Here is a 72,089-nt window from a genome sequence, read left to right as displayed (position 1 = left end):
ACCGTTTTAATTTGATCTAGTCTAGAGACTAGATGCATGGAATCGGCAAATTTAAGAAATTACGTTTTGTTATCTCTTGCCTTGGATTTTTAATTCAGATTTCATGAATCATATGATATTGATAGTCTAGCCTAGACCTTTCTAGGTCTACAGTAGACCGAAAGCTTCAGTCTCTATATCGTCGGTTGTTCCACTGAGACTAAGTCTGGCTCCACTAGACCTCCGGATGAATTTGGTTCAAATGAAAATATTGGAAGCATATGCGATCCTACAATATTCAGTGAACGTTGTCGCGTTGAAATCGAGTCTAAAGTGATGAAATTGTAAATAATAATCTCTTTATGGGGTATACTATAACTCTCTCTCAAGGTCAATATATTAATTCAGCTATACAACAAGCTACAATTGACCGATTGGCTATTACCTTTTTGAAATTATATATCACAACTACATATTCCGGGATTTTTATGGTAGCAGCTACCGTTGTACGACCGTAGGCGCTATTTTAAATTTATCAAAATTTACCGGGAGCACCGGTAAATTTTTATATTCAATTTTTTTCGAAAGCAGAACTTGTTTTAGGAGCTAAATTTTCTAGTGCTTATAATACTTCCACAGGGGCATCCAAATATATCAAAATTGTAAAGAATCACTATCCACCCAATTTTCAAAATTTCCCAAAACTTTGTAATAGACCCTACCTTTAATGTCCCTCGTTACAACTGCAGTTTTCTTTGTAATGATGAGGTGCAGGGCTAGTCAACCGGGTAAACATCCTGCTCTTTTTAAAAGTCGACAAGGTTATACTATAGCTTGCTTGAGATGTGACTGTCTCATCTATATTTATCTCTACCAAAGAGTGTCTCAACTTCACATACATGACAGAGAACCAATGCATCAGTTATTAGTCATGCAAATTCCAAATCTGGCTAGCTGTGATAATTATTAGAGAATGCCATCTTCAAAATAATTTCTTTTGGTGATTTAAAATCTGAATGTTTTTTACTTTGTGAATGACTTTCATTTCTTCACTTTTTACAGATATGAAGAACAGACAACACAATCCATCCCCAGCGAAGAAATTCCAAGCAGCAGTAGGGGAATTAGCAGGTGAATAGTACAAGTCACCTTTGACCGCAAATTCATGGAGAACTTGGCCTACTCTGCTGATTTGCTCGCTTCAGGTAGGATTCTGTATACATGTACGAAAGGCTCTGTAAATTGAGAGGAATTTAATGAGAATGCGTTCATTACGTACATGTTTGCAAGATTGAGCTCTTTTTCGGTTATGACCTATAAAATCAGCAGGTCAAGATAATGCATCTTATTTGCTCATGTGTATGACATGGGATTTTCAATATTGATTTTGTGGTATGAAAATAATGAAATGCCCTATCATTTATATCAGTTTTTATTTTGTTTTCATAATTCCTTAGGCACACCAGCATGCTTGAGTGTTTCCACAACCATATACTGATGTATGCTTCCAAGCGGTATTCCTTTGAGTAAGTATTTTTAGTATCATTTTGTATGTTTGAAGTAAGATTGTCTGTGGAAAAGTTGAAACATATCATTACAGTACGGTTACAGTTACAATATCATATTTTGAAGCAAATAGCAAAGTTAATGAGAAATTATGAATGACATCTAAATGCTGAAATCACTTTTGGATGCATGCAGAGTCTTGAAACAGCAGACTTTGTATCGTACTTGTGTCGGTACCTGATGTTAAAGTCAAGTTGGAGTGGTTGTAGCAGGGAAATGTAACTACCTTTAATTAAGAGTCAATAATTTACAACACAAATCCAGAACTGAAGTGAATGGCTCGTATTCACAAAGGAGGTTTGTACAAACCATGGTTTGGCCAAGGTTTACATCTATGGAATGCCATTTGTAAACTGATGGAGAAGGAATGTAAACTCCATACTTGTTAACAATGTTAATTTACAATTTACGGTATGCGAGCAGCATTCCATAGATGTAAACCATCGTCAAACCATGGTTTGTACAAACCTCCTTTGTGACTACGGGCCAATGAGTCTGAGATTTGTCTAAAGCATTTACTATTCATTCATCATGGTAGTGGTAATACCAATTGTTTGTCTTATCCATCCAGCTACCCAGCAAACCGGGCAAGGAATTTGCTTGCGGTCATCGACTACATGGCACACAAGGACAGGCCCGACCAGATTGATGAACAAGGCAATACAAAGTGAGTGGAAATTAGAAAGAAAGAAAAAAAGGTTTTCTTTTCTTTCTTGTTTTTCCTATTTTTATTTGTACATTTTTTTTTAGATGGACAAGGCAATCCAAAGTGGGTGGAGTAAAAAAAAAAAACATGATTTTTTGTTTTCCCTGTGTAGTTGGACAGGGCAATCCGAATTGGCAGTTCTTTCCCATGAAATTTATCAATTTTGGGGAAATTATTAAATATCTAATTGTCCTTCCTGGGAACGCCCCTTTTAAATCGCCAAAATATGACGTCATCTAAAAAAGTTGTCCCTGTACACGACGCACATCTAAATTATGTAGATGACGGACTGTAAGCTGATGGTTTGTCAATCATGCTGCTGATTTTGGACCCTAAATGCGGACTTGGATTCAGTGTAATAATATACTTGGTGTGTAATGCAAGGTTCTGGAGTCATCAAAATCATCATAAATTTGGCAGAGTTTTGGTAAAGTAACAATCACTTACACAGAAAGATGTATATGGGACAACACACATGGTGTCGGCCTGTCGGGGCTAGTACTACCCTGATTTCCTTATCTTTCTATGCTCATTACTCAGCCAGTATACATTTTCTTCCAAAATTGTTTGGCACATGACATTTATTTGTAATCTTGAACATTCAGTGTAAGTTTCGTTAGATTCTGTGAGAATTCATTTTCTTTTTTTACCAGAACTCAAGTTTATCTTTAAGAGATATGAATCATTTCCAATTGACAAGAATGAGTTTGCATATAATGCAACTTGTTACATTTTGCATGTTCTTTTATTTTATGATACAGATATGTTGCAGTATGGTCAAAGCGTGCCAACAACTACGTGGCCCGGAAGGAGAAGGTCCCCAAGACCTACCCCTACATGTATGTACAAGGACTCATCGGTGCGATACTGGAACGCAGAGAACAGGACCAAGGACCACTGTTCTCAAAGGCTGTTCTGCTCCCTGATGACCCTAGACACACAAGGCCCCGGCTTGCACCATTTCCTCCACCACAAGTTGATGTGATCCTAGCCAGGAGACTAGGCCTATTAGAGAAATCCATGTAATCCTCTGTAGTGAACATTTGGGATTGTCTGACTTGAGAACTGCTTTTTTTCGAGCAGAGACTAAGGGATCCAAATGTCGTCCTTCCGTCCATCCTCCGTGACTGTACACAAATTTGAATGAAGTCTAATGTGAAATCTTACCTGCAAAAATCAATTAGGGTTGCTAACTTTCCAACCCTGCATCTGTTTGTAACCATACTTGATTGGTAGATGCCCTTTATTTGCCTCCATGATATTCTGGAGTTGAAGGTCACATAAGTAGGTCAAAGGTCAAATGAGGTTCATTGTTGCATGATTGCATGCAAGACTCTTAATCGCCTCGATTTAATTTGTCCATGTGGCATGTTTTTAGGCTATCTTGAGGATTGGTTGGAACTTAACATTTTGGACTCATTTGGTTGCTAATGATTTTGTGGTCCGGAGGTGAAAGATTGCATGGCTTAGCATTACGAGCATGTATTCTTGATATGTCAGAGACCCTTTGACAAAATACCACCAAACTTGATACTAGAGTGTCCCTGGGGATCATGGGGATGTGGTTATCTATCAGTATAAAAAAAAAGTCACATAACGCATGATATACATGTACCAGAAATAAATTGTTATTGTTGCTAGATTAGCCACCATGCTTGGCACTTGTATATTGTATTACAATAAGAGGTTGGCAAGTTTACAAATGGAAGAAATGTAGGAATATAAAAGACAAATTGTGACATCAGTGTATAAAAGCTCTATGTGATTTATACAATTCATAATTTGTGATAAAATCAGTGCTTGCTCATGTGGAAATGGTGGATATTTCAATTTGTATCTATTTGGCAACCTATATTCCTTGAAGAAGTTACGGTAGTAATTATAAAATTTACAGCCAAGAGGTCAAACCATGAGTCAACAATGTGTTTGGTTTTAGTGACTGTGCATGTAACTGAGGTGACAGTCGATCATGAAAAAGACTATACTTCGGAACCTGTTGAAAATCAACATGGACAGAAGAAAGATTTGTAGAATATCTTATTGTAAATAGTCTTCATTTTTTGTGTAATGCAATCAATGTGACTAAAATAATGCAAGCGAAAAAGAGAAATGATCACAAGACAGCAAAACAGTTGGTTTCATGCATCATTTGAATCAATGAACGTGAATCAGCTCAACGCCAAAGTATTGCGGTTCAAGGTTATACCATCAAGAGATATGCTGCCTGTAACTACTTTGTAGTTTGAAAGGGTGTATAAAGGAATAAGGATACAGTTGGGCAGGCGAGTCTTTCTGTTGGTCTATTGTAAAAAACTGGGTCAAATTTTTTCCAATTTTTACGCAAATTGTAATAAAACTTGGTATACCGATTGACCCGAGGGTGTGCAAGACACATTTGTTGTGTCTGTCTATTAAGGTACCTCCATGGTAACCAAGCTTTGCACAAAGAATACAATTTTGTTTTAATAATCTTGTGGAGCATATTCTTTCCAAGTTTTAGCAATTTTATAGTTTTGGTATCTTTGATGAGGCATTATAATAACAGTATAAAACTCAATGCATGTGCAGTGTGTAAAATAAGTATGTGAGCAAACTATTGGAAGTAGTTTGATCGATTCATATGAAACTCAGTACACACAACGCAGAATTGTCTTTTGTGTGCGTATAGGACATGACCAGTTTTGAAATGTCTGTGCTATATTTTTGAAAAACCTGATGTTGGATGTTAATCACTTGAGGTGATATTCATAGTCGAGCATTAGGGAAGATGAAAGACATATATGTACCTAACTATACTTAATTTTGTGCTGAAACTGATATGATTCAGGATTTGAGATCGATATGGAGTATGTATACATGTATACTCGTACACATTAAGGAAAAGAATCACTCAGACAATTTTTAAAGCATTTATATATAAAGTAAGATGTGAAACTTAAAAGATAAAACCAGTTATGGTCATGCGACTGCATTGTGAAAGGATTATTGTGGAATCGATCAGAAAAGGTTGATCATCTAGCATATAAGTCTTGGTGTGTACTGCAAGGTTCTAGAATCATCGAAATGATAAAAAAATTGGCCCAGTCTTGGTAAAGTTACAAGCACTGTACACAGAAAGATGTATATGGGACTACGCACAAGTGCGCGACACATGCGTTATATCTATCAAGTCCAAATAGATATAATAATTTACCAAATATATCAATTAGTAGGCAGTTTCTCGGCAAAATTTGTATGATCACGTACTAGTCAAAACATTGTGTGCGGGCAAGCACTGAATCAAATGACCGGGGTAATAGTATATTTGTCAAGCGCGTAGAAACATTACTGTTATAGATACTTTTCTTTGGTAAACTTATCTACACATTGCCTATAGAGAATGTCAAGTTTTTATGAAAGACACAAGATAAGATGTATATAAATAAGCAGTAACTAATAAGTAACAAGACATGGTGGTATACAAATAAAGTATATTGCTCCTTCTTAATGACGACGGTTAAAGTTGTCATAGCGATAGATGCTAAATAAAAATGTGCCTTTTTTAATACACATGATCTGTTTGTATGCAATGGTTGGAATCAACATCACGTTTAAATATTGCCTTCAGTACAGCAAGTATAATTTGTATTCATCTGAATAATGTTGTGTAAATTTAACTGTTAGTTATGGCCGAATAAAGCTTTCAATGTACACCATACAAATATGTTATGTATCTTCATTTTAGCATTACTATAATTATATTAAAATCTTATGTCTTTACACATTTACACGTTATCACGTACTGACGTAGGTCATGCAATACACAGGCACTGTAGAACACAACTTATTTACAAGAAGTTACAATCACTTTTTTTTTTAAACTTTACAATTGCATGCAGGACCAAAATAAGAATACTGAAAAACACTGCATTATGGACAAGTATGAATCAAGTAAGATGTTAAATTAATTCACTACTGTTATTCATTATAGTATACTGATACAACAATTTTTAATATTTTTTTAAATTTATTTCTTTTTATTTCTCCACTTTCCCTTTAGCCATGTACCTTCATGTTGTTATATATGTTAAAGGTGTCGCTCTGGACCTATAACATATGATAAGACAAAAAAAATCCACCAGTTATTTCTGATTTCTATCAAATTTTTAGATTTTGTGTTGTTGTTGTTGTTTGGTATTATCGGCGTTTCATTCTTTTTTAGAATATTTACGCCTTTCACTTTATTTCTTTTTTTTCTTCTATTTTTGGTACTATTTGTCAATTCATATTCATCTCTTTTTTTGGGATAATATAATCTCAGATCTACTGGTCCATGAAAACCCCTCACCGCAATTGGCACCTTCCTGCCAGACCGGCGCGGTACATTGCGCAATCTTCTCGGCCATCATTGGCCTAGGCAACTCTGGTGCCGGTGAGAGGATTCTGGGGTAGATCTTTGGAGTCTCTTGTTTGGGGTTTACCGTCCTCAATCCGTCTTTACTCTTTCTTACCTTTTCTCTTCTAGTATTTTTCCATTTTGTAAAACCTTATTTTTCTATCAAAGTGGGTATCAACATCTTAGGGCATTTGGTTGTCGTGCGATATGTGCCAAAAAAAAAATGTGGATTTAGTAATTCCTTTTTGAATGAAACATGGATTTAGCTTCTTTTGGAATTGAATGGATTTAGCTCCTTTTGGAATGAAACTGTAATAATGTTGTTTACTTTCTTTTCGAAAGGTTATATTTATGTGTGATTTCACTATTACTATTTAAAAGGAAAGGTTTGCTGCTAAATTTGAATAAAATTTCAGTGACTTTATTGAGAAAATATGATTTATTTTTTATTTTTTTAGGTACAATAACATGTTTCATTCCAAAAGGAGCTAAATCCACGAAAATAAAAAATCTAAAAATTTAGTAAACATCAGAAAAGCCGAAGGGAAGATTTTTTCTTATCATTATTGGCAGATAATCAGGTCCATGCAGGGTGACACCTTTAACATATATAACAACATGAAGGTATACATGGCTAAAGGGAAAGTGGAGAAATAAAAAAGGCAATTTACTCAGAAGTACCCAAAGTGGATTTGGCTCCTTTTGGAATGAAACTCTTCACATATTATAAAAGGAAGACAAGTAATATAAAAGGAAAAACGAAGGCCCACGTCATTTACATAGAAGGTAGGTGGACAGATAACCTCGATGTTTTTAATCTAATTTCATCTGGGAGATCATTCCACAGCTTTGTTCCTACAAACGAAATACAAAATTGCCCTTGCGTTGTCTCACATATTGGTTGATAGATAGAGTAAGCCACTTTCTTTACACTGTAGAAGTAATCAACTTGGTCATACGACGTACAATACATACACATACACTACTACTAGGTCGAGCGTACTCGCACTACATACACATACAGTATTCGCATATCGCGCTCAAAAACAATAGCGCTACCAGTACCACAGACCATGCAATTATGTGCAGGCCTCGCATACCATAATGTGTACAATATAAATCAGTCAGCGCGCTATAGACATGGTTCGGATATTACTTGCACGCCCATATCCGATCGTCGTCTTGGCGAAAATTCACGGTGTGCTGCCGCTTGACCGAGAGGTGGCGCTATACAATTACACTGAACACGCCTCGAAAGTAAAATTTTTGATAAATAAAATCATTTGCAGTCGAACAGGTTTTTTGCATATAAATTCACTCTAATGTAATATTTCGGATTTATATCTTCAATGATGCATTCTTAGACATTTATTGTCTGTTTTTTATGTTTAGATCATAGTTTCGTTCGCTAATGTGAGTATTGACCAACACTCAACTATTCCTTTAATTACTGTAAAAAAAAATTCACAACATGAAACCTTGTCATCACAAAACTTGTCATCAGTGACAAATGACAGTTTTTGTTACAAGCTACTGAAATCCCTGCTTCTGATTGGTTATCAGCAGATTTGTCACTGAAAAAGGGCTTTTTAAAATAGGCCCCTGGAGGCAGGGTAGGGTTTGTGCAAGCAAACTATGTTATCACTGCACATCGATGGAGATGTGTGTATGGATGGTTGACAAGAATCATAGTGGAAGTAAACATGAGACCAAGGAGTCTTCTTACCATCCATTACACTGATTAAAGTGCAGCTGTGTATACACACAGTCTGGGCCACTTGACTCAAGCAAGGCTCTCGTAACCGGACCTTCCAGCTTTAATACTGGTTATACCATGCCAACCCAATGTGATACATTCAAACACCTTTTTACACGATACATGTACAGTAGGATGAAAATTAGACTTGAGAGAAGAAATGTGAATTTACAAGAAATTATTCTTTGCTTAATTCTTGATAATTTATATTGTTTGGTTGATCAAAGAAGAGCATGTTTTTATCTCTAGTCCAATATATTGTCCATGTATTGTACATGTATGTTATCATTTTCTTGCAAAAGCTAAAACAAAATAGACACTGTTTAATAGTTTAATATACAGGTGTACACATGTCCCCGCAAAATGTACATTAATCTTCATGTGCAGTATATGGTACATTGATCTATTCATGCTTGTATTATAAAAAAAAAAGTATACAGTAGCTTATTAAATATCATACAACTCTAGGGTCTGACATAATGTAAATGTACATGTAGCCCCTTGAAAACAAACATGTACAGTATGGGATACAGGCATTCATTATTATGCACTGTAATCCGTGTACAATGAAGGCAAATCAATTATCAATGATCCTGAAATCCTACTGTATTATTCATGGAATACATACAATAGCACAATCATTTAATCCAATATAATCTTCACCGGTACGGGGAAAGAAGGACATTAACTAAAATACTTAACACAGAATTGAATGTCATTCTGGCTCTAAATACTGTAGATGATTACTTTATTCTAAGAAGCTAATACTGTACATGTATTACTTTTGAGTATTATGCACTATAAGAACCTATCTTTATTTATTATTATTACTATTACTTTCACTTTTGATGGATGAATCAATATTAAAGTCATCAACTCATCAAAGAACAATGCTATCTTGATAGATGAAGGCTCAAAGTTCAATAGCTGACACAATACAGGCTCGTCCACACGTGATAACGTAAGCTGCCTCAAAAAAATGCTGCAGCAAAATATAATGTTTGTGAACGTGCTTCAATTTGTGTATTTCACAACACACAAATCTATGAAAGAATACATTTATGAGGCCTTAGTTTGCACGCAGCTACACATTTTCTGTTTTTTTTTTCATCCCCACTTGCCAATTTTATTATACGTACGTTTGTAAACGTAAAATGATTTACCTTTTGCAACAGTTTTGGGTACAGTTTATACATCATGTAGTATCACATGTACAGTAAGTGTGAACAAGGCTAACACTATAAACAGTATGTTGTTAAGTGGGAACCATCGACCATGACAGACACACACACACACACAAGCATGCACCATGTACGTGTACATTTTGTGATTACTATACAAACAATTTGTGTATGAAATCCTCTTATGATAAGTACCGGTACCATAATTGCTCAATAAATATAATAAATTGGAATTCGAACAAATAAAAATGGAAGATGACTAATAGTCCTAAAGCCTCTTTCAGATATGCACCATTAAACAATGGCAGGTTTTTTTTTAATGATGATGTATTAAAAAATACGCTTGGCATTTCTTCTCTTTTAACACAAAATTATTAAAGCGAAAAGCATAGAACCTCTGTTGCGCGCAGTTACCATTCACTTACACATTAGAAAACCATGGCAATGTTTTTTTTTTAGGTGGTTTACAGCTGTCATTTTCTGAACAAACCTTAATACAAGTCAACCAAAATTGATATAAGTCAATTATGCCAGTTGAGAAAGAAAAAAAATTCTGAATGTACATGAACATGTAATTGTAGTTTCAGAATGCTCTGAAATAGTAATCAAGGAAGTATCTATAGAAAATGATTTTAATACATTAAGTCCACAGGAACAAGACCATCATAAACACAAATCCTTGGAAATATTAAAACTGATTCAAACTAATCTGAAACCAAATAAAATAGACAAATATCGTAATGTAACAAAACATAATTAATTATTGCTAGGTACATGTACATGTACATGTACATGTACTAGGAAGAGCAAACATTATGGCTTGTCCCACTACATGTATGTATGTACATGTATGTAAGTAACAACACAATATGTAATAATTAGTAACAAGGCACTTACTGTACATTAAAATTGATTAAATTTGATTACATTACAAAAATGGCATATTAGAGCATGTTTTTGACGACCCATAGTGAGTAAACTCCACAAACTTTCAATCACCATACACATGTACATTATGTGAGGTTGACTCGGCCAGTAAATGTTTTCACTACCACAATCTTGAAAATTTCCCACAGGTATCAGTACAACAGCAAGTTCAAACAATATTCTATCCTCACCTACATGGACAGTACATGTACGCACTTCATTTTTTCTTGGTTTGTGTGCGCGAGTGACGTTTAGTGAAGTTATCGACTGTATTATTATTAATCGACTTCATGCACGCACGCACGCCCGCACATTGGCTCTTCGTATTATAATTGTGCAGCGGTTTGCTGTGAAACCTGTGAGAAAGTGAATATTATACCGTCTTCGTTTTTAGGAAAAATACTCCAAAAAAGATAAGAAAATTGATACGAAAGGGATAAGCAATATATCGACTTTAACATTTTTGATTGATTGATGAAGATTTAGACCTAGTTAATTTTTGGTGTCTTTTAGTAGGGTCTAGGCGTAGGAGTTACAGGTCAAAAATGGATACGAAAGTATACTAACGCCAGCACTTGTTACTGTCATGCAATTTTTCCTTGTCAATCACGTCATTAATAGTCTAGGCCTAACGTGTGACATGGACCTGTGGACATGGACACAAAAACACAGACATTACAGTGTATGACAGACTTAAATCTATGAAGGGGTGACCAAAGTTCGCGGACATTTTAGAACATATTACAAAATGTGATATTCGAACTACGATTTCTCATATTCTACACAAATTTATTGATTTCAATTATAACCAAAGGGACGGCGAAGTTTTTAACTACAGATTAGTTCAACTAGAAAATTTTATCGTCGAAGGACTTCGGAGATATCGCGATCTAAAAATTCGATGTCCGATCGTTCGTGCGCGCTGCATCTAAAAAAGTCATAAAAACAACGAGACCTAACTTCACGCACGGGGGTTTACAGTTGATTTATCAAAAAGTGTGATCCATCAAAAATAAGGTAATATCATAATTTGCAAGGCAAGATATCATACAATCAGTTAGTACCACTCTTTACTTACAATTTTGAAGAAATCTGCTCTCAAATTGAAGATTTTCAGACCCTTATCGGTAAGTTGATCATTTTTCGGAACGGACGCAAAATATTGCAAAATTTGCCGATCTTTTGTCAATATTTTCACAATTTCGTACCCAATTCCAAAGAAAATTTCATTTCTGGGTAATTTTATGTTCCTCTTTCCATTGGTGATATCAGATTTTCGTAATCTTACTGATTTTTTGAGATAGCGAACTTAGGTCACGCGCGAACTTTGGTCACACCACCATACATTATATAGATCTAAATGAATTCGATCTCTTACATTTTGCAAATAAAATACATACAACAAGGTTTACAAGTTTATCAAATATCACTGCACACTTTACTTGCTGAGTAACCTGCTCAAAGCAGTGTAGCGGCCGCCGCCCTGGCGAACTGGGCACCGGGCGTTCGCACAGACCGTACCGCAGCTGTTCTGCTGTTTGACACTAAACTGCGTGCGTTGTATACGATAGCGACTCCACAGTAGCACAGGAGCTAGTCTGCTGGCAAAGACTTATTTATTTGTTTGACAATGAGTTTGGATTTCTTCAAAGGATTAATACATGCGACTGCTTTGGACAGTGCACCAGAACCTAACAGAGACGCACAAGAGTGATCCTTCAATACTGTGCTTTGCTCAAGCTGCTTTAGTTTAATACAGAAGAATGGGGTCTGTGAACTGCAGTCTTCATATTCTAACAGACATGTATTACACCCCGTCATTTGCATTAGACTAATTACTGTAAAAAAAAATTCACAACATGAAACCTTGTCATCACAAAAATTGTCATCAGTGACAAATGACAGTTTTTGTTACAAGCTACTGAAATCCCTGCTTCTGATTGGTTATCAGCAGATTTGTCACACCAAGGTTTACAAGTTTATCAAATATCACTGCACACTTTACTTGCTGAGTAACCTGCTCAAAGCAGTGTAGCGGCCGCCGCCCTGGGCCTGGCGAACTGGGCACCGGGCGTTCGCACAGACCGTACCGCAGCTGTTCTGCTGTTTGACACTAAACTGCGTGCGTTGTATACGATAGCGACTCCACAGTAGCACAGGACACACACCCAAAATTACATCGGACATTTCAATGGTAAAAAAGCACCCTAAAAACATCTCGAAAAATCGCTTACCTTCTTTCTCGTGGTTATATCCAACCACGACAAAATAGTCAGCCAATCGTGACATTTCCATCGGTAGCTGTTGGTGTATTATTCCAGCTTACATGGCAAAATGGTAATTCCAATTATTCTGCATAGTGAGTCGCCATGTTGAAAATTCCGGACATAGTGAGGGCGAGAGCGCAGTTTTCTGCGCATGTCACCGGCTAACAAATATACCTAGGCTAGAGCTCGCAATGCAACTCGCCCATACATTGTAGAAAAATCGAATAAAATATTAAAAAGGGGGACAAAACTGGATACTATATAGTTATATTCATGACATAACTGAAATGGATAATCTTGACTTAAAAGCTTCATATTGTAATGGATAAGACAAGGGAGTAACAGTGGGGCGATGTGTAGGGTGGGGCTCGATTGGTTTCAAAATTCAGGGGGGGTGCAGGTATATGAGGGCATGCACCCGGGGCAGTTAGCCAGGGGTGGATTCAGCCGGCGGCAGGGGAGGGGGCCAAAGAGGGAGCCCAATTCTGGAGAAAATATTTAGCGATGAAACAGCCATCCGGTGCATAAGCGCGGGGGGGGGGGGGGGGGGGGGGGGGGGGGGGGGGGGGGGGGGGGGGGGGGGTAAGAAGCACTAATATTTCTTTTTTTTAATCAGCCCCCGTTTGACCCCGCAAATTTGAAAATCGCGCCAGCCGATATTTCGCTTAATGGGGGGGGGGGGGGAGGTGGGGTTGTGAACACTAATTTTGTTTCCCCCCCCCCCCCCCCAAAAAAAAAAAAAATGAAAATGAAAATCGCACCCCCTTCCCCCTTGAGCACAAAAAGTGAGGGGCCCGTCTTCCACTAAAGGTAAAATTAACGTGTTTATACCACCGGGCCCTCCCCCTAGATCCGCCACTGCAATTAGCCTTCTAAGTATGGGCTTCCTTTATATCTCTCACTATGATTTTCAAGTGTATTTCATTTTTTATAGTTAAATTTCGCAAGAACGTAAGCACTTACAGTCGTGATTTTCCATGTGCGGCTGACTAAAAAAAAAATTAAAATGATAAAGTGCTGACAATCGAACGATTCAGATCGTGCTCTGAAAAATTGGTCGGCAAAGAGGGCGAGTATCTATGACAATCAAATGGGCTGATAGTCAATCAACATCATCAGTTCATTTTATCTATAGCACCCGCGGAAGCATAACCGGTGTTGTCTCTTTTTATTTTTTATTTTTTATTTATAATAAAAAGGTTACATGCAATATCATTATTACTCTCCAATATTTTGGCCTGCTCACCAGTTGCAAAATTTAATTTAAATTGCCAATTCATATTTGAACAAAAGACATCAGCCCCCCCCCCCCCCCCCCCCGGTACAAAATATTGCCTAAATGCTTATGCATATTTTACCCATGCATGATTTTATAGCTTTGGGAAATTCCTCTGGCATGGTTATTTTCATTGTAATTAGAAAATGAAAAGTGGTACGCAACGAACTTGTTCATTAAATTATGGGTATACCGCGGGGGGGGGGGGTATACTTGTCTTTTACTAGGTTTACGTAATGCGAGGAAGCGGATTGACTTAATCAGGAGACGAGGAAGAGGAAACTATTTTTTCACCGTTTCCCACATTTTCCCCTATTCCACCCCTTGGTTTCCTTGGGCTCTGTGTGTCTTTCTTCCTCTCACACACCTCCTTATGTAATTGATTCGACTGGAGAGGGGTGAGTGCCGAGGGGTGCATCGGGGGCGGCGATTTCTTTTCATGTTTTCACCAGGGATGACGAAATGCGGGATTTTCTACAATATCATTTACTAGTACATTTTGAAAGAGATTGTGCGAGGGAGCGTATAGCGACCGAGAGAGAAGATTTTTATTAGTCTAAACGTGGGCCCTCCAGAGCTTAAAAGTGGGCTGCGGTCTTTAGTCAGTATTTGCTATACATTTTTTTTTTTTTTTTTGGGGGGGGGGGGGGGGGGGGGGGGGGGGGGGGGTGGGGACACTTTTACAAATTTTAGGGATGATCCCCCTTAAAAAAATTGAGCGAGGGACGTGTCCCCCCCCCCCCCCCCGCCCCCGTCCCCTCGGGATCGCTGACCCTGGGTGCACGAGGGGGAGGGGACCGGGGGAGGGGAGGGGGAGGGCTTTCGGTAAATATCACTCTCAAATCTCCGTGCAAATTATAATTTGATTGCCATTTTTTTGTTTTATTGTGATGGTCTTATATTTTTAGAGCAAGTGCTGCTAAATTATGTATTTCAAACCCCATCCTATTCTAATAAACTGTATTAATTTCGTAAAGTGCTTTCTTCGACGTGGAACTCGGGGCGTCACTAAACAAAAATTAGGGGTGGGAGGTTCTGACCAATATTGCCGTCAAATTTGACAAAATGACCTAGGCTATGATGTTGGTAAAGATTTTAACAATTCTGATTTTCCTACAAAAAATATTAAAGGGGGTATCACGCTCCATCCTCTTATATCACACCCTTAATATCCATAGGTGAGTTTATTCTCAGTTATCACACATAATATATCTCTTTAAAAAGTCAATGACATTGTTATTTTTTGTTTATGTATACTGCACAGGGCTCACGGAAGGGGTATGTGGACATGTAGGAAGAGGATGCGACTAAAGGAAACCAAAAGTGGCAGAAATTCTTAAAAAGTGGGATGTGTTTGATGAGGTTGAGGGTGTAGATTACGGATTTGGTAGAAAGGAGGAAGATGAGGCGTCGAAACCTCAATATTCTACTTTCAGTCAAGGAGATCACGAAATGTTTATGTTATACGTCTAGACCTACCAACAAAACTTGAGTGGGCCTATTATCTGTGGAATTATGTGTAGGCGAACCAAAATGGCTAATGACGCATGACAGCACTATAGAGAAGGGATGAAGAACAGAGTTAGCAGAATATGCGAGAACTAAGAAAAAATAAAGGGACAGAGAAAAAAGGTGAAAGAACAGCCGCGCCTTTTTTTTGCTTGTTATTCAAATACGTCAAGGGGCACGATTTTGTATTTTGTTTTATTTTTGTAACGACAGAATGTCTTATTTTGAGCCATGTTCTATCTGACCGATATAATTATCATTTATGTTATCTTAGGGACTGTGTATAATATCTCGATGTATCCCACTGAATGTTATTATCTGTAAACAATTATTTTACATGGTGAATAGATAAAACAAACAAACACAAAATATAGGGGCGTATCCAGGATTGTCCGCGCTGGGAGACTGGGACAGGTGCTTGTGAACTCCACACAACATGCAGGGAGTGGGAATTTCATCAGCCTTTCCACATTTGCCATGTGTCAAAGACAGAGAGTGGGCGTCGGGACTCTCACAAGTTTTCCCCATTTCATGAAACTTATCATTGGGAAATCCCGCCAGTAATCCAAATTCGCTAAATAATATAACGTAACATGCATTGAAATTTGAAAGAGAGATGAAAGGGGGTAGGGAGAGAAAGAGAGAGAGAGAGAGAGAGAGAGAGAGAGAGAGAGAGAGAGAGAGAGAGAGAGAGAGAGAGAGAGAGAGAGAGAGAGAGAGAGAGAGAGAGAGAGAGAGAGAGAGAGAGAGAGAGAGAGAGAGAGAGAGAGAGGAATTGGGAGAGCCTTTTTTATTTCTGTCAAATGGAGCACCCTACTGCGACCCCATTAATCTTTGCGGCTCACTGTCCCAAATTGTGCTTCTTTCTCTATCGAGAGATGGCGCTGTTGAAATTTACTATTATACCTGTCAGTTATGAATAAGAGATATTGTGTGTGAGCGAGAAAGAAGTGTGTGAGCGATATATAATTAATTTACCCCTCTTTTCATATATCAGAATCCAGTTGGAATACATGTATAACATGATGGAGACAACCTTTTGAGGCCATGGCTCATATTCATGGTAAAACTATATGAACTTTCCCTTTTTTCAATAAAATCAGTTTCCACCTTGTTGGTCTTGATTGGATAATGCTTGCTGAAACTTTGAGGTGGGATGGGGGGTCATGCCACCTTTGTCATATACAGTCAAACCCTTCTATAGCGACCGCCCAAAGTAAACACCAAAAGTGTTCTTTGTAGACAGGTTCCCTCAGTACATGTTTCAATGAGAAACCATTTTCAAGGGAAACCAAAAATGTGGTCTTTGTAGACAGGTGGTCACTAAAGCAGGTTTTACTGTGTCTTCAGTGGATAATAAGTGCCTTAGTATTTGTGAAAATGACAATCCTTTTTTTTTTTTTATTGGTCAGATACTTTACAGTGACCCCTCACCCTACTTGTCACCTCTTTGTTCCTACCTGTTTTTGCCAGCAACAATTGCTCTGGATTTTATTGGGCTAGGGTTGCATTTGGTTATTTAGGTTAGTTTTTCTGGGTTGGGATTAGGCTTGGTTACAAGTATGCATTTGGGCCAGGGTTGAAATTAGGGGATTAACCAAAAAGGTATTTGTGGCAAGAGCAAGCGTCATAGAACTGATGTTCATAGCATCCAAACTACCATAGTCTTTGGTTTAGTTATTCAACTGCCATCTTCTTTCCATTGGTCTACAGATATATACATGCACAATTCCAATTCCTCTTTGACTTTCACAAGCTCACTTTCATTCTACAACCCAACTCCTCTATACGTACATGTACTTCACAAGCTACTTCCACTCTTTCAATATCACAAGCTAAATCAGTCTCTCACTTTAATTCTCTTCATACCGTCACAACACAACTTCTCTAGATGTACTTCAGAAGCTACTTCCACTCTCTCAATCGCAGTCCTTAACTTTCATTTCCGTCTGTACATGTTACCAAACATTCATCTCCTCAAAATACACTTAAGAGACTACTTCTTCTCTCCCAATTTCACAAGCTCAATTGCAGTCTCTGACTTTTATTCTTTTCTCTTTTCTCTGATCAGACGTCACGATGCATTGATTTGATTAGCCACTTGACACCACCAGGGAATAATTTTCCTGGTATCGCATCGCAATTTGCTATGCATTTTTGCATGACTGCTATACAAAATATCTTTTGTGTAGCAGTTTTCTTCCATAGAAATGTACAGAATTTCATTTGAAATATTTATCCATCGCCTGAAATTGCTAATCAAAAAATTTGAGGAAAATTATTCCCTGACCACAATGAGACAATCACAGAAACTACTTGAATGACACAGAATATAACGACACAGTGACAGGATTTATGCGGTCACATTAATTTACACATCGCTTTATTGATCATTGTCTATCCCCCTGCAGCTTCCTTACTGTGGCGGCTGTGACCTGCCTCGTCCAAAGCCTCCTTTCTGCGAGATGGAAGCAAAGTGACAGAGGGAGAGAGGGAGAGAGAGAGAGAGAGAGAGAGAGAAGGGGAGAGGAAGGGAGGGAGGGAGATAGAGAGAGGGTTGGGTTGGAGGGAGAGCCACAGAGTTGATAGAAAGAGAAGAAGAGACAGAGAGAGAAGGGAGAGGTGGAGACAGAATAAGAGAGAGAAGTGAGAGGAGGGGACAAAATAAGAAAGAGAAGGGAAAAAAAAAAAAGTTGTATTACTTACATTGCAGTCATATAGCAACAACGTTGGAGATTGATACAAAGGGACCACACAAAATTGCAATATTACTGGATACATAACTTTTTGTGTGAATTCTTGAGGGCAATAATTTGTTCTCATGACAAGTCACGAGTTGTATTTACTAAAACATGTCTAGCTAAATTGACATTTGTACAAATATAACATTACATCTAAGGCAGTGGTTCAGACATACAGGCCTTAAATTTCACCATTTTTAGGGCAAGGCCACTTTTCTGTAGGGCACATTCCTACATTACAGCACTTATGGGAAGAATTGGAAAGGGCACAAAAAATCTCCAAGGCCAATGAGAGGGGCATTGAGGCCAATCAAAGGGGCATCCAAGGCCATGGCCTTGGTGGCCTTGGATTAATTTAAGGCCTGGACATACAATTGGTGAGGAATTAATTTCAATCCCTCTTTTCTATGCTAGACCAGCAAATGCATATTGAACAGAATTCCGGAATACAAGTTGACCGACAACCAGGTGCAATCTAATTTGCCATAGGCCAGCGAGGCAAGCTAAACAATACTTGAAGAAAAGAAAGATTTAATCTTGAGAAAATGAGAGGGGTTGTAGTTTTTTCTGCACAGATAATAATAAGAGGGCAGATCAGGGCCCTGTTTCATAAAACTTGATATCAATAACAAGTTACAAGCTACTGTTATAATCTACTGAAATCATGGCATTTGATTGGCCGAGAGCAAATTTGTCATAGAAATTTAGCAGTTGTTATAGATAACAAGTTTTATGAAACCGGCTCCAGAGGGGAAGAATGATAACTTACGAATTGGAAGTCTTGGGTAGCTCCGGCTCCAGCATCACCCTTCTTGTCTGGTCCTCCTAAAAACAAGACAAACAATTAAGAAATCAGAAAGGAATTAGCAAGGATTTCAGTTTTTTTTACATACAATTTGGATTGATGTATTCTCTGGAAATCTATAATCCATGCAGGGAAAATAGTGCTGCTTCTTATATAGATGTTGCTTATGACATGGTCACAAAGGTTCGTACAAACGATAATTTTGTAAGAATCTTCCTGTTTTTACGGCGTTCGTAGCACTTCGTAATGGCATTTGTGACCGAGGCTTTAGTCGCGGGTGCAAAATACCACATCTCCAAAATAACAGGAGTCCAAGATTGTAACTCTTAACCCCAAACCTGGGTATCCAGTCTGGGCTTCTCATCCTGCTTCAAGTGAGTGTAAAGCAGTTTGAAGTAGAAATGGATTTTCTCATGGATGAAGGTTTGAAGTTTATTTATTCCACATTTTTACATCAAAGAACAATTTAAATTCTTTTTAAATTTTTGTTTATACAAGTGTATTTGAGTAGATTTCACACACACATACACACACAAAATTAACGATTTCAAATCAAGTAAAATGTACGGAAAAAAAAAAGTATGTTTCGAAATATATACAATGACAGTGCAGGTTTTCAAAAAGATGACAGTAAAAAACCCTGGAATAAGGCATGACCTCCTGCATGAATCATATTAACTCAACTTATGGGTCAGACGGAAGGTTAATCCCAATGGATACCTTTTGCATTTGGTAAACATGCATTTTATCCCTGGACTATATTAGACTTCAAGTTATCTTAGGCCAAGTATTTTACAGATTTAATAAGAAAAGAGAATAAGTGTATTGAGTACTCAATGCGTACTTGCTCAGAAGCCAATTGTGAACTTTCAGGGATAAATTGAATTTACTGAATTAGCCTGAAAAGGGTTTGTGATATTTTGGTGTTTTTGAGGTAAAGTATTAAAACAAGCCGAAGTTCCCTACCTGGTCCACGTCGGTACTCCTGCCTCTGCCCATCGGATGGGGGTCCTCCCCTCTCGGTCCACCACGGCCCTCGATGACTCGAGGCTTGGGCCTGGCGGTCTCGGTACGGGGCTGGCGCTTGAGGGTGGCAGGAACGATTTCTGGTGGGAGATGAAGGTAGTCCCTGAGGTACTGGATGCCCTCGTTGGTGAGGTACCAGTAGTAGTGACGCCAGGCGAACTGCTCCTTGACGTAGCCACGCGACTTCAGAGACTGTAATGAGGTGCAGGAGAGAGAAAGTGGATATTTACCAAGTACCATAAAAAAGCACTCAAACATTTCTTAAAGCCCCACTGCACTACAGTCTACTTATAACTACTCTATATAGCAAACAATGCCTAATCGGTGCCTGTTGATCCCCATGATGCCCTTTTTCTTGTGTTAATTGAGAGCTGATTTGATGAGATAACTACCTGTCATTGACATTGCAAGGAGGTCTAATCCCTCCATGCCAAACTAGTGCAGACGGACTTTAAAATATGTTTGAATCTAAGAGAAATCAGAAGTCTTCATGCAATTTTAGAAAGCATAACATTTTGATAAATACATTTCATTAATGTAGAAGGGACCCCAATAATGCTGGACCTGTCAATATTTATAAAAAAACAATGCATCCCAGCTGAGAAGGCATAATAAATGATTGCAATTACTAATTATGCATAGAAACCAGTACACATGACTTTCATTGAACATCACCCCAATAAAAAAGATTACCTTACATGGAGTCCTTATTCACAAATATCTTCCTATGTAAAATACAATTTTGTTAAAGGGAGCTCATTTAGGATTAGCTATCCCTAAATGCAAGAGTTCCTCATGCCAATATGTGAGCATAAAATGTTTAATTTGTGACTGGTTCAGATTCACGAAAGTTTCATGTCATGAAATCACTGAATCACTACTGACACAACAGAAACTTTATACACTACAGTTTTGGAACAGTTTGCAATAATTTCACATTGTAAAGTTTATAATGGTTAAATAATTCCCCCCCCCCCAGCTGTTCCTTGTCCTAGAATGTATATTTACCTGACAAGCCTTGATGACATGAAGGTTTGGTACAGACTCCAGCTCGGGATGCTTGGGGCTGTAGAAATCTTTCTTAGCCACAATCACGCCCTCCTTGAAGAGGTTCTCGTAGATGGCAACACGGTTCACCTTTGGCATCAACATCCTGGAATAAGAGGAAAAAAAAGAAGATAGGATATGAGTAGAGTATTTATGACACAAATCACTAAGACTTAGAGGCTTAAACATATGAGGGGCTGTGTTCAACACTTAATGGTGCTTGTATGGAACATGAAAATCAATTAAAGCAGGTTTTAGCTCACTTTTATTTGCTAGGTTGAATAGCGTTTCAAAATTCAATTATGCAGACATGTCATGTTTTAAGCCTTTTGGAGTATACATTGTCATTGTCAATGTTCACTTGTCTATAAATATTGTAAGTTATTCTCAACCAGAACTACAGAAGGGGCACTGGTCAGAGAATAAGGATCGTCTGCATAAACGAGGATATTTTCGTAAACGCAAACAAATTGCGTCCTAAAATATAGGAATCGTCCCCAAGGTTTACCGATCTGCGCCTTGGATTTTTCAATGATGCCAGACGATGCATGTTAGAGATGCCAAGTTCAAAGATCAGCTATGCGTGACATTTTCATGACTCGGCTCAGCGCGAGGGTAAAGCGTACATTTCAAAATCGCGCGTGCGCATGAGGCAACGGGATAGCCAGTCTGCATGCATGCTATGTCACGTACATGAACCCTGCGAGGAGCAAGCGGAGGGCTCGAGGCGGTCGGCCAGTACGTAGTCTAGCAATTACTACCCCTTTTTCCCCCCAGTCTGGCCTTGATGCGTGACAACAATCCAGTTTGGCCCCGATGTGTGACACATGGTAGCTCTGGCATGTATCAGTTTGCAGCACACAGACTTTCATATTAGGTCTAGATCTATGACCGGTAAATCCTTGGGAAGATCGACAACTCGTATTCGTAAAACTCGTCGGAGAACTGGGGGTATTTTAATTTTCAGACGAGGAATCAATTTTCGCATAGCATTGCCAGGTCGCAAATGGGTAATCGTACACCCACAGAGCGCTAAAGCAAAAGGAGGTCCGTGACGACCCTTATTTTTCAGGACAAAATTTGTCCACATTAACAAAGATATCCTTGTTTCTGCCAACGATCATAATTCTCAGACCACTGTCAACAGGCCAAAGAATTCTGGTAAAATTAGCCCCTTTTCATTCTCTTCACACGGCAGTGATTCACTACAGATTGCATGCAAAGTGCAATGCCATTCTCAAACTCTGACACGACTCTTCAGCAACACGGTCAACGGACGAGTGCTTCCCAATTCTGTACACACACACACGCACAGACATTCACATTGCATTCGTAAAAAAGTTGTTAATGAACATTGCAGTGACTTCATCAACAAAAATGCCTTTAATTAAAATATGGTGAATGAACGTCGACTGATTTGACGTTCAAAAAAGAGGCATTGAGAAACCGAAGATCTATCTAATTGACCCCAATGATGACGATTTACGAATGCAATTTTTTGTCAAATTATCAACATGATCAAGTACGTATTCCAACACGCACAGATGTGTAGCTTACGGACATGGAAACCCCCATATAAATCCGCAATTTTTATCCACTTATGATTTAACTTTGAAATTGAAATGCTAATAAATGAGCATCATTGATATATAAATACATATAAAATGTGGAGTTTTATTCAGAATTCACATGGATTACAGAGATTGAAAAGGATTTCATATAACTGACGATCACATACTTTGCTGCTTTGGCAGAGCTCTACGGAAAAGGACCATCGATAGGTCATAATTAGCATACCAAATTTTATCTAAACTACGGTATCTTTCAATAGTACAAATAGCAATAGAAAAACATAGAAAATTAAAAAATAAAGACAGGACGTAAACTCATAGTTCTCACACATATTTACTTTTCTTAATGAACAGAAGAAGAGAAGGGGATCGGGTGGGGTGGGGGTTTGGTGTTCAAATACCCCCTTTCCTTGGAAAAAAGGGGGTGTTTTAGAATTTTAAAGACACCCTGGCAAAAAAAAAAAAAAAAAAAAAAAACGTTAATTGTTGTTGTTGTTGTTGCTCAATCTCTGTAATCCATGTGAAGTAGAAAAACAATAAAATAGAATAGAATGGAAATAGAAATAGAAATAGAAATAGAAATATAAATATAAATAGAAATAGAATAGAAATAGAAATAGAAATAGAAATAGAAATAGAAATAGAAATAGAAATAGAAATAGAAATAGAAATAGAAATAGAAATATAGAAATAGTGAAGGTGAATAAATGTACAATACAGCCAGGGGGCCCGGGGACTAACAATACCTTTACTGAATATAAATAAATATTAGATCTATCACTGATTTATAGAATATGGTAGATTAAAAAAGAAGCAGAACAATGGTTGGTCGGTTGGTTTTTTTTCCGTATACATATTTAAATACATACAAGAATTGAAGAATACAATTTACAAATATAATACAAATCAAGAATTAAAAACGGCTGGAATGCTCTATTCAGAGCCATTATTAAAATTGCTTTGTTCTTCCTAGAGGTCCAGAAATAGATAATTAAGCATAGAAATAAAACACAAAATATTGACATTACATACGCACTATCCAAACCCCCACCCAAACCCTCTATATCACATTATGAATACAACTGCTACCATATCCCCTCCCCCTCCCCGTTCACACCCGGAAAGATATACATCAACATCTAGTATCCAGTCGTTTAGGCCATGCCAAAATAAATTTAGTGTGCACGGTCTACGAAAGTTAATCAGTAATTCATTATACAATTTAGATCCGCGATAAAAGAATATTTGTTTACATGTAATAATTAGTTTTAGGTTTGGGCAAGACTAAGTTATCAACATTTCTTAGGGCATAATTGGTTTCTTTATAAAAGAGATTATTCTGCATATAATCTGGAGTTAAATTGTGGAAAATCTTATACAGCATTATGTACATGTGCTTTTTAATAATGATAATAGATTAGTAAAGATATATAGGGGAAGGTGGATAAATGTACAATGAAGGAGAAAAAAACAACTTGTAGAAACACGTTAATTTTACCTTTTTTGGCGCCCAAGGGGGGGGGGGGGGGGGGGGGGGGGGCGAGTGGTGCAAGTTTAAAAACTTCGAGGGCCCCCCTCCCCCCCCCCCCCCAAAAAAAAAAAAAATCGGGAGCAAAAAAAAAAAAAATCCCCCCCCCCCCCCCCTCTAAGAAATCCTGGACCCGCGCCTGAATCCAGCTACCTATACGGTACTGAACTAATATTAGATCTATCACTATTAAAAGGTTGCTATTATTTAGGCGATCATCGTCTCATTCCTTTCTAAATTATAAAAGGGAGAAAACTTTCATGTTGGCCTAGTTCGGTGATGACTTTCTTTTAGGTCGCTAGAGATAACTTGAAGCTACTTAATTCTTGTCGGCGAATCTAAAATCTGAGGTGGTTTATTCATTTATTTATTTAATTTACCTTTTGACATCCTTCTTCCTGCTCTTCGTTGAGTGTTTGTCTTTTCGAGGATACCGCCTCTTCATCCAATTTTTGAGTTAAACTACACTACTAGCTTTAGATGTCGCGTTCCAGAAAAATTGTTACAACGGCAAATTGTTTACATTGGAAACGGGCATAATTTTCGGGTTTTCATCAATATGTTGGACATTTAGGTGATGAATATCTGGTCGTAAGTAATAATCATTTATTTCCCAGTGTGATCTTCAATTGTTCTCATACCTGTTTGCTTAAAATTTCAAATGTATGCAGATTCTCGCCTGTCACCGAATTTGTGTCGCATTCACTTGTGTAATTTTCAGTTTACTGTAGTCCCATATGTTAATATTTAGGTTGGAATAATAGTCGGAATTGTAGTGAAATATTTTTAGTTGCTATGAATGGAGAATGGCATAGAAATTACCTTGATCTAACTCGGATACATCGCGAGAAGATTTGAATAAATGAACAGGCAAGTGAACTTTCTTCAGGGCCTGCTGCCAGGGGCGTATTTTTTTCCTGTACCGCTAATGCGTCGCAGAGGTTAGACTATTTCGACGACTTGAATAGAGGCAACATCCGACATAGACCGAAAGCTTCAGTCTCTATAATCGTCGGTTGTTCCACTGAGACTACGTCTGGCTCCACTAGACCTCCGGTTATAGAGACTGAACGACTGCCTATGCCAGCCTGTGTTGAACTTATTCCGCTAGATTTTAGCCGCTAGGCCCCTCCCACAAACTTGCCACGGCCGTATTGTTATGCCCCCAAAATCCCCCAAAATGTCATTTTACCTCGTTCATTTCCAATTTTAAATTAGGCCTAGGCTATAATACATCGGTTCCACTTACTAACTTGATTGATATAATCCGTTTAATGGTCCCTTTTAAGGAAATTATCGTCAAATCGACATCCATGTTGAAAATCTTGCAAGCCGTGTTAAACTCTCGCTGCCGTCAATCTCATCCCTTCTAGTCTACGCCGAAGGCAAAATGATTATGAAGGAAAAACTGTGATAACGCCATTACGAACGTGTAGATGGCGCACAGTTTTTCCTTCATAATCATTTTGCCTTCGGCGTAGACTAGAAGGGATGAGATTGACGGCAGCGAGAGTTTAACACGGCTTGCAAGATTTTCAACATGGATGTCGATTTTGACCGATAATTTCCTTAAAAGGGACCATTAAACGGATTATATCAATCAAGTTAGTAAGTGGAACCGATGTATTATAGCCTAGGCCTAATTTAAAATTGGAAATGAACGAGGTAAAATGACATTTTGGGGGATTTTGGGGGCATAACAATACGGCCGTGGCAAGTTTGTGGAGGGGCCTAGCGGCTAAAATCTAGCGGAATAAGTTCAACACAGGCTGGCATAGGCAGTCGTTCAGTCTCTATAACCGGAGGTCTAGTGGAGCCAGACGTAGTCTCAGTGGAACAACCGACGATTATAGAGACTGAAGCTTTCGGTCTACATCCGACATAGAGTCTACGTACACACACCAAATCGCGCCGCACTGAACGGGTGAAGCTTTTCTTCACACACCTAATCGGAGATGAAGGTAGCCCATCCAATGTGTAAAAATTGCCAATTTGATAAGTGTAAGGATCGCATTGTACACGTACAACCGCTATACTACACACCCGCAATATATTCTTTGTGTATTGTATCCGTCAGGCATGATCAGTGCAACGATGGCTGGCTACCAATTAAAATAGGCATGGTGGTCGGATATAATGAGAGTAGATGATGGAGGGGGGGGGGGGGCGGTAAAGCGCAGTACTTAGGGGCAATCAAAGAATTATACTAAGACCTCACCTCATGTATGTATGTTAGAAATTAAAACGTTATTATCTTCTTTTGAATTGCAATATATCCCCGCACCATTATTATAAGTCATGCATGAATGTTATTTGTCATATGTTATATATTTGAAAGGTGGTACACGATTCAAGCTCTATTTGCTTATGTTTCATCACCTTTGTGTGTTCTTTCTTCAAACTGTATATTAGTTGCAACGTGTCTATGATAAATCATTGTTATATTCTTTTTCATGTGAAGTCTATTCAAATGGATTGTAAATTGAAATGATTTGTTATATTATTTTATATTCATTTTTCATGTGATGTTAACTTCAATGGATTGTGAAATTGTGAACATGCATGCATGCATGCATGCATAATAAATAAATAAATAAATATGCTTTCTCTGGGAAAAGGGGCATTGACTCAATAAATACCAAATCACAGAAACTATTCACCATTATGTCACCGTCATGTACATATTTTCTATGGATATATTTTTTAAAATCTCAACTCTTTACCACATCAGCGTCATGTACATTGTCGATGGATAAAGTGGAATATTTATTCTTCACCACCCTACGCTAACTTTTCACCACCCTACCGTCATGTGCATTATCTATGGATAAGCTGGAACATTAACTCTTCACCACCCTACGCTAACTTTTCACCACCCTAGCGCCATGTACATTGTCTATGGATAAATGGTAATATTATCTCTTCACCACCCTACGCTATCTTTTCACCACCCTAGCGTCATGTACATTGTCTATGGATAAACTGGAATATTAATTTTTCACCACCCTACGCTAACTTTTCACCACCCTAGCGTCATGTACATTGTCTATAGATAAACTGGAATATTAATTTTTCACCACCCTACGCTAACTTTTCACCACCCTAGCGTCATGTACATCGTCTATGGATAAGCTGGAATATTAATTTTTCACCACCCTACGCTAACTTTTCACCACCCTACCGTCATGTGCATTATCTATGGATAAGCTGGAATATTAACTTTTCACCACCCTACGCTAACTTTTAACCACCCCAGCGTCATGTACATTGTCTATGGATAAAGTGGAATATTAACTCTTCACCACCCTACGCTAACTTTTCACCACCCTATAGCGTCATGTACATTGTCTATGGATAAACTGGAATAATTATTAACTCTTCACCACCCTACGCTAACTTTTCACTACCCTACAGCGCAATGTACATTGTCTTTGGATAAACTGCACTCTTAATTTTTCACCATCCTACGCTAACTTTTCACCACCCTATATAGCGCCATGTACAGTGTACATAGTCTATAAACTGGAATATTAACTCTTTACCGTGTTAGTTTGTTTTAGTTATGCCTATGCCTTCACGGTGACCATAATGGTAGGAATACTCCCCAGCAGAGGCCGCCCTCCTGGGGGAGTAGGGGCACAGTGCCCCCCACTTTTTCAAGCACCCGAAAAGTGCCCCTTTTTACATAGGAATAGTGCTCCTTTTACTCTGATAAGTGCCCCTTTTATTTTGACAGTTTGACACGTGCCCCTTTTCCTTCGACAAGTTCCCATTTTCCATTGCAATAAGTGTCCATTTTCCATTCTCGTAAGTGCCCTCTTTAATCTCTAGTACTAGGGTAGGTGAGGGAATTGGAGACCCTTAAGCACATTTCCATAATTTACATAAACATGAAAAATGTTACACATACAGAAAGTTTTGTTTTCTCTTTAGTAACTTCTTCTCTTTATTGGGAAACAAAATTGTGGTCATGATGTAACTGATTAATAAGATAAAAATAATTTATGACGTCATCACCAAAGGTCTCTCATTACCAACATGCGTACAGTTACAAATCAAGACATTTCAAATCAAGACATCAAGACAAAAATGGGATTGTTATAGTTAGTTCAAACACTTTTTGAAAGAGATACATGCAGCCAATGAACTTACTGTAATTTTGAAACGATTTTGAAAGAAGAAATTAATCCCATGTTATCCGCTTGTTATGCTTTATAATTCATTGATATTACAGTATATAACATATTGCAATTTAGTATGGGCCACCAGCGCCAAAATCAAAATCAAATCTATTTATTTATTGCAAAAGAAAGCCCTTCGTATTATGTACATGTTCACCATTATTTATCTCACACAAGTCCAATATTTTACAAACTGAAAACCCTTACAGTATTCGACATAAATTCGCTACAATGTTTACTGATCATGTTTAAGTATTTAAAAAATATACTCCCTCTTTCATTTCAAAACTTTTACACTATGAATAAAGCTATTCATTCTTACCCTACTCGTAATTCCTCAAATTTTCATCTAGTATACCCGAAATAAATCCATAAGACACCATGGTCCTGACCCATGGAACTTTCTCCCAGAATCTATTAAATCATGTTGCTCCCTCTCAGGGCCGTAGCCAGAGTTTGATGTTTAGGGGGGGGGGGACACATACATGTAATTGATCGACGTTCTGGAGAGGGGTCTAAACAATTTCAATTTTTTTTGGGGGGGGCACGTGCCCCCCCCCCCCCCCCCCCCCCCCCCCCCCCGTGGCTACGGGCCTGCTCACTCTACTCATTTAAGGCCAAAGTTAAAACGATGTTATTATCAGAATACTCAAGGTAGAATTTCTGTGTCAACTCTTCATTGTTTATCATGTCATCTCTTCTTTCATTCGCATCATTATCATCATCATCATCATCATCGTCTTCATCATCATCATCATCCTCATCTACATTGTCAATATCACCATCATCGAAATTTGTATTTTCAATTACCTATCCGTATCTGCTTAATATGTGTTAATATATTCATGAGTTTTTGTCTGGGGTTGTCGTTTTATCAAGCAATCTGCTTACAATGACAGTCCTTCTTCCGCAAATAATTGTTTTATAATGTTTGAGGAAACTTAGTATTTATGACATTTTATATATATATATATGTATTTGCTAATTTATGATTCATTGTCAGAAAAATACTTATTGTACTTTATATTATTATTGTTTTCGAAAAACTGTATGATTACACGAATGCAGAAGAAAATATAATCAAATCAAAATATACTTATGTTATTTTATCTAAGGTCTTTTCAGTCTTCGTTATGAAAATGTATTTATAACCCTATCAGGATTGGGTTTTTTCCTCTTTATTAGATGTAATTTTTCGCACTGCGACCTCACAAATCTTAACACTTTTCCTCGCTCGCAAATAAATGTTCAGACCATCACACCCAACTGCAAAGCATGATGCATTATGCAATATCTTGTATGGTGTATAAAGTGAAACAAATATTGAAATCATCCCTGATAATGTAAACACAATGTAGGGGTATATACCGAAGTCTAAACAATGTCTATTTTCTCTTTGAGATTTCCCTTTGTAGCCTAGGTGCCTTTTTTTCTTCAGAAAGTCCTTTTTTCTTGGTGCCCCCCCCCCCCCATTTCGAAGTCGCTCGGCCGCCCCTTTTCCCCAGTGAGTGGAGACTACAAACTAATTGCGATTGATTGGAGGACTTACGATTGATTTGGATCAATCGTAACTCTATAAGACGGGGACAACTAAGCTCTCATGAAATTCTCACAATGATACACATCTGAAGTTTGAAAACAATATTAAGACTGCGAACACCAGAATATTTCGAAAACTAATAAACATTTATTGAGAAATTACAGGAAATGCCAATGCATATATGACTTTTTTTCCTTTCAATTCTATTTTCTCTTCTTCGTTCTCGTAGACATAGCCTCGACGGTAATACATGGCAACATTTAGAATAAAGAATCATTACTAGTACTGTATAGATCAGGCACGCCGGAAACAGTTTGGGATGGGGGGGGGGGGGTTTGGGGGTGGCAAACATTCCAGGGGGCTCACCTTCCAGGGGCAGTGACGTAATGAGAAAAAACGTTCGGAAGGGGGGGGCAGACGAAAAAATCTGCATCACCACCAGTCTTACATGTTACATGCAGCTCCCGCGGAACGTTTTTCAAAGTGGAGTATTAACGATCAGGTAGAGCGTAAATTGGCGTAGGGTCCAGGGCATGAGTCTCGGTAGGGGGGTCAAGGGGCTGAGCCCGGAAGCTCAGTTTTAGTTTTAGGTATTAAATTACGATCAGATGAGCATCAAGGGCCCGCCTTAGGGCCATTGACGTGTTCCAGGGGGGGGAGCCCCCAGAAGCCCAGAGGTTTTAATATTTAACTACGGTCAGATGAGCATCCAGGGCCCGCCTTAGGGCCATTGACGTGTTCCAGGGGGGGGGAGCCCCCTGAAGCCCAGAGGGGTGCAGGTATTTAATTACGATCAGATGAGCATCCACGGACCCGCCTTAGGGCCCCTGGTGGGCTCCAGGGGGCAGAGCCCGCGGAAGCTCAGGGGCTTAGGTATTTAATTACGGTCAGATGAGCATCCTGGAGCCCGCCTTAGGGACATTGGTGGGGTCTAGGGGGCATAACCCCCGAAAGCTCGGTTTTTTAGGTATTTAATTACGGTCAGATCAGCATCCAAAGGACAGAGCCCCCGGAAGCTCAGGGGTTTTAGGTATATTACGGTCAGATGAGCATCAAGGGGGCCGCCTTAAGGCCCTTGGTGGGGTTCGGGGCGGAGCCCCCTTAAGCTCTGGGGTTTAAGGCATTTAATTACGGTCAGATGAGCATTTTTTATACCTTATTTGTGACATTGGCAGGTCACTTATTTTTTCTCTCCGTCTTTCTTTCTTTTTCTCTTTAACATACTTTTTCAAAAAGTGAGGTGGGGGGGGGGGGGGGGGGGAGGCTCGAGCCCAGCCACTTTGCAGACCATGACATAAAGGCTTCTAAAGAAGCGTTTTTTGCTCGACTGTAATTTGGGAATTTCTTATCGTCCAACAAACGCATAAAAAGGTAAGACTTACAAAAAAAATGGAGAAAAAATACCGGAAAATCATGTCATAACAACAACATTTGTAAATTACTGGTATCGAATAAGAAATACACCCCCATCAGTATGCCAGCGTTCGGGAGCTCATGTCTTCTCACCCCTATAACAAAAAACAGACACGCTTTCCCATTCTCGCACAATATGTCCATGATATGCGCTATTATAAAGACCTCCATTGATAAGTACCGTATAGGTGGCATGCGCAATGTTTATGAAATTTAATTCCTGTGAACGTTTCTTTTTTTTGAATGGAATTGTATATGTGATTTAATTCAGGATTTATTATTGTTATGTTTTTTTGAGTTAAAAATACAAACCATGTTACTCCTTTACTGTTTGTTTGTTTGTTTTTTTGGGGGGGGGGGCGTTTTTTGTGGGGGGGGGGGCAAAAATGCGTTTTGTTAACAAATTCGTTGTTATTCACATTCTCTCTAGTTTAATTATATGGGAGATAAATTCAATGTAGTACAGTCAGTTTACATCTCAAATGCAGCTGTGCACATATTTAAAACATTAGACATGGCAACCAAGTAACAATTAAAACCACATATTATTAAAAACATTTAAGAGACCAGCTTTGCCTTCGTGCTTCATTATGTTGTCATCCCTTTGGAATCAATGTGGAATTGTGTGGAGGTCCTACATAAACAGCACAACAATTTCGCCGTTCATTTCCGATTCTCTTGAATTCATAACGACTGAAATAACATCCATTCAAGTTGCAAACTTCCGACGAATCAACAGTTTCCCAGTTGCATGTACCTGCATAAGGTCTTGCGGTACCGCAAAATATTTCGGGAACAAGGTGTAATTGCGCTTTTGCCAGGTATATTGAGGTTCATTTGTAAAATATATTCCACATATTACAGAATGTTACAATATATGTTTTCTCTACAGTTGTATTAGAAAAAGATATACAGGCTAGTACAATAGAATTTTAAATTCTTGACGATAATATTTTGGAGAGTGCAAGTTTTATAATTTGTTTGATAGTCTGTTAAATAAAGAGGACTGTTTCATTGTTAAAGTATCTCACCCGTCTACATATCAAGCCCTATATAATTATATTTTTTTAATTTATATAGGTGACAGAAGGGGATCGCATCTGTTTATTTCAGTTCATCCTCGTGAAGCAATTGCTTATACATAAACTCACCGATCGGAAATAATAAATCTCTTAAAGGTTTTATTTGAACCCCATGATCTCTTTTTCAGCCAACATGAAAGTTTGAAGAACTTTGCAGGAATTGTGAATATGTCACGTATGTCCTATCTGTCAGCAGTGTCCTATAGAATTCAAATTATGCAAGGAAACCTGTTTACTTTTAAGACTTGACCGTCAGACGCTATTGAATGAATGATTGACTTGCTTTGGTAATAAAAAGAGCTGTAAGGGGTACATGAGCATTACATGCAGGCACGGATCCAGGATTTCTTAGGGGGGGGGGGGCAAATTTGAAATCATGCGAGCCAAATATTGGTACGTTATGGTGACCAGCAGTGACGTAATTGGGAGGGGGTGGGTGCAAGTAGGGGCGAGTTTCCCCCTCCCTCCTCCGCGAAGCGCGGAAGTTTTGACATTTCAAAAAATTATTAGAGAAAGAAGACGATTCGTTGTACCGTTATCGACTCTTAATCTTCGTCTAAATTCAGTTTCCCCCCCCCTCCCGCGCGAAGCTTTTACGTTTCATTAAATCATTAGAGAAAGAAGACGATTCGTTGTATCGTTCTTGACTCTTAATCCTTGTCTAACTTCAGTCCCCCCCCCCCCCGTGCGAAGCGCGGAAGCTTTTACGTTTCATTAAATCATTAGAGAAAGAAGACGATTCGTTGTACCGTTCTCGACTCTTAATCCTTGTCTAAATTCAGTCTCCTCCCCCTCCTCCCGCGCGAAGCGCGGAAGCTTCTACGTTTCATTAAATTATTAGAGAAAGAAGACGATTCGTTGTACCGTTCTCGACTCTTAATCCTTGTCTAAATTCAGTCTCCTCCCCCTCCTCCCGCGCGAAGCGCGGAAGCTTTCGACGTTTCATTAAATTATTAGAGAAAGAAGACGATTCGTTGTACCGCTCTCGAAGATAATCCTCGTCTGAATTTATTTTCTTCCTCCTGCGCGAAGCGCGGAAGCTTTTACGTTTCATTAAATCATTAGAGAAAGAAGACGATTCGTTGTACCGTTCTCGACTCTTAATCCTTGTCTAAATTCAGTTCCCCCCCTCCCGTGCGAAGCGCGGAAGCTTCGACGTTTCATTTAATTTTTAGAGAAAGAAGACGATTCGTTGTACCGCTCTCGAAAATATTCTTTGTCTGAATTCAGTTTTCCCCCTCCCGCGCTCCCTTGCTACGCGTTTTTTGAGGGACCACCCCACCGCCCTCCTGGCTACGCGCCTGCAGTCAGATGAACTTATGTTGATACCTTGTCTGCCCCCGGAAGTTCAGGGGTTTTAGGCATTTAATTACGGTCAGATGAGCATTATTTTGATACCTAATTGTGACATTTGCAGGTCACTAATTGGCGTGGGGTTCAGGGGGCGGAGCCCCCGGAAACTCAAGGGTTTTAGGCACTCAATTACGGTCAGATGAGTATCAAGGGGCCCGCCTTGAGGCTTTTCGTTGGGGTCAGGGGGCAGAGCCCCCGGAAGCTCAGGGGTTTTAGGCGTTTAATTACTGTCAGATGAGCATCTAAGGGCCCGCATTAGGGCCCTAGGTGGAATCCAGGGGGCTGAGCCCTCGTGGTTTTAGGCATTTAATTTAATCATGGTCAGATGAGCATATTTTGGTACATCATTATAATGTGTCACTGGCAGTTAACTATTTTTTCTTTCTTGCTCTCTTTCTTTCTATTTCTCTTTAATATACTTTTTCAAAAAAAGTGGGGGGGGGGGGGGGGGGAGGCTCGAGGATCCCAATCCCCGCCGTTCCGCGGGCCCTGACATGTAGGCATCTCAAGAAGCATTTTCCTGCCTGGCTGTAAATTTAGGAATCTGTCATTTCCAACAAACGCATACAAAAGTACAATTTACTTAAAAGTGATGAAAAATCTCGGAAATTTATGTCATTTCAGCATTGTAAACCACCGTTATGGAATTAGAAATAAACCACGTTTGAATTTTATTTCCCAGAGCCCCCCCCCCTCCCCTATCAGTACGCCAGTGCCCCCCCCCCCCCCCCCCCCCCCCCGATTACACCTTGTTGACGAGAAAATTACAACTGATATCCCTTACCTTTCTTCATTCTCTTTTTGCTCTTTCCCTTTCTCTCCTCTTTCCCTTTCCCTTCCCTTCTCTCTCTTTAGGTTTGCCTGGGGGGGGGGGGGGGCAAGGTCATTTTGGCCCCACTCCGCTCTACACATTGTTGACTGATCTCCCTTCTTTTCTCCCTTTTCTTTTCTTCTTCCTCTTTTTTGTTCCCTTTTAGCTCTCTTTCCTTTTCCTTCCTTCTCTTTTTTTAAATGCGGGGACGGGGGGGGGGGGGGGGGGGGGGGGGGGGGGGGGGGGGGGGGGGGGGGGGAGGCAAGGGCCTTTTGCCTCCACCCCCCCCCCCCGATCGGGAAAATTGCAACTGATATCCCCCTTCTTTTCTTTTCTTCTTCCTCTTTTTTCCTTCCCTTTATCTCATTTTTTTACTTTTTTTCTTTCCCTTCTTCCTTCTCTTTTATTTTTTGATTGGGGGAGGGGGCAGCAGCCTGGGAGGCAATTCCTTTTGCCCCCCCCCCGATCTCCTTCTTCCCTCTTTTCTTTTCTTCTTCCTCTTTTTCCCCTTTGTCTCCTCTTTCCCTTTCCCTTATTTCCTTTTCTTTCTCTCCTTTTTTTCGGGGGGGGGGGGGGGCAAGGCCCGCTCGCCCCCCCCCCCCCCCCCCCTGGATCCGCGCCTCTCTACATGTACTAAATGTATATTTTGTCTATTATGTAAAAATCAGACTAATTAAACGAGCGTGCTCGCTAAATTCAATTCGACAACTAATGATCATTATTTTCTCACAAAAAGACATTTTCAAACCTTTTGGTTTTGAGGGAAGTTCTAAATTATTATTATCATTCAAATTACGTTGGAATTTAACCTCGTCATTATTTTTGGCCTGCACATAGGACATAATACCGTTTTAACAATAAACTGTATTGTAATTGGATGGTGAAAAATTAATATTACCATTTACCCATAGACAATTAATGTACATGACCCTAGGATGGTGAAAAGTTAGCGTAGGGTGGTGAAGAGTTAATAATCCATATACAATGTACATGACGGTAGGGTGGTAAAAAGTTAGCGTAGGGTGGTGAAGAGTTAATATTACCATTTATCCATAGTCAATGTACATGGCGCTATAGGGTGGTGAAAAGTTAGCGTAGGGTGGTGAAGAGTTAATATTCCAGCTTATCCATAGACAATGCACATGACGGTAGGGTGGTGAAAAGTTAGCGTAGGGTGGTGAAGAGTTAATATTCCAGCTTATCCATAGACAATGTACATGACGGTAGGGTGGTGAAAAGTTAGCGTAGGGTGGTGAAGAGTTAATATTACCATTTACCCATAGACAATTAATGTACATGACCCTAGGATGGTGAAAAGTTAGCGTAGGGTGGTGAAGAGTTAATAATCCATATACAATGTACATGACGGTAGGGTGGTAAAAAGTTAGCGTAGGGTGGTGAAGAGTTAATATTACCATTTATCCATAGACAATTAATGTACATGACCCTAGGGTAGTGAAAAGTTAGCGTAGGGTGGTGAAGAGTTAATATTCAAGCTTATCCATAGACAATGCACATGACGGTAGGGTGGTGAAAAGTTAGCGTAGGGTGGTGAAAAATTAATATTCCAGTTTATCCATAGACACTGTACATGGCGCTAGGGTGGTGAAAAGTTAGCGTAGGGTGGTGAAAAATTAATATTCCAGTTTATCCATAGACACTGTACATGGCGCTAGGGTGGTGAAAAGTTAGCGTAGGGTGGTGAAGACCCATAGGAAAGAAATGAGCCTGCCGCATACTCCTGCGGCAGACCTGCCGCAGACAGTCATCTTTTTCACATGCAAATTAGTTTTGCCGCAGACTTGCCGCAGACTTGCCGCATACTCTTTCAGTATGATGAAGAGTCTGCGGCAAGTCTGCCGCAGACTTGCCGCAGACTTGCGGCAGACTTGCCGCATACTCTTTCAGTATGATGAAGAGTCTGCGGCAGACCTGCCGCAGACTTGCTGCAGACCTGCCGCATACTCTTTCAGTATGATGAAGAGTCTGCGGCAGACCTGCCGCAGACTTGCTGCAGACCTGCCGCATACTCTTTCAGTATGATGAAGAGTCTGCGGCAGGTCTGCCGCAGACTTGCCGCATACTCTTTCAGTATGATGAAGAGTCTGCGGCAGACCTGCCGCAGACTTGCTGCAGACCTGCCGCATACTCTTTCAGTATGATGAAGAGTCTGCGGCAGGTCTGCCGCAGACTCTTCATCATACTGAAAGAGTATGCGGCAAGTCTGCGGCAAGTCTGCGGCAAAACTAATTTGCATGTGAAAAAGATGACTGTCTGCGCAGGTCTGCCGCAGACTTGCCGCAGACTTGCCGCATACTCTTTCAGTATGATGAAGAGACCTGCTGCAGACCTGCCGCATACTCTTTCATATCCAGTACGTGGCAATAAAGTATGCATGTAGAAGAACCAGTGATAAACTGATTGATACTTCATAATCGATATTGGCAATATCGATATTACCAATTAGGTAATACCAATATATATCGATATTACCAATTAGGTATATTCTATTCTCAATTGTATTAACTTCATCACATTGATCATTTGAAGTGTATTCAAGAGTAACATTTAAAGTGACACAGGCTCGTACACATATATATACTAAATATGTATATTGTTTCTTGGTTAGTAATCATAGTTTCTTGGTTAGTAATCAATATATCTATTGCTTAAACGTGAATGTAATTGTAACATGATCAGACAAAATAATCTATTGGTTAATAATGGCAAAAGGAAAATAGAAATCACAAAAATGATGTGCATTGTCTTAATTTGCTTAACAAATCATGATAAATGTATTTTTCTGTCACACGTGTAAAGTAATAATGAATATGCATGAGATGATTGGTTTCAATTGGCCCTATTAGACTTTAATGGGATATCCTGTGGCAGACCTGCCGCAGACTGTTCCTGTGGCGTACTGGTATGCGGCAAGTCTGGAGCAAAGTTTCGCCCTGCCGCAGATCTGCCGCAGACTGTTCCTGTGGCATACTAGTATGCGGCAAGTCTGGAGCAAAGTTTCATCCTGCCGCAGATCTGCCGCAGACTGTTCCTGTGGCATACTAGTATGCGGCAAGTCTGGAGCAAAGTTTCATCCTGCCGCAGATCTGCCGCAGACTGTTCCTGTGGCATACTAGTATGCGGCAAGTCTGCAGCAAAATTTCATCCTGCCGCAGACTGTTCCTGTGGCATACCAGTATGCGGCAAGTCTGGAGCAAAGTTTCATCCTGCCGCAGATCTGCCGCAGACTGTTCCTGTGGCATACTAGTATGTGGCAAGTCTGCAGCAAAATTTCATCCTGCCGCAGATCTGCCGCAGACTGTTCCTGTGGCATACTAGTATGCGGCAAGTCTGGAGCAAAGTTTCATCCTGCCGCAGATCTGCCGCAGACTGTTCCTGTGGCATACTAGTATGCGGCAAGTCTGCAGCAAAATTTCATCCTGCCGCAGATCTGCCGCAGACTGTTCCTGTGGCATACTGGTATGCGGCAAGTCTGCAGCAAAATTTCTTTCTGCCGCATACTTCGGCATACTCTTTGCCGCAGACTTTTAGTCTGCGGCAGGTCTGCGGCAGATCTGCGGCAGGTCTGCGGCAGGTCTGCGGCATACTTTTCACTTTCCTATGGGGAGTTAATATTCCAGCTTATCCATAGACAATGTACATGACGCTATAGGCCTAGGGTGGTGAAAAGTTAGCGTAGGGTGGTGAAGAGTTAATGTTCCAGCGTATCCATAGACAATGTACATAACGGAAGGGTGGTGAAAAGTTAGCGTAGGGTGGTGAAGAGTTAATGTTCCAGCTTATCCATAGACAATGTACATAACGGAAGGGTGGTGAAAAGTTAGCGTAGGGTGGTGAAGAGTTAATATTACCATTTATCCATAGACAATTAATGTACATGACCCTAGGGTGGTGAAAAGTTAGCGTAGGGTGGTGAAGAGTTAATATTCAAGCTTATCCATAGACAATGCACATGACGGTAGGGTGGTGAAAAGTTAGCGTAGGGTGGTGAAAAATTAATATTCCAGTTTATCCATAGACACTGTACATGGCGCTAGGGTGGTGAAAAGTTAGCGTAGGGTGGTGAAAAATTAATATTCCAGTTTATCCATAGACACTGTACATGGCGCTAGGGTGGTGAAGAGTTAATATTCCAGCTTATCCATAGACAATGTACATGACGCTATAGGCCTAGGGTGGTGAAAAGTTAGCGTAGGGTGGTGAAGAGTTAATATTCAAGCTTATCCATAGACAATGCACATGACGGTAGGGTGGTGAAAAGTTAGCGTAGGGTGGTGAAAAATTAATATTCCAGTTTATCCATAGACACTGTACATGGCGCTAGGGTGGTGAAAAGTTAGCGTAGGGTGGTGAAAAATTAATATTCCAGTTTATCCATAGACACTGTACATGGCGCTAGGGTGGTGAAGAGTTAATATTCCAGCTTATCCATAGACAATGTACATGACGCTATAGGCCTAGGGTGGTGAAAAGTTAGCGTAGGGTGGTGAAGAGTTAATATTCAAGCTTATCCATAGACAATACACATGACGGTAGGGTGGTGAAAAGTTAGCGTAGGGTGGTGAAAAATTAATATTCCAGTTTATCCATAGACACTGTACATGGCGCTAGGGTGGTGAAAAGTTAGCGTAGGGTGGTGAAAAATTAATATTCCAGTTTATCCATAGACACTGTACATGGCGCTAGGGTGGTGAAAAGTTAGCGTAGGGTGGTGAAGAGTTAATATTCCAGCTTATCCATAGACAATGTACATGACGCTATAGGCCTAGGGTGGTGAAAAGTTAGCGTAGGGTGGTGAAGAGTTAATGTTCCAGCGTATCCATAGACAATGTACATAACGGAAGGGTGGTGAAAAGTTAGCGTAGGGTGGTGAAGAGTTAATAATCCATAGACAATGTACATGACGGTAGGGTGGTGAAAAGTTAGCGTAGGGTGGTGAAGAGTTAATATTCCAGCTTATCCATAGACAATGTACATGACGCTAGGGTGGTGAAAAGTTAGCGTAGGGTGGTGAAGAGTTAATGTTCCAGCTTATCCATAGACAATGTACATAACGGAAGGGTGGTGAAAAGTTAGCGTATAGGGTGGTGAAGAGTTAATAATCCATAGACAATGTACATGACGGTAGGGTGGTGAAAAGTTAGCGTAGGGTGGTGAAGAGTTAATATTCCAGCTTATCCATAGACAATGTACATGGCGCTAGGGTGGTGAAAAGTTAGCGTAGGGTGGTGAAGAGTTATTATTCCAGCTTTTCCATAGATAATGTACATGACGCTAGGGTGGTGAAAAGTTAGCGTAGGGTGGTGAAGAGTTAATATTACCATTTATCCATAGACAATGTACATGACGCTAGTGGTGAAAAGTTAGCGTAGGGTGGTGAAGAGTTAATGTTCCAGCTTATCCATAGACAATGTACATAACGGAAGGGTGGTGAAAAGTTAGCGTATAGGGTGGTGAAGAGTTAATAATCCATAGACAATGTACATGACGTTAGGGTGGTGAAAAGTTAGCGTAGGGTGGTGAAGAGTTAATATTCCAGCTTATCCATAGACAATGTACATGGCGCTAGGGTGGTGAAAAGTTAGCGTATAGGGTGGTGAAGAGTTAATATTCCAGCTTATCCATAGATAATGTACATTACGGTAGGGTGGTGAAAAGTTAGCGTAGGGTGGTGAAGAGTTAACATTACCATTTATCCATAGACAATGTACATGACGGTAGGGTGGTGAAAAGTTAGCGTAGGGTGGTGAAGAGTTAATATTCCAGTTTATCCATAGACACTGTACATGGCGCTAGGGTGGTGAAGAGTTAATATTCCAGCTTATCCATAGACAATGTACATGACGCTATAGGCCTAGGGTGGTGAAAAGTTAGCGTAGGGTGGTGAAGAGTTAATATTCAAGCTTATCCATAGACAATACACATGACGGTAGGGTGGTGAAAAGTTAGCGTAGGGTGGTGAAAAATTAATATTCCAGTTTATCCATAGACACTGTACATGGCGCTAGGGTGGTGAAAAGTTAGCGTAGGGTGGTGAAAAATTAATATTCCAGTTTATCCATAGACACTGTACATGGCGCTAGGGTGGTGAAAAGTTAGCGTAGGGTGGTGAAGAGTTAATATTCCAGCTTATCCATAGACAATGTACATGACGCTATAGGCCTAGGGTGGTGAAAAGTTAGCGTAGGGTGGTGAAGAGTTAATGTTCCAGCGTATCCATAGACAATGTACATAACGGAAGGGTGGTGAAAAGTTAGCGTAGGGTGGTGAAGAGTTAATAATCCATAGACAATGTACATGACGGTAGGGTGGTGAAAAGTTAGCGTAGGGTGGTGAAGAGTTAATATTCCAGCTTATCCATAGACAATGTACATGACGCTAGGGTGGTGAAAAGTTAGCGTAGGGTGGTGAAGAGTTAATGTTCCAGCTTATCCATAGACAATGTACATAACGGAAGGGTGGTGAAAAGTTAGCGTATAGGGTGGTGAAGAGTTAATAATCCATAGACAATGTACATGACGGTAGGGTGGTGAAAAGTTAGCGTAGGGTGGTGAAGAGTTAATATTCCAGCTTATCCATAGACAATGTACATGGCGCTAGGGTGGTGAAAAGTTAGCGTAGGGTGGTGAAGAGTTATTATTCCAGCTTTTCCATAGATAATGTACATGACGCTAGGGTGGTGAAAAGTTAGCGTAGGGTGGTGAAGAGTTAATATTACCATTTATCCATAGACAATGTACATGACGCTAGTGGTGAAAAGTTAGCGTAGGGTGGTGAAGAGTTAATGTTCCAGCTTATCCATAGACAATGTACATAACGGAAGGGTGGTGAAAAGTTAGCGTATAGGGTGGTGAAGAGTTAATAATCCATAGACAATGTACATGACGGTAGGGTGGTGAAAAGTTAGCGTAGGGTGGTGAAGAGTTAATATTCCAGCTTATCCATAGACAATGTACATGGCGCTAGGGTGGTGAAAAGTTAGCGTATAGGGTGGTGAAGAGTTAATATTCCAGCTTATCCATAGATAATGTACATTACGGTAGGGTGGTGAAAAGTTAGCGTAGGGTGGTGAAGAGTTAACATTACCATTTATCCATAGACAATGTACATGACGGTAGGGTGGTGAAAAGTTAGCGTAGGGTGGTGAAGAGTTAATATTCCAGCTTATCCATAGACAATGTACATGACGGAAGGGTGGTGAAAAGTTAGCGTAGGGTGGTGAAGAGTTAATATTCCACTTTATCCATAATTGACAATGTACATGACGCTAGGGTGGTGAAAAGTTGAGATCGTGAAAAATTATATCTATAGAAAATATGTACATGACGGTGACATAATGGTGAATAGTTTATGTGATTTGGTAGTCAATGCCCCCTTTCGCAGAGAAAAGGCATATAATGCATGACATGCTTATAATTATGGTGCGGGGATATATTGCAATTCGAAAGAAGATAATAACGTTTTAATTTCTAACATAAATGAGGTGAGGTCTTAGTATAATTCTTTGATTTGCCCCTAAGTACTGCGCTTTACCGCCCCCCCCCCCCCCCCCCTCCATCATCTACTCTCATTATATCCGACCACCATGCCTATTTTAATTGGTAGCCAGCCATCGTTGCACTGATCATGCCTGGATACAATACACAAAGAATATATTGCGTGTGTGTAGTATAGCGGTTGTACGTGTACAATGCGATCCTTACACTTATCAAATTGGCAATTTTTACACATTGGATGGGCTACCTTCATCTCCGATTAGGTGTGTGAAGAAAAGCTTCACCCGCACTGAACTTGTCACGTTTTCAGATCATAACATATCAGCCGACACTCACAGTGCCGTTGGTTATCCTTGGTTTTAGGGGTTTAAATTATTTTCGATTGCTAATTTCAGCTAATGTCTCCCTAACCCTAGTCATATTCATTAACCCTAGACTCAACCCCCAACCTTAACCTTAAAAACCTAGACTAAATAAACCTAATCTTAATCCTAGAATTTGATCAGTGCGGCGCAATTCAGTGTCCTCAGTGTGTGTGTCGGATGTTGCCTCTATTCAAGTCGTGGAAATAACCTCTGTGACGCATTAGCGTTACAGAAAAAAAATACGCTGCCTCTCTGTACAAAGTCGATGTAAAATGCATCAAGAAAATCGTTGCGGAACCCGTTTTTTCGCACTGCCAACACACGGATTGGAAATCAGAATCGTCATGAAAATGTGGACGATCCTTATTCTTGCGGATGCATCTGTCCGTGTTTACCAAGATGATCCTCGTTTTCGCGGATGATCCTTATTCTCAGACCAGCGCCCCTATGATTTATCGAAATTGCATGCCTCTTTCTTTTTTCATTAAAAAGTGTTGTCGTTTTGGTTGCTTGATTTGAAAATTTGTGATTGATCTAGAATCTGGATCCTGGATCAAGTCAAAATCTAGGTATTCTTAAAATCATGCAGGCAACTTTAAAGATTTTAACATACAATTCTATAAATAGAAGTAGAAGTTAGAACTGCCTTCAAATTTCGAAAAAAAAAATTATTGTTATAAAGACATCCAGGAAGAAATCAAGGTCAACCGTCCAATTAGGAGCAATGTCAACCATGAGAGATGGGCGTGGCTCCAACATGGAGGGTGCAAAGGAGGAGGATGATTGGATCGAGGCTCAGATCCAAAGAGAGTTAGATGCCCTTTCACCTCAGGATGATAGCGCCCTCTCTGGTGAAATACAGGATCAAGATGACGTCGTCGACGGAACTGGAGATGAAGAGGTAATGATTTTATTTGTAGTAAAAAGATGTTGGCACGGGATTGAAGGGAGGGGGGGGGGGGGGATAGGAGTTGGCAAGCTTTCATCTTATTCTATGGATATTCTCAGGCAAAACAAATATCTTTGTTAAAGACATTGAATTTATCAAAACTGGGGCAAATTAAATCTCTTTTTTTCCTTAGTAGCTAGTCTAAAAAGTCTCGAAATCATAATGTGAAGAAATTAAAGCATTCTAGGTCCTGCTATCAATGCACGATTTAAGATGTGATCATGTGATGCTTGTTTCCTTAGGAACCGCCTCCCAACGGTACCATACCTGAATCAGTGTCCCAGTTCGTAGAGAAGGTCAAAAGCAGAGCTAAGGATGCCCAGCTTGCCCTAGAAGAGTGCAATGACCTACTTGATTCATCACACAAAGGTAAGATGTTGATTTATCATATCAAAATTTAATCTGTGTCCTTTGAAGACTAAAACGTTCTTGAAGAAGTGCAGAGAGTTTGGTTCATTGTTTTGCTTGCATCTCAGAATAGCTGCCAAGTATTCCTGTTATAGATGGTAAATTCCTATTTTGGAGCTTACAATTCAACTCTTGCATCCTTGATTCATCACACAAAGGAATAGATGTTGATATATTCTACTAAAAATTAATATGTGTCTTTTGAAGACTAGAACGTACTTAAAGAAGTGCAGACTGCAGAAGAGTCTTCAGAAAATTGGTTCAAATTTTGGCTTGCATCTCAGAATAGCTGCCAAGCATTGCTATTGTAGAGGAAATATTCCTTTCTTTTGTTAACATCCACCCCCAATTCTAAGCACCCTTGAATTCTTCTCTTTTCCTGAATATGCATGTGTAAAAGCATTCAACTACAATTTTTTTTTAAATTATGCCTCAAGAAATTTTTAATATCTGCTGTGGAAGGTTGATTAATTATAGCTGTGACCTTTATTGAAAACGAATTGAAATTGACACATTATCAGTTGACTACTTTCTCCAAATATATTGAACTTTCTGGATATTTTTGTGATATAACACTTTTTTTAAAATTTGTACCGATTTCCATCTCTGCTCTCATTTTTATTTCCAGTCACTGATGAAGACGATGTAGAGAACTTTGCCTACCAGTCAAAGGAGTTGAACAAGTTGGCCTTCCAGCTAGGAGAAGATCCTGAGGAACTCAGAGACAGGGTAAGATCAGGGACCTGTTTCACAAAGCCTTTTTTTCAATGACAAATGCCTAAAATCAGAGACAAATCTGCGGATAACCAATCTGAAGCAAGGATTTCAGTAGCTTATACAAAAAACTGTCATTTGTCGTTGATGACAAGTTTTGTGAAATGCCCCCCCCCCCCCCTGATTTAGTGGGAGAATGATTTGATCATGTACGGTACATGTACAGTTAACAACTGACAAACTCATACCCCTTGTAAGTTTGATGTTTTCTTATGATCATGACAGTGGAGGTGTTATGGTATAGTGGTTCATTTACCTGACTCTCAATTCAAGGGTTAAGGGTTTAAAACTCGACCTGGCACTAACGTCCTTTAGCAAGACGTTAATCCATGTTTGCCACCCTCCACCCAGATGTAAATGGATACCTGGCAATTGCTGGGGTAATAATAATTGCAGGTCCCTTAGGAAGAACAGCATTGAAGCTTATGAGGCTTCCCTCGTTAAACAATACTGACACCAAATAGAGTTAGCAAGAATTCTGACTCTAAAGATTCCTAGTATGTTTGTCCTTCTCACCCACCTGTAGGTCTTGCATGAGCTTGAAGAGGCTGACAGGAAGGACTTAGAAGATTACCAGGGTCAGGGGTCAGAAGGTCAGGTCAATGGACTGGATCTTGTTCCTGTTCTTGATGAAGGTATGTTTCTTCCCCTTTGACCTATTTGTAAATTGTGTCATGTTCATTTCAAAATGTAGGATTATAATGCATAAGTATAAAGAGCAGAATTCCTGCATGGAATGTATTTTGTTCATTTCAATTATTTCAGAGAAATAAAGATTGAAAATCAAGTTGGCAACCGGTATTCTAATGCAAAATCACAGTTTTCCAGTGCAACTTGGATATTTTCTTGAATACTTGAATCTTGTAGAGTTCATTCATAGAAATTTCAAAAAATATACAGGGCTGTAGGAATGTATCAATATTAGTTAATTATCAGTGTTACCATCTCAAAGGGGAAAGCTGAGTATTTTTTAAATTTAGAAAATAAATGTCCATTTTGAGTTATCTTGGATTATTGATGTCAATGTCATAGAGAGTGGAGCTGTGATGGTCTACACGGACATTCACAAGTTTGAGCAGGAGCTGATGGAGAAAGTTCAGATTCTAGAGGGCGTGCTCCACGAACGAGAGGAGATCGAGACGAGAGAACGAGAGGAAGCGAACCTCACCATGGCCATCTTGGACCAGAACGCAGAGCAGCTTCGTCAGCAGAAGCAACAGGAAAATGACGAGGAGCAGAGACAGACTGCGCAGAAGAGAATGGTATGTTGTCCAAGGATGCATGGTCTGCATGAACATTTACCCAATTTGATGTTTGATGATTGTTTTTAAACTGACTGCTAAGAAAGCATGTATGGAAGATGCTTGTAAGAAAGCAACCAGAGGACCAATGGCTTTGAAGCCCCACTGCACTACTTATAGCTATTTGCGCCTTCTATATAGCAAACAATGCCTGAGCGGTGATCATTGGTCCCCCATGATCCTCTTTGTCTTATGTTAATTGAGAGCTGATTTGATGAGATAACCACCTGTCAGTGACCTTTCAGGGAGGTCTAATCCCTCCTGACCAAACTAGTGCAGATAGGCTTGAAGTCCTCTCAGATGGACTTGGTAATATGGATTAGTGCCTTACCAAAGGGCACAAGCACATTGACTTGGTGTTGAACCTGGGATCTCCCAGTTATGAGTCCACTGATCTGCCACTGAGTCATCGATCCAGCCTCTTCAACTGTATATGGATACGTTTCATAACATTCTACGATTATACAGTACTTTGCCCTTTTGTTACTCTGTCTACACCTGTAAACTTATTCTCTTGGACCCCGGTTAGAAACAGAAATGTATCTTCATTGATACGTGTCAGACTCTGTAAAATCCAATTTCACACATCACTATATCTGGAACATAGATTTTTTTTTGCACAAGTGGAGCAGTATGAGAACATATTCTTCAAGTTTCATCCCGATTACCTATGGGATGCTAGAACTTAACATTAACTTAAATATTGACAGCATCAAAATAATTTCTGAATGAACCTTTACTTTTGAGATTTCAAAATAAATGATAATAATAATAATAGTGGGTTCTAGTATAGCACTCATGTCAGACTTGACACTTCTAGCGCTCCACAATTATTACCCTGGATAAAATTTAGCATGGCTGCAATTATGTAGCAAGTAGATTTGTATTTGTTTGAAATTTTTTCTTAGTAATGATTGTGTCGTCTTTCATAGGTCACAAATGCTAGAATAGAAGAAGAGATTGCTAATGAAACAAGACAAACAGAGGAGGAGTTACAGCAATATCAGGTGAGACCAAATATTTCTTTGACATTCTTTCAATCTTAGGCCTGTGGAGATCCTCATTTTATAACAAATCCTAGTTTAAGTCAATGATCTACTCTATTTCTGTCTTTATCTTGGTTCATACAAGGGACTCTTTGATCCTAAACAAATTATTAGTTGAACGCAGACATGCATGATTCTTTTATTGAACATGTTTTTATCATTATCATGAAACAGTTGTTCAGTATACCTAATGTTTTTAAATGCACTGTACATGAAAAAAAAAGAATGTGCGTGTGAGGAGAAATGCACTATACTAAATATGTACCGGTATGCAATAAAGCATACTTAATTTTGGATTTATTTGTCATCAATACTGACCTCATTCAATCATTAAATGGCTCCTTCTTTTACCAAATAATAAGGATTTAGGATTTTTGTTGTGTAAAGGAAACGACGCGAGTCCTCATTTATTCATTACATGGGCTATCCACTCTCGTTGAGGCTGTGTGCACCTATCAATACTTCTTGTGATAGATCTGCACAGCCTCAGCCTGAGTGCTGATAAATCATATAAGGAACTTATTTGCTTGAATCAGTTATTTCTGTAAAGTCACATGGATTGGAAAAGAAGACGTTCGGGTTACAGTTATTTTGTTAATTTTTTTCTTTTCTCGGCATTCATGTGACTCTTTCCAAATGTACTCTTGTTTTGTATTCAATGATTTTCTTTGTTTTTGCTGAATAAACAATAATAACAATAATAAAGATAATGCTATCTTTTCTCTTTTTCACACCCACAGCACCAGATAGACGAGCTATCCAGACAGACAGCATTGGAGAGGGGGGCCTTTGAGCAGGAACATCACCAGGAGGTAAAGAGACAGACCACCAAGAAACACACTGCTGCAACAACAATCCAAGCAGCCTTCAGATCCTACAGGTGGGACTAAGGAAAAAGAGTGCCGTATGGACTTGATAAACTAACATGCCTTTCAAAGTGGCAATGATTCTGCTGCTTTTTTAATGTTACTTTTCTTTTAGTGGTACTATGGCCAAATTGTTATCTTTTTATAGATACATATAGATAAATCTGTAAAAAGATAAAACATGAGCCAAGAACAAACTGTTATGGATGTTCACTACATGAAATATTACCATACCAATACAATTCCAAATCGAAAGGGAAAATAATGATTTCTGTGGGTTGCCAATTTAAAGATTAAAATGCTTACTGTCCTTAAAAATATTTTATTTGATGAACCCCTTTCTCATGAACCGAACCGAAATGAATGAATGGTATATACAATGTAATAATGCTCAAATAGGTGACAATTTGAAAGGGAAATTAGTGATATTTCCATACAACTATTGACTGGTAATTTAAAGATTATAATGCCTTTTTCCTTGAAAAATAATCTACTCAATGATCACCTTTAAGTTTGTTTATTTTTTGTTGTTGTATTGTTGATCCAAAAACAATTTTTTTTTTCTGTGAGGAAGTCACCTTTGTATGCATCACTTTCTCCTGATTTTTTTTCCGTAGGGTGAGAAAACCATACAGGAAAAAAATGAAGATGATCCAAGAAGGACTTAAGGAGAAGAGAGAGAACGAGAGGCAGATGGAGATTGTGGTAGGCAGGAAAAGAAAAGAAGAGCAGAAGAGGAAAGACAAGCTAGAGAAGATGAAGAAAGAAGAAGGAGAAAGGTTGGTAGTTTTCGTTTTGTTATGTCGTCAATTTATATACCTTGGAGGTAGGCATTTAAAGTTACAAGCTTATTTGCCTCTCGTTGACATTAGGATAAAGAGTCAAGGATTGGGATGAAGAATCCATGTTTGGACACACGTTTAGTGGCGCGCTGTACAGCAGTTCACCAAAATGGACAATCTAAGGACTTTTGTGGGTCAAATTAATCTTTGACAAATTGGATTTAAAGCTATTAAGTGACGTACTCTCCACAACTATAGAGGAAAGATTGTTCCATTCATTGATAAATCTCTGAGAAAAAGGAGCCATGTCTGAGCTTTGAGTAGACTTGCTTCTTAGTGATCTTGTGTACTATACTTGAATGTTTTTGTTGTTGTATTTTTGTTCTTTAATAACAACATATAAAAGTATGACACAAAAAAAGGTGTTTTTATATGGATGAAGCACTATTTGATGGGTAACATTTTTATCTCTAGGAACCGTGAAAAAGATGGTAAGTGTGAACAGTATATTTTGATAGATGACCATTATGTAAAATAATCATTGAATCACTTTTACTCTTACTATTTATATCTTACTATTTATACTAGAAATGCAACTATTTGAATCAGATTGAAATGGTTGATCAGACAGCATTAATTTGCTCATTGCTTTGATTATTCATTGCAGGAAAAAGCGTGAAGAAGAGGAGAAGAGGAAAGAAGAAGAGAGACTGGAGATTGAACGACTGGAGAGGATCAAGCTGAAGAAGGAGAAGAAAGAGAAGGAGAGGTTGGAGAAAGAACGGCTGAAGAGAGAGGAAGAGGAAGCAAAGAAAGAGGAGGAGCTGAAGAAGCAAAGTGAAGAGATCCTGAAGCGAATCTTGCCGGACAGACAGAAGGATGAACAAAAGGCAATCGCAGGAGGACCCGAAGCAGGAGATGCCAGTTTGCAGGACGCTCCTGCACCTGATGCAAAGAATCCTGAAGGAACTCCTAGTGCTTCCACAAGGCAGCAGGACAGCTTGAGTAGTGATAGGACTAACAGGGAGAAATCTGCTAACGAAGAGCAGACCGTTAGCGCAGGAGAGTCTGTCTTTATCACTGAGAAAGGTGTTAGTTTCATTGAAGAGCCAAGTCCATCTTCTAAAGGAAGTCACCTCTTGATGGGTGACGAGTTCAAAGGTCGGCAGAGGTCGATTGTTCTTGATAGTACTTTCCATGATGGAGGAATAGGAAAGACTTCACAGGGTCAGAATGAAACATCTAGGGGAAATTTGGATGAAGAAGGAGAGATGCACCCAAAGACGGATCAGACAAGTTCAACCTCCAAAGATCGTTTTGGAGGCGGAAGTTCAAACGTTGGAAATACTGGAGGATCGGAAACCAGGGGTCTTGACACTCTGGGCGGCTTGGAGTTGAAGGTGTCTGGGAAAGAGATACAGAGTACTGTCAAAGCTGAGGAAGATCAGAGTAATACAATTCCAAGGAGATCGAAGGTCACTGAGGATGTCGCTTCCGCTACCCTACCTGCTACCAGTACTCACCAAAAAGTAACTCTGCCTAAAGATGCTGAAGTAGATATCAGTAAAGTAGCAAATAGTTATTTGGAAGATGAAAGGCAAGGATATTCTAATAATAATTCAAATTCTGGAAATGTTACTCAAAAAGAACAATTAAAGAATGAAGAGGGACTGGAAACCCCTTCGATAGAGACACAAATGGAAGAGGGTTCTTCAGAAGAAATGCCCAACTTGATGGAGCACCGCCCTCTTGTGGCAGAACTAGAGCAGCGTCGTCTACAGTGGATCCAAGACTGCATATCCCTGACGTAAGTATAACTTCTTGATTCAGATAAAAACTGAAATCAACCTGCATATGTATAACATTTCATGAATGCTTAAACATCATTTAATACAACTTAATACATGTAGATCGTAATCAAACGATTGGTTGAAAACAGTCGGGTGTCGCTCATTTGAGACTCCCATTTTTTAACCCCCAAAGTGTGCATTACTTTCCAGAACTATCTATTGAAATCACACACAAGATGCCCATGAGCAACAAGTGTAGCGTATGGACTTGGGAATTTACTTGCCATCTACCAAACCTTGAATAATCTCCTTTCAAAATGGAGTCTTTCAAAATCAAATAATAAGGATCTAGAATACTTACATTAATTGTCCAATCAATGCTATCTCTGTTAACCTGTTTACACCTATCATAATACAGTCCAACCTGGTTTACCGATCACCTGTCTTCAAAGACCACATTTTTTGTTTCCCTTGAAAATGTTTTCTCTTTGAAACATGTACTAAAGGAACCTGTACATAAAGATCACCTGTCTGTAAAGACCACCTTTCTTGTCTCCCTTGGGTGGTCTTTATAGACAGGTTTCACTGTATGTGGAGGTGCACAAGGGCTGATCTTGTGCTGATAGATTGATCTGACAGAATACCTTGCATGCATCATTTATCATTCATTGTATTTTTATTTCGATTCTCATCTTACAGTAAGTTAGCTAGCAGGGCCAAGCTTGCTAGCACATCCACCAAGCCTAGAAGACAGCTCCGTAGACCAGCCTCGGCCAAGAAGATCCAGGCCCTCACAGAGGACCAGATCAAGGATGTCTCACCATCAGGCATGGCCTTAGACCAGGTAAGGATTGTTGATAGGGCTCCATCCAATGATACTCTCTCATTGGGCCCATTCACACACAAGAAAATAAAGAAAATAGTGAGATTCAAATGTAATGTGTGTGTGTGTGTTCATTCACACATGGGATGTTTATTCTGTATCTCACTTCCAGTGTCCACTGTTAGGTGAGGATTGTTGATAGGGCTCCATGTCATCAGGCTTATTCACACAAAAATAAACCAAGAAAATTTAGCATTGATGGTAACTTTGCCATTAATCGTTAACTACCATATCAGCATCACTCTACAGCCAATCAAATTAAGTTTCCATGGAAGTTACCATTAAGGGCAAAGTTAACATCAGTGTAAGCTAAGTTTAATGTGACAGGGCCCAGATCTGAGTTGAGATTCAAGCTAGTACCGTTGTTGATGCCTATTCACAAGTTGGATATATGATCTGAAATTAATTTCTTATCTTACTGTCAGCGACCTTAGTTGTAATAAAGATGCAAGGCATGGTTATTCACAGATAAAGAAAAAATACTCTTGATATGCGTGGTAAAAGGGAAAAAGTTCACCCGTTATGTCATGCTCTCATTTTCAAAAACTCAGTAGTGACCAATCAGAAGAAAATAGGACTTTAAGATTTCCACTTTCATTTTAAAATTTCACAAATATGTCTATTGAAGGTCTCAAGGTTGGTTTGTTTGATTTACATGTACCTGACTGCTAAGACAGCATGTGTATGCTTGTAAGTAAGCAACCAGGGAACTGACGGCTTTAAGTCCTCTCCGATGGACTTGCTAAACAGGATTTATGCCTTACCAAAGGGCACTAGCCCATCAAATTGGTTTCGAACCTAGGACCTCCTGGTTACGAGACCACTGCTCTATCACTATGCCATCTCACCTCAAATCTTAAAAGAAATTATGCTTGTAAGTAATTGCTGAGGCCTGTTATCGTCTAGCCAGGCAACAACATTGAGTATTTCTGCCAACATTTTGACCATTTGTATCAACTCCTTTCCCCTTACTCCTAGGTGACTACTGTCCAACTAAAAGACCTCCCAGGGAGCTCATTGACCTCACTCATGAAATGTCAAAGGTTACGAACTTTGACCCTGAACAACTGCGGTGTCACAGCCCTAGAAAGCCTGGATGAGAGCCCTGATATTCTGTGGATTGATGTCTCAGTAAGAGAGTAGATTTGTTGCTTGATTAAAAGACGAATAATCTTGAGATTTAATAGGGTATTTGACACTGTTTGGGATGTCACAACATTATATTATAAAATCATATAACAACACAACAGTAGCAACAGTGTGAATTCAAAACAAAAACAATAAACTACCTATACAGACAGTCAGAGGTTTTTAAATAAAAAATCAACGCTCTTACGTTTCAGTCCTCTGCCGGGCCATGATTAACATTCAGATACATGAATATGTATAAGGTTTGTAACAGGGAATTTACACAATAACAGATGTCATGGAGATGTTATAGATCACTGAAAGTACATTTCACGTGTAAGGCTAAGAGTTCTACATATTGTTGTTACCAGCTAAATTCTTCAAAATATTAGTCACCCAGGAGGTAAGTTTATCCAAGTAAATGGTTTCTAAAACACAACTGGAACGTAATGTCTGCAAAACTACTTTGTTGTATAAATAACATTGAGTGATCGATGTGTTATTATTGTCTTAACTATTATTATCACAATTTCATCATTCTTTTCTCCTTCTTCAGCACAATAAGATAGAGAGTGTGCTATGCAGAGACCGGAGAGTTCTTTCTGGCGTCGACGCTTCATGGAATGTACTCACCTCGCTTCAAGGCTTGGAGGGATGCAGCCAGCTCAGGAAACTCAATCTCAGTCAGAACAAAATCACCCGAATAAGTAAGTACTAGGCAAACTTTTATATTCATGTGTTTGTACCTTGAATTTCGCTCTCTTATCACTTTTTTTTTTACTGTGGACTCTTAAAACAATCTAAGGGAATAATTTTTTTCTTTTTAAAGTCATTGATGGGAAGAAAACTATTGAAAATAAACTTGGAATTAGTGATCTCTTTAAGAAGAAATAAATTTGCATATATAGTCACAGGTTTTTGATGTTGGTACATGTACATGCACATGTATACAATGTAGGAATCGAAGACAAATGAGTCAGTTTTCTTTTGATATGTTTAATAATTGAATAACAATTATTTCTAGTCTCTTAAAACAAAAAAATAAATATCAGTTTTGTGGGATTCTGTAAGAATTTCAGATGTCATTCTTTCCGGAATATCAAACAATTACATATATATCAAGATACCTTTAACCTACCCAAATAAATCAGAATAAATATTTTCATTTCTCTCAGGTGGAGTTGAATCACTCCTCTCCTTGACCCATCTTGACCTGGGTCACAACCAACTGGTCAACGTCTCTGGTCTGACCTCTCTGGTCCATCTTCAAGACCTTAACTTGACATCCAACCATCTGAGCAGTGTCCGAGGGCTTGACCAATGTCCACTGCTGCAGAAGCTTGACCTTAGTTCCAACTCTCTATCTCAGGTGGGTCATGATATAAGTTTTTCTTATGATAACCGTCTTAATTAATATAGTTAGTCTCAGATAATTAAAAGGGTGTACATGTATGTAGGATTTTGAAGTGAGGACTTCATATATTTACTACATGTATTTCTTCATCACATAGGGAGGGTTGTAGGGTTAGGGTTGTGATTAGGATTGAGGTTAGGGTTTGTTTAAAGATTCAGTGAGGTATAAGTTGGGTCCAGGGAAGAAGTTAGGAAATCATATGGGTGTAGAAAATTACATGTAACTGCAAAACTGTTGTGGCCAGAGTTTGTTTTGCTGTAGTTATCATCCATTATCAGTCTAACCACATAACATAATGTATGATCATATCGATATTCTATATTCCAGACTCCTAACCTGTCCAACAATGTGCTTCTGCGTTCCTTGTCGCTAGCAGGCAACAGTCTTTCTACGCTAGGTGACTTCACTTCTATGTGGCTCCCTCTATTACAGCATCTAGATCTTAGTCAAAATGGGTAAGTTAAACGTGATGCTTTAAAGCCCCACTGTACTACTTGTAGCTACTTGCTCCCTCTATATAGCAAACAATGCCTAATCTGGGAACATTGGTCCCCCATGATCCTCTTTTTCTTATCTTATTTGAGACCTGAGTTGATGAGATATGCACCTGTAGGTGACCACCATGGGTTGTCTAATCCCTCCTGGCTGAACTAGTACAGACAGGCTTTGAATCCCACTTATAATCAGTGACATACTCAAAGCTGGCAGTTCCTGGCCTAATACCAAGACTTTACTCTGTGCCTGAATTGTGAATCAAAGTGTTAGGTCTAGTTAAAGAAAAATCAGGGACAAACCTTTTCACGGGATTGTGGCGAAAATAGCTGGCTAATCAACCCCATTGTGAGTGTATCATAGGTTGCAGTCTGTGTATGTAGGTTGACAAATGTCAGTTTTATTAAAGAATTCCCCATACCAGATAATTATTTCTGTTTGTCTTCATCTCAGCCATTTTTTGTTTGTTGTTTGGTTCATTTAGTCTAGATCTACTGTGCATATTTATTTTAGCATTACAATCTAATAGAAATTGGTCATTAAAGTCCAATAGAAAGCAGGAGCTTCAGGAGGCAACACCCCTGCAGCTCCGCCAGGGGGCCGTCTAGGCTCCCTGGACCCCTGGCCAGTGATGTCTATATTCCTTAGCCTATGTAAATATCATCCCTGAAAGAAATTAAGTTTGTGAATGTCAATATTCTTATCTGTTAAGCTAGACTTTTCCTAGTTTTATTGATTTGTCATTTGTTTTCACATAATGTCTTTCTTAGGCTGTCAGAGCTTGCCCCATTGAAGTCTTTTCTACTGCTTAGCCATCTCAGCATATGCAACAACTTCATATCAGGTAAGTTCAATTATAATGCTTTTAAGGACACTGTAGTTGTCAACATATGCAGTGACTGTCTGTGATAGGCCTAATTTATTTTCCACATTAATGCAAGAGGCACTTAAATTCTACAATTCTCTTTTGATTCAATTGTAATTTGTTGTAAAACTTATGCATTATGGCCTGCTATACACTTAGTATTGTGAATAGTCCAGGCATAATTTCTTGAGTACCTAGGCCCCCAATAAGTCTTAAGGCCATGCATATTATCTGGCTACTTATCAGAGATTTTTGAGCAGATAGCTCTCTTAAAAATTAAAACATGTCCTGAAAATAAGTTTTACCATAGGGGAAAGTTTCACAATTGCACGTATGCATTAAGTATTCGTACATATCAATGTTACACATTTTAATTATTTGAAATACGCCTACATGTATTAGAGCAAGCTTTCTGTCGAAGTGATCGTCCCTTGATTGAAAGTATTCCAGTCACTTAGATTATCTCCTTTGATTTCCCAGATGTTGAATGCATCGTAGCAGGTTTAGAAGGATGTACCCGGCTCAAGCGTCTAGACGTACAAGGCAATGCCTTCACCGAGGAACCAAACTATCGAGACGCCATCACCAAGGTTCTCCCAGTTCTGCAGGAACTCGACTCTGACCTGCTGACCTCAGGGGTCAAAGGTCATGACCCCTCTGTGACCTGGAGTAGCTTTGAGGTCATGTGCAGGTCACAGGTAGCTGTGCAAGATGCTCTTCTGAAGAGACAGGAAGCAGAGCTGAGGTAAGAGTGAGACCCATTGACCTGTAAGGTCAAAAGGTCATGACCAAGTGTTTACTAAATGTCACCATACTGAAAGTTAAACAGATTTCAATCAATAAATTTTGAATTTAAGTGATTATTTGATCACAGGGCCGTATTCAGGATTTCGATGAAGGGGCGCAATTTTTGAAAATGTCTGTCAAGCATAATAGTGGAAAACATGTTATCACATTTTGAGGTGCTCAAAAAAAATCCATGACCAGAGAGAAAAATGTCTCCATATTATCAGGTGCATTTTGGGTCTAACATTTGAAAGGAGACACAAACAAATCTTCCTGTATATGATCAATTTTTTCTGTATGTATAGGTAAGGTATATATGTACAATGTGATGTTATATAAGAAAGAGACTTTGGCTGCTTGTATCCCCATGCCCTAAATCATCCAGTGCTAATAAAATTGCATTTCTTATCTAACAGCTCTCTGACCAATCAAGGTGATTTAAAATTCGGAGTAGAGAGAGCTGAGATGCTCTCAAGACATTTGGAAGAGACCTTCCAGCAAGCAGTGGATCACCGCTATGCCCACGAATATGGAGAGACGACTCCAGCTACCAGCGTGAACACAGATCCAGGCACTGCAGCGCAAACTACACCCCTAGAGGCAAAAGCTTTGAATCAGAAGGGTGTTCCACCGGGTCTGGTGTCGTCTTCTGGTGTCGGTGTATCGCTAGCCAAGGGCGGAAACGGAACCGCACCAACTACAGAAGCTGTTGCCAACAAGAGACGAGCCACAAGTCAAGTTACAGAGTTTAATGGAAGTACAAGGACATTACCTACAGATGCAGGATCAGTTGGTGTGAATGTTAAGGAGAGCAACTTGCAGGGCACAAGGTCAAAGCAAGAGCCTTATGGAAAGGGCAGCAGCAAAGGTCAAGGGTCAAATGATCGTGGCAGCAGGGTTGATGCAAAGACAATCTCTAAAGCCTTGCAGAAAGAACTGAAAGCTGATGGGTAAGTAGTGCAAATTGATGATTGGTGTAAGCTGTTTGCATGTGTTAGGTTGTTAAGATTTTCATTGAAAATGATAGCTAACAGAGGGCTGGTGACTTTAGTAACCATGATACTATATGCCCCCTCCCCCCCCCCCAAAAAAAAAAACAAGATGGGAAATTTACATGTCTGTCTTGTCAATTTACATGGAACCAACATATTGGTACTAATATTAAGTACATCATGTGCATGTATAAAACCCTTTAATTTTTTTTCCACTTATTACCAGAAGGGAAAAAAATAGAATTCAGCAGCCCTTCATCTTCTGAAGAGTAAAGAAGCCGTTGTCTTAGTATACTTCCCAGGATTCCGGACCTAAGAAATTGTCAAACAATTCAGTCTTACTCCCCCTCCCCCCCCCCCACTTTTCAGACTATCCTGTGTCTACCTCTGACTTTACATCACTATCCGAAGATGAACTAACTAGCCTCCTTTTTTTTTCCTCCTCCAGCATAAGTCTTTCAGACCGTGCCGCCACTGTGATCCAGGCCCAGTGGCGCGGCTACTCCGTCCGACAGAGCATCGACGACCGTACCAAGCAGTGGCTGGCTGCTTTGAAGATACAGGCCTACTGGCGAGGTCATAAGGTCAGACGAAGGATTGGAGAGGTCAAGAGGTCGTTAAGAAATGACACAGGGGGACATGTTGATGAGGATGAAATGGAGTATGCAGAGATTGATCTCGATTCATTTGATTTTGATGAGGTGAGATTGTGACTGAAAATTTATGATTTTTCAAAGGATATCATATGATTGATTTTGCAGGTGTTTATGAATTTATTCCATACGTAGGATTTGATTTGTAATGGCTTTTTTTAATTGGTTCGAATTTCAAGCAATTGTAGTATGTGGGTAGAATTTATATTTACTTTTCATATATTGGTAGTCTATAGACAACAGAATTAGGTGCATATACTGAATGTATATACAATGTGTCGAGTCCTCAGTATTAAGCAGGACTGCACTACTTGTAGCTACTTGCACCCTCTGTATAGCAAACAATACCTAAGCGGTACCCGTTGGTCCCCCATGATCCCCTTTTTCTTATGTTAATTGAGAGCTGAATTGTTTAGATAACCACCTGTCAGTGACCAGGCAGGGAGGCCTAATCCCTCCTGGCCGAACTAGTGCAGACATGCTTTAAGGCTAACCTGATAATAATGGTGATTATTCACTTTTTAATTTGGGGTTTTATATTTCCAGGACATGCTTGATAAAGGATTGACCACACCCTCTGATACCCCAACCCTCCTGTCCAAATACCCGCCCCTCCCTCCCACCTCAAACTCCACCCATGCAAGGCCCAACCCTCGCCCCACCCTGCCTTCACCCCCTTCCCTCCACAAACCCTACCCCCCTTCCACCACAAAACCCTCCTCCCCTGAAAAACCCCAGACAAGACCCCTCCGTCAAGCATGGAGGGGTGCGGACTCGCCCCTCAATAACCTACCCGGTGGTGGTGTCTCACCCCCTGAGGGGATGGGAGGGGGGCTGGTGATGAGGAAGCCGCCCCTCCCACCAACCACGCCCTCTAGCATGAGTGGTACTGAGGTACTCAGCATGGGCACGCCCAGGACCCAGCGGACGGCAAGACAAGAGCAACTCACTGAAGAATGGTAGGACTTTTCTCTCTTCATGTACATGTATGTCAATGTACTTTCAGCTATTACACATTAAAATACTGTGAAACCTGTATATAGAGACCACCCAAGGGAGACAAAAGTATTGGTCTTCAATATGCAGATGGTCTTTATCTACAAGTACACATTTCTTAGTTCATGTTTAAATGTGAACATTTTAAAGGGAACCAACAAAATTGGTCTTAGTATGGTCTATAAACTTCTAACCCCTTCTTGCATGTGCCCCTAATATATTTGTTAATACATGTGTCATAAATGACCTTTCCAGAGTCCTGTGTAATGCTTTGGTTTGTGGTTGAATTGGACATATTATCTACGGGAATTGTCTTATGATGAAGGTTTCTGTTTCAGCAAGAAATATGAAGTCCTTCTTAGTCCAACACTTATTTCCCACACATGGAATAAAAGGGGGTGAACTACATGTAGTTAAACAGGTGGGACGTACCGCATAATCAGTGATGATATACAGTACTCTTATGCTCTTCTTGAATAGTATTATACAATGTGGAATCTTAAAAATTGTGAATTAAAAAAAAAAATCTTTTGTCTGTCATACCGAGCATATCTTTTAATTTATTTGATTTGATTTGATGTTTTATTTCTATCAGGGGGTTCAAGGATAGCGTGACTGCAGATCTGATGATGAAAAGAGCTAAGAAGCTAGCCAAAGGAAAGAAGAAGAAGTTAGGTAAGACAAGTATTTTTGTCTTCGATCATTTTTTTCTATTCTCACCGTTTATACATCTATCTCAGTGCACTTTGTTTCTTTAAACTCATTTGTCTGAAGTGCTAGATAGCGTGGCCATGCTCCATCAATTTTAATTCAATAAATGAAATAAGAATCCCTCTATATTCTTCTGTTTTTTACTTTCCTTTTATCAAGTTTCTATCCCCCTATCTCTTTCTCTACCTTTCTCTTTCTTTCCCCTTCTATCTTTCCTCTTTCTCAAATCCAGTTTCTCTTTTACTTTCTCTCTTTCTCTCCCCCTTGCTCTCTCTCTCTCTCTCTCTCTCTTCCCCCTCTCCCCCTTCTCCCCCTCTCCCTGTCTCTCTCTCTCTCCCCTTCCTTTTCTCTCCCCCTCTCTCTGTCTTGCTCCGTTCACCTCTCTCACATTAGCTCCTTGATGCTTAATTTGTTCCCAAGGTTTTCTTGTTCATATTCACTTCTATGCTCTGTCTTTCTCCCCCTACGTTTCCTTCTTTTCTTTCTCTTTGTTCTCTTGTCTATTTCGTGCCCCTCTCTCTCTCTCTCTTTCTCCTTGCACCGTCTAGGTATCCCATTTCTTTGATACCAATGCACCCACATTACAATGTTTAACCTTTACTTTCAGACCCAATTCAAAGATACCAGCAGATCAGGAAGAACCAGGATGCTAGCACAGCCAGACCTGTTCAGAATGCCGGCAAAAAGGGGGTTCAGAGGAAAGACTACTTTCAAGGTATTACAATCTCAACATTTGTAATTCTAAAACGACTGGCTGGAATGCTCCCCAGGGAGTGGAGATTGTGCACACATTGTGTGCGGGCAAGCACTGAAGCCAATAACCGGGGAAATAGTATATCTGCAAAGCACTTGGAGACATTGTATCAAGCACTATATAAAAGCTGAATATCATTATCATTATTATTAAATGCCTGTGATATGCTGGTTAATTATTTGATACTTACATAGCTTTGTATAGCTTTATTGCTTTTTTCTCACTCAAATCGATATGTTATTGATTTTGAATTTTGAATCATCATACGTATAGAGACGTAAATTTGATCGGCCTAATTTGGTGTCATTTTCTCCCATGAATTAGAGTTGCCTTCAAACATGTGTTGTAATCTTTATCATATTGTCCTCTTCAAAACTTACGTCAGAAGTAGATTCATATCACAAAAGCAATGCTAGCAGATATATTGCATCATCAAACACAAGATTTGGTAAACTCTGTAGAAAAGTGCATGCATATCATCATTTTCTCCTCAACCCCCCCCCCCCCCACCCTCATAATCTGCCCATATCTCTATCTGTATCTCTGATTGCCTGTTTCCTTCATCTCTTCATTTCTCTATTTCTTTCTCTCTCTCTGCATGATGGTTTTTAACTTTTTCTCCTCGCTAAATCGCCAGTTTGATCACTCTATCCCTTTCTCGCTTGTACCTTACAGCTCGCGATGAAGAAGTAGAGAGAAGAGCAAAAAGCCAGGTAGACGAGAACAGCCACACACAACATAGAACATTTGAGTAAGTTCTCTCACCCAAGTCCCCAGGGACCACTTTCTTGGAACATTCATGTACAGTGAAACCTGCATATAAAGACCACTCAAGGGAGACAAGAAAAGTGGTCTTTACAGGCAGGTTGTCTCTATGTACAGGTTCCTTTAGTGCATTTTCAAGGGTAACAAAAAATGTGGTCTTTGTAAACAGGTGGTCTTTCTATACAGGTGGTCACTAAAACAGGTTTGACTGTATCTAATTTCTTGGACATATTCCTATTCATATTTCTGCTTGAAATTTATTGGACATGTACAGCATTGATGTGACAGGGAAATCATTCTCAGGCTGTTTCTGTTCAAAAGAACAAATCAAAACAATTTTTGACAAAAACCCAATAGGATATTCCCCTTTTAATTCATGTTAATTTTTGGACATGCATTTCAATGTGATTTAAATAGATGACAGTTTTGAAAAACTGACCGTTACAATTATCCTTAGAATGGTAGATGCATGTTTAAAAGAAAAGGGGATAAAACTCTCTCATGAACTCATTATGAACAAGTAAACTGAATCAGTGTTTTTATCAATTTCTATTGTAATTGGTTACATAAGTACATTGTAGGGAGGGAAAGGAGAGAAGAAGGAATTCAGAAAGTTAGAGGGAGAAGTTAATAAATCCTAAAATAATTCTTTTTTCTTTCATTTTTTCTTATTTTCTTCATTTGATTTGTTTTCATTTCATCTCTTTTTTCAAATGATGCAGCTGGGTATGTGCCCAAGTCAACAATGAACCCCAACATTAGTGGTGCATTAGTTTAAAAATAAAATAAATGGAGGAAAAGAGATTAATAGATCAGTGAAGAAGGAACAATTTCAAATTTTGTCTCATTTTCTTGATTCCCTTCTTCTTGATCTTTCACACAATGCAGCTGGGTCCACGGCCAAGTCAACAATGACCTCCAGGCGTCGGACTCCCGTATCAACCCTCATGGGATACGCAGTAGGCAGTCCAGTAGTGAACCGAACCTACCTGCCATCAGCCCTGATGTCATAGGTCAAGGGTCACGGGTCAATCTTGTGGTAAGTCCCATGGATAGGATGTTAAACCATTGTTTCCCTGGTTCCCTGAGTGGATTTATTACTTTTTAACCTTACATATCCACAAACTTTACAAACTTGTATCACAACTGTATAGGGTCTCATAAGACAAGTACTGGGTAAGAAATTCATTTTGTAAAGGGCTTTACTTTCACAAATTTCAAAAAGTGTTGTAGGGTCACCAATTGAACAACATGCAAAAATGTGCGGGTAGTGCATGTGTGAAGATGTATTGTAAGTAGCCTCTGCTAATCATTGTGAAAACAACAACTTTTTTTTTTGTCCCTGTGATCTGCAAAAATAGCAGCTTATATGTCAGTATCAAGTACCTCAGTAACATTGACAAGACCCATACTAGTCAGACAACAGACCTACAACTGACAGGACAGACATCACATTTCCTAGAATGGCCAACAGTCGGTCAGTTTAAAGTCCAATTTAAGTCGAATTAGCACTTTGACTGAAGTATGATCATTTCTTTCATTGAAAGAGTTAAGATTGAAGTTTTTGTCAGAAAGAATTAAACAACAGTTCTTTTAAAACCAACACATCTCTCCAAGAAAGAATACCCTATTCCATATAAGGACTACACACTTGGTGTACCCGTTTAAGTTTTCCTCACTAATCTAACTGAATTGAATTGAATCAAATTTATTCACCACTTTCACAAAGACATACAAAGTCAAAGAATGCAAAAACATAGTTAAGCCAATAAAATGGCAAATACACTAAAGGAAATTATGATGTGGTCGGATCATCAAAAAATTTACAGAAACTTAAAGGTAGATGATCCTAAAAATTAACACCCTAAAAAAAAGGGACAAAGAAATAAAACAATAATACAATGGTAATTACACACATAAAAAGGTGCGGTCACCATGCAAACCTATAAAAAACATTTGATTATGACCATTGTTCATGATTTCTGTTCCATTTCAGATGAGTCCTAATGCTATGGAGGTTCAGTCAGTAGGTAGTGTCAGCATCGGTGATTTCACCTCGAGGGAGAGGAGTCACTCCTTTTCTTCTCCAAACGGTAGGTTTTATATTTTTCAGATTTGTAAAGAAATTCCTAGCTTGCACTTAGTAAACAAGGATCGTGTGCTCGATCTTGTATTAAAAAACAAGTCAGAACAAAACAAAATCTTTACAACAATTGAAATTTCTCCCAGGAAGCCTAACATAAAAAAAAAAAACATAAAACAGATTTGTCCACATTTGTTGTGATGTCTGCTAAATGTCATAGACAGGGTCTATATGTGAGTTGTACAGGGATGGGAGAATTCCTGGCACACTAGACCACAGGTGATCATAGCAGTCTTACAGATATATTCTAAATGTACTTAAAAGAATAATGCATTCATACTGAATAGATCTCATGAGCATGTACCATCTCTTTCTCTTGTACTATAGATCCAGAAACATTTGTGACATGACAGTTTTATGACTTGTCAGTGAGAGCCATGAAATATAGAACTTCAAGAAACTTTGGTGAATTGCTAAAATCAGTGTTGTGTCAGATGTGTTTTCTATTTCCTGACATGATACTTTGTAGTTATCTGAACCCATTGCAAAATTCACTAACATTTAAAGCATCTGAAAACTTCTGGTTCTAAAGTAAGGATCAACAAGAGGTAAAGGTATTCTTCAAAGTAAGTCTTTCGATAGAGAAGCCATTTTTAATTTTTCATCCATTATCTATCATTTATTTGGTTCGCTTGCAGGAGAGAGAGTCCAGTTCCCGCCCATCAAGACAAGCTCCGCCCCTAGCGGTCACACAAAGCAACGGATGGCAGCACAAGGGGGCGACAGACGGGGTGGGGGAGGGGTAGCATGGGGTAGTGCGGGTAGCAGGACAGGGAGGGGTAAGGTAATTAGGTGACCCCACCCCTATATTTCTGTATCTTAGAGGGTTCTAGATTTGTTTGGTGTGCGATTACCTTAAGGCAGTGTAAGGGGGTGACAGATGAGGTGGGAGGGGTAGCATTAGGGAGTGCAGGGAGCAGGATGGGGGAGGGGTAAGATAAGTAGGTGACCCCAACCCTGTATTTCGTGGAGGGGTCTAGATACCACTGTTATTGGTGTGCGATGTAGATTAGCATAAGAAGGCATCAAGTGAGGTAGGGCAGGGGTGAAACAGGTAGATGGTCCTAATCCCTGCACCTGTTCTTGGTATTGGAGCGAGTTGTAGTAGGAATGGTGTTTCAGGGTTTGGGAGTAGTAGCATGGAGCAGTGCTGAAAGCAGACTTTTGAGGGAGGAGGACCCCTTCCCCCTCCATCATCCATCTCCCTATCCTAGAGGGTACATCTATTCTTGGTGTTATTGGTGTGAGAATGAGTGGTTGGAATGCAGTGTACTTCAATTCAATTCAATTCAATTCAATTCATTTATTTTTCCTCTTTCAATCGTTCATATTTACAATGATGGTATATTTTAACATATTCACATATTTATATACATATAGATCAATTTGCACAATACAATACATTAAAAAATAAACATGAAATTGAAAGGGAAGGAGGGCCGACTAAAAAGCAGAGCTTGTAGGGTGTAAGCCCCCCTGTAAAAGTAATTATCATGAATTATCATTTTATGAGAAAACAAAACAAAAACAACAATAATAACAGTAACTGATTCAGTAATACAAAAGAAAAAAAATAACTTTTAAACGCAAAACATTGATAAATACATACATGTTTATAAAGAGAAATAATCAAAGTTGCATAAAGTCACACTACAAATTATATTTGATTGGGGAATGCAATAGCCTAGTAACTATTCAGAAGAAAGCTTTTAAGTCTCCTTTTGAAAATTTGTATCGAATTACACTGTATAATATCATTTGAAAGAGAATTCCACAGTTTTGGACCTGTAAAAACAAATGTCTTTTGTGCAAAAGATGTTCTATTTAATGGTAAATGAAAAGAGCTCGCCTGGCGAGTGAGGTAACTATGAATCGAATCATTTCTTACGAACATATCATTAAAAGGCAAAGGTAATTGTTTAGTGTTGAGCTTGTACATTAACTGTCCAAGCTGAAAAATATACAAGTCTTTAATTTTCAAAATGTTATTATTCAGAAAAAGATTATTCGTGTGTGCCCGGAAATCTGCATTATTAATAATACGAATCGCTCTTTTTTGTAATATAAAGAGTCTATTAATTTGGGAAGTTGCTGCACTGCCCCAGGCAATAAGTCCGTAATTCAAGTAAGGAAGAATAAGCGTAGAATACAAGGATAACATAATATAATGGGGTAGGAAGTGTCTTAATTTACTAAGGATACCAGTGTTGCGAGCAATGATTTTGCAGATATTGTCAGTGTGCGCTTTCCAAGATAGTTTTTCATCAATAACTAGCCCCAAAAATTTAGTTGTTCGGGCCCTTTGAATGACAGTACCATCAAAAATTATACAATTAGGCAAAGTTGCAACCTTATTACTAAATAGCATGTAACTAGTTTTGTCTAAGTTATTTATTATTATTATTATTATTATTTATTATTATTACTTGTCATTTTCAGAATTTCAGTGCATACCGGTATACATTCCAATGATAACCTATACAATTCTTTGTGATGCACATTGTGATGCATGTATTACAAAGAACTTTTTTATAATGAAAAGAAAGAAAAAAAATAAAAAATTTGAGTGATAAAAAAATCCTTGCAATATTGATGGTTATGCTGTGTAAAGATTGAGGTACATGTTCAGAGATACATTTATAACAGTCCATATGACTATGACAGCATTCCTAACATAAGGTGAATTCTTTACCTGAAAGTCAAATGGAACTCTGCCCTCTATAGGTGTCAAACTGATTATGGCATTTTCAATTTGTATGTAAAACTGAAAGTAGTTGGAATTTTTAGTAATAGTATATTTGATTTATTTGAGGGAGAAGGAAAGGGAGAGAGAGAGATAGACAGAGTCGGAGAGATTGAGAGAGAGAGAGAGAGAGAGAGAGATGTTAAGAGAGATTGAATAATTTTGAGGAGAAATATTTTAATGAAGCTAAATTATTTATGTCACGAGAGAGATAATATGGGAAAATCATACAGATATAGTTATGAAGTGCCCTGCCATTAACAAATTGTTCTACTTTCTAGTATAGATGTAACTGAATATTTAATTCTGTATAAAGTGAACTTCCGTCCAAATTCTTTCAAAACGTGAAAAGAGCTTCTGTTACAAATGTCTTTATTGTACATGACGGAGCTTTCAAATTTTGTAATCTTGTTTTTTAAAGTCGAGCCTGAATATTATGACTGTCAAATATTATTTATGACATTTATATGTTTTCTTTCACTGGATATAGATTATGAGATGTGAGTTTAACTTCTGTAACATATTTATAACATATGATAGTATAAAAATATTGACTACTTTGAGGGGCACGGTTAAAACTATTGCCCAAGGTGATCTCGAAACTGTACTGTCTCCTGAGACAAGTGGAGGAGCAGAGCGCAGTCTCAAGATCACAGAGGTGCTATAGTTTTAACCGTGACTCGGAAAGTAAGCTTTCAATATTTGTTTTATATACCGTTTCCCCTGTGTCAGTTCTTAAAGAGAGGTATTTTAACAAAATATGCCTATCAAAATGCAATTATTTGTCTAGGAAATTTTACTCATTTGAAAGCATCGTGTGTGTCACATTACGCGTATCTATTGATGACTTCACATGCAAACATTGCATTCTTAAATTGTACGCGCGAGTAAAAATATGCTTGGTCAATATTTTACGCTGAAGGAAAACAGTGGTCTTTATAGGCAGGTGGTCTTTTTATACAGGTGGTTGCTGAAGCAGGGTTGACCGTACTTGTTGAGAGATAGGAAAGCATTAATTTTGTACAAATTTTGCAAGTACTACTTCCTTGCTACTATCCAGCAGTGTATAAGGTTTATTGATGTGCAAATAAATATATGCTAAATATGAACAAAAAATGTTAATTTTCTCAGTCATTTGATGAATCATTCATGTGTTGTATCATAATTTTCCACGTTCACATAAACTAGTCACATTTATGTGCTTTAATTGGCACTTCTTCAATTTTTCCCTCACTTTTACAACCAAAATACAAAATATAATTTCATTTATTGGTACAAACCTGTATATACATATACATGTCCATGGATATAACATGTATATATGTGTAAATGTACATAATAAAGCAAAAATTTAGATATAGAATATAAAGAAAGAGGGAGGGAGAGAAAGCGAAAATTTAGATATAGAATATAAAGAAAGGGGGAGGGAGAGGAGTATAAAGAAAGAGGAAGGGAGAGAAAGGGAAAATTTAGATCTAGAATGTAAGAAAGAGGGAGGGAGAGAAAGAGAAAATTTAGATATAGAATATAAAGAAAGAGAGAGGGAGAGAATGGGAAAATTTAGATATAGAATATAAAGAAAGGGGGAGGGAGAGCAAGGGAAAATGTTTGGTATAGAATATAAAGAAAGAGGAAGCCAATTACCCGCTTGGACAGTCACCCCAGCCAATTACCAGCAGGACAATTACACCTGGAAAATTACCCCCTTGGACAATCGGCCCCTTACCCCTAGGACAATTACCACCCGAAAAAAAAAATCAGCTTTTATTAAAACAAACTTATTATCAGGATGGACTTCCCCTTTGATGAAGAGGGGGTAATTTTCCGGGGGTTATTGTCCAGGGGGTAATTGTGCTAACACGCTCTTTGAGGTATCTTGTGAAATCCCTAACTCCCATTTGCTCTGTACGTACTAATTAATTGTTTTAATTTTCCCTCAAGAAAACTTTCAATCATTATCAATATCATTATTGCAAATCTGTTTTTATACTACCCCTATATGGAACAAATCTATTCCGTCATCAATAAAGAAGAATATGAAAGTTTACTGTACAGAGCAAAAGGGAGGGGAGATCCCAAGATACGCCACACAGTTGCCAATGTGTGTTTGATTGATCACTCCAGGCCAAATACCTATGGCCTGACCCTTAAAAAATGCAGTAAGAACAGTGAAACGTATGCAATGTTTGGCATCAATGGAATGAATAACACAGTGATTTTATTTAAAAAAAGTACAAACAAATATAATTATTCAATGTAAAGTGTTACACCGCTCATTAAAGTTACACAGCGCATTAAAGTCACGCTTGTCATAAAACATAATAATACATCCATCACATTCTTCAAGCTCTGTATATGAAACGGACTAATTTAAATCAATCACAATTCCAATTGCTATAACTGATTAATGAAGAAAGATATCAACCATTGCTTTTAGATTTTGATATCTTTTTTTAACATTGTCATGACATAAATTGTAGGACACACTCATTCACATTAATCACAATTCCAATACCTGTAACAGATCTATGAATAAAGATATTACATATTGCTTGTAGATTTTGATATCTTTGTCATGACATAATACTAAATCCTCAACACCAATCACTTAAAATAACTCTTATATGAATACATCAACTATTACTATTGATTTTTACATTGTTATATTTTTACATTGTTATATTTTTGTAACATTGTCATGTACAATTTCCAATTCCTATTACAGATCTATGAATACAAAATATCAGCTATGTACATGTATTGAGTTTTTAGATTGCTATCTCTTTTTAACATTGTCGTGTACAAAATATCGAATCACATGCTATATTAGTTTGTACAAAACAACTTGAGAAATGGTACAACATGCTATTCGTTAATTTTGTCAATGCCGATTACCTTCTTTGTGTGCACGCTTCCATTGTAAATTTATCTCATTTTGGCTTAGCCGCAATGCATTTGTTAATCAATGAACCATTAATTTATCTATCTATCTATAAACGATCAAACCTGCCTGGGTGGCCACCTCTGTTTTAAGGCCACCTGTGGATAGCGGTCAAATCTTTTGTCTTCCTCGATAAAGACATGTTCGTTGTAGAACCTATCTAGAGAGGCCAACTGCCTACAGAGGCCACTTTTTATGTTTCCAAAGGGATATCTTGATAGTTAGGTTTGACTGTAAGTAGGTACTCGTATATATAAATCTATCTATCGTTTTATAACTGCATGGTCTAATGGCAATCGTTGAACGAAATATGTAAGATACATGTATAACATTAAACAAACGCTTGCAGACTTTTGGTTGGTAATTAGAAAGCACTTTATAAATCAGCTAACAAAAGTTGGAATAAATTTAACACGTTATTGTTCGTTGTCCGACCTTTACAAAGTTTCATCGATCTACTTTCCATATTCTTTCTCTTTATTTTTCATTAAATCCTTTTCCCTTTATTAAATTATGTGCACTCCTCTGATATGTCCAAAGAACATTTAGAGTTCACTTCCGCAATAGCATGAAAAACTCATACATATCACAGCTAACTTTATTTCTGCCTTGATAACATTGTGAAAATTACTTAGCAATTCGTAACCCTGCCTTTTGTCAGTTAAGGAGGGAGAAGGCCTATTTCTCTTCTTGTGACAGAGGACCTGGGTATATTATCCATTTAGCTTTTTGATAATCTTCCACTGAAATAAAAAATGACTTTAAATATTAAAATATAAATATATATGTATACGTATATAATAATCTTGTGTAACAAATACTGAACTGGTTATCGTTCGCAATTGCACTATACATGTGATATACATTGTCTCTAAAGGAGAATAGTTTTTTTTCTGCTTGGAGTTCGAGAAAATACAAAAAGATACAAGAAGTATTGATGATCCGTACACGAACAAATTATATATGTACAGTGTATATGGTTTGTAATGCCACAAGTACAATAATACCGCAAGACGAAAATCCAATTGAAACCAATTGAACACCAATTGAATTTTCAATTGGTTTCAATTGGTTCCAATTGGTTTCAATATTGGCCTCAATAGGTTTTAATAGGTTTCAATGGGACTTTAATAGGACTTCAGAGTTCAGATGGTTTCAATTGGTCCAGATTGTCCCTATTGGACCAATTGGACCCATTGGCCCCATTGGTCTAGGCCCCATTGGACTTTAATGGGACCCGAATTGGTTTCAATTGGACCAATTGGCCTGAAGTTGGACTTCAATTGGTCCAATTGAAACCAATTGGAAACCTTTTAAAGTCTAATGGGGCCGATTGGTCCAATTGAAATCCCATTAAAATCTAATAGGGCCAATTGAAACCAATTGAAACCAATATGATCAATGTTAAATAGACACCAATTGGACCAATAGAAACCAATTGGGGTCCCATTAAAGTCTAATGGGGCCTAGGCCAATGGGGCCAATTGGTCCAATAGGGACAATCTGGACCAATTGAAACCATCTGAAGTCCTATTAAAGTCCCATTGAAACCTTTTAAAACCTATTGAGACCAATTGAAACCAATTGGAACCAATTGGAACCAACAGATCTATGCATCTAATGCATATATTTATTATTACTTTACACGTGTGACAGAAAAATACATTTATCATGATTTGTTAAGCAAATTAAGACAATGCACATCATTTTTGTGATTTCTATTTTCCTTCGGCAATTATTAACCAATAGATTATTTTGTCTGATCATGTTACAATTACATTCACGTTTTAGCAATAGATATATTGATTATATGATTACTAACCAAGAAACAGTATGTATATGTGTACGAGCCGGTGTCACTTTAAATGTTACTCTTGAATACACTTCAAATGATCTACGTGATGAGGTTTATACAATTGAGAATAGAATATACCTAATTGGTAGACAGTTGCCAATATCGATTATGAAGTATCAGTTTATCACTGGTTCTTCTACCTGGATCGATTTCCGATTGAATCCCCATTGAATCCCAATTGAATACCATATTTTCAAAATATTTCAATAGGTACCCATTGTTTCACTTTCCATGTACTCCAAATTGCCAATTGGTATTCAATTGGGATTCAATGGGGACATTCAATGGGGATTCAATTGGATTTTCGTCTTGGGACACTTGACATTCAATTACTCATGGCATACATGAAACATTTACCTTATCAAAGGCTAATAATACCTTGCAACCATCATGGTATATACAAAATACAAAATAATAATGGAAAAATAAATAATGTTTGTAATAGGTGAACACATTATAGTATTTATACAGAGATTATGGTGTTAAGCACAGTACAATATTATCATTACCCCCACCTTTAGCCGGGCTAGTAAACGTTATAAGAAAATATGACATTCAGACTTCTCCATACCAGCTGTAAACATTTCGTACACCTGGGTGTAGAGAGGCACATATATATTAATGTCTTGCCTGTGGATTTTCGTGCAATGGCTACACAAACAAAAACGCAAATATGCCCATAGCCTAAAGCGAATATTAAACATTACATGTACTGCATTTCATATTCAGTTAATGTGATATTAACATCTGTCCATCCATTTACAAATAAAAAGTGACATAGAATGTAACCAATATATACAGAAGATGTAAACACATGCATATATCCAAGAGGTAATATTGTTAAGATGAATGCGGCATTATTGTATTTCAAAAGAAAGCAATAATATCATAAGAACTATACAAGTTTAGGCTAACAGCAAATTCATCAAAACATACACCTGATGATTTCTAATGCATAATTGAAACAGTTAAGTACTTGTAAGTATTTGCATAGTAAATTAGGATTGCACTTATATGTAACAGCTACTTTGAGGTAGAATGGCAAGAAATCAAAGTAGGTAATACTAGTAAAATTCAATTAAAATTAAATATTCCATCAGTGTGTGTACGATAAATTCTCTCTACCGCCAAATCAATCTCTGGATGTTATTTACTAATGCTATTTCATTTCATCCTAGGGATCCTAAGGTGAGGTAGGATGACGATCTGTCTTAGCTCGTCGTATTCCATGACGTTGTTCTATCAAGTCTATCACCATCATCATCATCGTCGTCGTTGCTGTGAATGCATCTGCTATGTAATAGAAAGGGAAAAAGAAAGGGAAAAAGATAGGGAGAGAGAGAGACAGAAGAAGATAGATAGAGAGAGAGATATGGAGGGAGAGACAGAAAGACAGACGGAAACAGATATAGATGGAGAGAGAGAGGCGGGGGACGGGGGCATGGGGAGATTGAAAAAGATTAGAAACGAGAGAGAGTGAGAGAGGGAGAGAGGGAGAGAGGGAGAGAGAGAGAGAGATGACATTGAGAT

General features: G+C 38.7%; 4 protein-coding genes across 4 annotated transcripts in view; 2 read left to right on the top strand and 2 right to left on the bottom strand.

Annotated features, from left to right (window-relative positions):
* LOC115925509 overlaps positions 1 to 5,124 on the top strand; it is a 5,637-nt gene extending 513 nt beyond the window's left edge. Inside the window, exons 2-5 of the mRNA XM_030989499.1 lie at positions 1,042 to 1,184; positions 1,437 to 1,505; positions 2,117 to 2,212; positions 3,013 to 5,124. Of these exons, the coding sequence (XP_030845359.1) occupies positions 1,447 to 1,505; positions 2,117 to 2,212; positions 3,013 to 3,277 (420 nt within the window). The 5' untranslated portion in view covers positions 1,042 to 1,184; positions 1,437 to 1,446 and the 3' untranslated portion in view covers positions 3,278 to 5,124. The remainder of the gene's footprint in view (positions 1 to 1,041; positions 1,185 to 1,436; positions 1,506 to 2,116; positions 2,213 to 3,012) is intronic.
* Positions 5,125 to 17,898: 12,774 nt separating this feature from the next.
* Positions 17,899 to 22,989, bottom strand: LOC580462 (40S ribosomal protein S10). Its single transcript, XM_780517.5, is given in 6 exon segments — positions 17,899 to 18,000; positions 19,053 to 19,108; positions 20,055 to 20,112; positions 20,115 to 20,306; positions 21,123 to 21,267; positions 22,900 to 22,989. Coding segments are annotated over 5 exon segments (492 nt in total). The 5' UTR covers position 21,267; positions 22,900 to 22,989; the 3' UTR covers positions 17,899 to 17,958.
* Positions 22,990 to 24,715: 1,726 nt separating this feature from the next.
* Positions 24,716 to 64,289, top strand: LOC763964 (leucine-rich repeat and IQ domain-containing protein 1). Its single transcript, XM_030989498.1, has 26 exons — positions 24,716 to 24,851; positions 43,205 to 43,423; positions 43,714 to 43,840; positions 44,508 to 44,608; positions 45,180 to 45,288; positions 45,686 to 45,915; positions 46,887 to 46,961; positions 47,741 to 47,880; positions 48,484 to 48,645; positions 49,316 to 50,455; positions 51,138 to 51,282; positions 52,300 to 52,452; positions 53,006 to 53,156; positions 53,625 to 53,818; positions 54,191 to 54,318; positions 55,126 to 55,199; positions 55,701 to 55,965; positions 56,423 to 56,956; positions 57,447 to 57,699; positions 58,198 to 58,610; positions 59,243 to 59,322; positions 59,966 to 60,073; positions 60,788 to 60,863; positions 61,766 to 61,916; positions 62,874 to 62,970; positions 63,659 to 64,289. Exons 2-26 carry the CDS (start codon positions 43,247 to 43,249, stop codon positions 63,814 to 63,816), a joined length of 5,241 nt encoding a protein of 1,746 aa, XP_030845358.1. The 5' UTR covers positions 24,716 to 24,851; positions 43,205 to 43,246; the 3' UTR covers positions 63,817 to 64,289.
* Positions 64,290 to 71,770: 7,481 nt separating this feature from the next.
* LOC105438844 (mucin-5AC-like) overlaps positions 71,771 to 72,089 on the bottom strand; it is a 2,541-nt gene continuing 2,222 nt past the window's right edge. Inside the window, exon 2 of the mRNA XM_030988860.1 lies at positions 71,771 to 71,849. Coding sequence (XP_030844720.1) covers positions 71,771 to 71,849 — 79 coding nt within the window. The remainder of the gene's footprint in view (positions 71,850 to 72,089) is intronic.

Source organism: Strongylocentrotus purpuratus, unplaced genomic scaffold (assembly GCF_000002235.5).
Source record: "Strongylocentrotus purpuratus isolate Spur 01 unplaced genomic scaffold, Spur_5.0 spur5_scaffold_18, whole genome shotgun sequence".
NCBI lineage: Eukaryota > Metazoa > Echinodermata > Echinoidea > Camarodonta > Strongylocentrotidae > Strongylocentrotus > Strongylocentrotus purpuratus.
The sequence above is the reverse complement of the archived record's forward strand: the minus strand, read 5'-3'. Positions and strand labels throughout refer to the sequence as shown.

Bases quoted from the DNA above. Each gene is read 5' to 3' on its own strand.
- LOC763964 (XM_030989498.1), top strand. From the start codon at position 43,247: ATGTCAACCATGAGAGATGGGCGTGGCTCCAACATGGAGGGTGCAAAG. The intron at 52,453-53,005 runs GTAAGAGAGTAG...CTCCTTCTTCAG, and splicing joins TTCTGTGGATTGATGTCTCA to CACAATAAGATAGAGAGTGT. The intron at 53,157-53,624 runs GTAAGTACTAGG...CATTTCTCTCAG, and splicing joins GAACAAAATCACCCGAATAA to GTGGAGTTGAATCACTCCTC.